The sequence below is a fragment of the Anopheles coustani genome, chromosome 3 (genome assembly GCF_943734705.1).
Source record: "Anopheles coustani chromosome 3, idAnoCousDA_361_x.2, whole genome shotgun sequence".
Classification (NCBI taxonomy): domain Eukaryota; kingdom Metazoa; phylum Arthropoda; class Insecta; order Diptera; family Culicidae; genus Anopheles; species Anopheles coustani.
In genome coordinates this window covers 80,380,524-80,449,214 of record NC_071288.1, presented here as the reverse complement: position 1 = coordinate 80,449,214, position 68,691 = coordinate 80,380,524, and the positions used below count along the sequence as shown (strand labels likewise).

At 40.8% G+C, this 68,691-nt stretch overlaps 9 protein-coding genes across 10 annotated transcripts; 7 read left to right on the top strand and 2 right to left on the bottom strand.

Annotated features, from left to right (window-relative positions):
• The first annotated feature begins 12,309 nt into the window (after nucleotides 1-12,309).
• LOC131267336 (uncharacterized) lies at nucleotides 12,310-12,930 on the top strand. Its single transcript, XM_058270190.1, has 2 exons — nucleotides 12,310-12,608; nucleotides 12,923-12,930. The coding sequence occupies exons 1-2, from the start codon at nucleotides 12,338-12,340 to the stop codon at nucleotides 12,928-12,930; spliced, it is 279 nt and encodes a 92-aa protein (XP_058126173.1). The 5' UTR covers nucleotides 12,310-12,337.
• A 1,399-nt stretch (nucleotides 12,931-14,329) lies between these two features.
• Nucleotides 14,330-15,684, top strand: LOC131267326 (uncharacterized). Its single transcript, XM_058270178.1, has 4 exons — nucleotides 14,330-14,487; nucleotides 14,713-14,966; nucleotides 15,234-15,628; nucleotides 15,670-15,684. Exons 1-4 carry the CDS (start codon nucleotides 14,330-14,332, stop codon nucleotides 15,682-15,684), a joined length of 822 nt encoding a protein of 273 aa, XP_058126161.1.
• Nucleotides 15,685-30,146: 14,462 nt separating this feature from the next.
• On the top strand, nucleotides 30,147-44,725 carry LOC131267315 (uncharacterized). Its single transcript, XM_058270167.1, has 7 exons — nucleotides 30,147-31,632; nucleotides 41,845-42,581; nucleotides 42,681-43,061; nucleotides 43,849-43,906; nucleotides 44,005-44,330; nucleotides 44,407-44,613; nucleotides 44,684-44,725. Exons 1-7 carry the CDS (start codon nucleotides 30,147-30,149, stop codon nucleotides 44,723-44,725), a joined length of 3,237 nt encoding a protein of 1,078 aa, XP_058126150.1.
• A 4,914-nt stretch (nucleotides 44,726-49,639) lies between these two features.
• Nucleotides 49,640-50,642, top strand: LOC131259329 (U1 small nuclear ribonucleoprotein A). The gene has a single exon (XM_058260795.1). It carries the CDS (start codon nucleotides 49,724-49,726, stop codon nucleotides 50,372-50,374), a length of 651 nt encoding a protein of 216 aa, XP_058116778.1. The 5' UTR covers nucleotides 49,640-49,723; the 3' UTR covers nucleotides 50,375-50,642.
• Nucleotides 50,643-50,773: 131 nt separating this feature from the next.
• On the bottom strand, nucleotides 50,774-51,301 carry LOC131259331 (uncharacterized). The gene is made up of 2 exons (XM_058260797.1): nucleotides 51,142-51,301; nucleotides 50,774-51,065 (listed from the first exon to the last, which is right to left on the bottom strand). Exons 1-2 carry the CDS (start codon nucleotides 51,230-51,232, stop codon nucleotides 50,848-50,850), a joined length of 309 nt encoding a protein of 102 aa, XP_058116780.1. The 5' UTR covers nucleotides 51,233-51,301; the 3' UTR covers nucleotides 50,774-50,847.
• A 20-nt stretch (nucleotides 51,302-51,321) lies between these two features.
• Nucleotides 51,322-52,106, top strand: LOC131259330 (large ribosomal subunit protein bL35m). The gene is made up of 2 exons (XM_058260796.1): nucleotides 51,322-51,459; nucleotides 51,520-52,106. Exons 1-2 carry the CDS (start codon nucleotides 51,435-51,437, stop codon nucleotides 52,059-52,061), a joined length of 567 nt encoding a protein of 188 aa, XP_058116779.1. The 5' UTR covers nucleotides 51,322-51,434; the 3' UTR covers nucleotides 52,062-52,106.
• A 78-nt stretch (nucleotides 52,107-52,184) lies between these two features.
• LOC131259328 (fumarylacetoacetate hydrolase domain-containing protein 2-like) lies at nucleotides 52,185-53,462 on the bottom strand. The gene is made up of 4 exons (XM_058260793.1): nucleotides 53,338-53,462; nucleotides 52,879-53,278; nucleotides 52,481-52,812; nucleotides 52,185-52,418 (listed from the first exon to the last, which is right to left on the bottom strand). The coding sequence occupies exons 1-4, from the start codon at nucleotides 53,448-53,450 to the stop codon at nucleotides 52,259-52,261; spliced, it is 1,005 nt and encodes a 334-aa protein (XP_058116776.1). The 5' UTR covers nucleotides 53,451-53,462; the 3' UTR covers nucleotides 52,185-52,258.
• A 652-nt stretch (nucleotides 53,463-54,114) lies between these two features.
• Nucleotides 54,115-56,020, top strand: LOC131259327 (quinone oxidoreductase-like protein 2). Its single transcript, XM_058260792.1, has 3 exons — nucleotides 54,115-54,350; nucleotides 54,414-55,036; nucleotides 55,118-56,020. Exons 1-3 carry the CDS (start codon nucleotides 54,174-54,176, stop codon nucleotides 55,557-55,559), a joined length of 1,242 nt encoding a protein of 413 aa, XP_058116775.1. The 5' UTR covers nucleotides 54,115-54,173; the 3' UTR covers nucleotides 55,560-56,020.
• Nucleotides 56,021-56,053: 33 nt separating this feature from the next.
• LOC131259325 (odorant receptor 56a) lies at nucleotides 56,054-57,578 on the top strand. 2 transcript variants are annotated; one of them, XM_058260791.1, is made up of 5 exons: nucleotides 56,054-56,354; nucleotides 56,432-56,667; nucleotides 56,716-57,228; nucleotides 57,289-57,441; nucleotides 57,506-57,578. In XM_058260791.1, exons 1-5 carry the CDS (start codon nucleotides 56,054-56,056, stop codon nucleotides 57,557-57,559), a joined length of 1,257 nt encoding a protein of 418 aa, XP_058116774.1. In that variant the 3' UTR covers nucleotides 57,560-57,578. The 2 variants fall into 2 exon arrangements, with proteins under 2 accessions (XP_058116774.1, XP_058116773.1); XM_058260790.1 differs by having other exon boundaries at nucleotides 56,432-57,441.
• The last annotated feature ends 11,113 nt before the right edge of the window (nucleotides 57,579-68,691 follow it).

Genomic DNA, 68,691 nt, shown 5'->3' with positions numbered 1-68,691 from the left:
ATTTGATCCACGTTCCCTGAAGTCGATTCTGCTCTGGCTTTGAATCTATCCCTGTACGTGTCTTTTTTGTAAGGCTTCACAACAAAAAGTGTAGTAACATAGGAGCACAAATAGCGCGTGTCGAAGGAATTCGCGGATTGTTGTTTTTCTATTGTCTTTTTTGTTAGTCCTGGCTTATTCCTGGCACAGTATTTACGCGGTTGATCGATTGTGTTGGGGTCGCAAGCATAGTTCCATGTCTTGTCTACAGTAATAATGCACTTTGGCTTGTGAATTTAGTCAGATAGCATTGTTGCCCACTTCAACGCGACGCCTTTAAAAAAAAAATCCTCGATTTTGGTACCAGTCGAGATTTCACGCGTTCCAGGTTCAAAACCTTTTTTAAAATGGTATTTGCTGATCCTTCGATATTCCAATATTATCAGCGAAGTCACTAATCATCAATCGACGATTATTTAACGCCGATTCCTGAATAGTTTGATTAATTCCGACGGATGAGGAGTCGTTGAGGATGATGGTGTCCCAGGACGTTCTTCGTCTTCGAGCAATTCATGGCTAATTTGGAATTCACAATACACCTTGTAATCTTTTTTTTTTCGACATTGCTGCATCACCAAAGGCTTTCTCAACCCACACAACAGGAAGACGTAGAAAGTTGTACGAATTTAATCTGAAATCAGTACATTTCGAATCGGAATCGTATAATGTACGGCTAATGTATATAGTAATGCCGACTTAGAAACATATATGACTAAACATAAACAGTGATCGGCACGGAAAAGTGCACACCTCGTAATTGTTTGATTTCCGCTCAATATTTTTTTTGTGAGCCCCAGAAAATACACTGCAAATATTTTTTGTATCTTGTGTTACATTATTCCTTATGAGATTAACTTATCAGGACAAAAAAAAAAACAAATATATGTAGAATTTTTAGTTATAATTCCTTTTTATTATTTATATTTTGGGACGGTTCCAACGCAAACCAAGCGACCGTACGTATTCCACTCCAATTTGCGACTGACTCGATTCGTTAGCGTCTCCATTTTTATAATCTACCACCGTCTCTCACGCGCAGGGCGCTGCCGCTCACCACACGGCCCTTCCTGACTTCACAGTCGTCCCGGCTGTGGCCATGGCTTTATCATATCCGCCGAGGTCGTAGTATTTCTCGGTCCTTCTGCCTCGTCATCTACCTTTTGAACTTCAAATCGGTCATTTGCCATGATCTGCCTAATCTCATACGGACCATAGAATGTTTCCTTCGCTTTCCTCCCAACGCCGTTCCTCCGCGGACTGTCTGCCTTCAATGACGTTTACAGTCTGTTTGACTTCAACCTCTCTATCCCTCAATTCCGTTCTCGTCTCCCCTCCTCTCCTGCTTAAGCTGCCCGTAAACGTTGCGAACTTGTTCGTGCGAACAATTTGACAACCAGGCATTGGCTATGTTAAGGAAAGGAAAGGAAGATATCCTCTTATATCTTATCCTCTTATATCTTCCTTTCCTTTCCTTAACATAGGCAATGCCTGGTTGTCAAATTGTTCGCGCGAACAAGTTCGCAACGTTTACGGCCAGCTTTAGTCCTTCCGTTTGGTGCCGGGAATCCCGCTGGACGACGGGAAACTCCATATGAAAAAAACGGATTTCGTTCCCGCTATGTTTAAAAAACGCGAAACTACGACCCGGCGGGAACGGACGCATTTGCTTAATTGAAACGTTTCATGAAAAGTTTCATTCGCTTGCTACAACAAGGTCGGTATGGGCAACGTATATGGATGAGGCCGATGTTGTTGGAGAGAAACCAAAATGCGAGTAGTCTTCGACGCAAAATTTTGGAGGAGGAACTCAACAACACCATTCATAAACTTTATATTTGATAATGACTCACAATTCCACTTTTACCTGCCGCCAATTTAGATCACGTAAACAAACTAAAACGTAAACAAAGCTTCACTTTGACAGATCGGACGAATAAGCTCGTTCCCGCTGGATATTCTGTCGAATCTGGGCTACTTTTTCCCGTTCCCGCCACCGGGAATTCCAGGCAAGTTTAAACAGCGGTTTAGAAAATGCGAAACTACGACCTGGCGGGAACGGACGCATTTGCTTGATTGAAACGTTTCACGAAAAGTTTCATTCGCTTGCTACAACACATCGGTATGGGCAGTGTATATGGATGCGGCCGATGTTGTTGGAGAGAAACCAAAATGCGTGTAGTCTTCAACGCAAAATTTTGGAGGAGGAACTCAACAACACCATGCATAAACTTTATATGTGATAATGATTCACAATTCCACTTTTACCTGCCGACAATTTTAGATCACGTAAACAAACTAAAACGTAAGCAAAGCTTCACTTTGACAGATCGGACGAATAAGCTCGTTCCCGCTGGATATTCTGTCGAATCTGGGCTACTTTTTCCCGTTCCCGCCACCGGGAATTCCAGCTACGTTTAAACAGCGGTTAAGAGATGAATGTCAATATTACTCCTTCGTTGATTAGCATCTGAAGTGCGGTGTTGATCCCAAATGCACTTCCGCTTATGCAGAGTTCAAACGGCGCTCGACAAAACTCGTACTGTCCTTCTTGCTTCATAAACGATGTCAGCAGTGTCGTGACTGTTGAGCCCCATCCGTTCTTTTCAAACACAACTGCTGCACCTTGTCCAATTTTCTACAGTTTTATTTCTGTTTACCTCAAGTAATCCTCCATCGATCACTTCTCTTTACGACACATACCACAAGACTGACGAGCCCAAGTGGGGCTCGCGTGTTCCTAATCCTTCTCTTTCCTTCTCGCTTCTCTCGCTAATTCGCCTTATTCGAATTTTCTGACACCCTGCTTTTCGCCTGATTTTGAATTTGAACTCGTTTGCGATCTTGCCTGATATGCATGCCGTTGGGGCGTACTATGATTCCATTACGCTCTGCCTTCTTTTTACTTTTACTATTCCTTATCTTTCTGTTACCCTATACTCGATCCCTACATCTTTCCCCTTTTCTACTCTCCTTACTGAGACTCTGAGGTGTCTTTAACGTCCATCACATATGTTATTTCAAGCTCTGATTTTTAGTTAGTACAGTATTGAATCTTTGAACCTTTCTGTTTCTTTGGGGTTTTTCATGTGTAGCATGATCTTATCTTGATTCTACCTCTCTATGTTCCACCTCGTCTTTCGATACTGCGCTGTATTCCCGGCAAACTTTACGTTTTACGTCGTTTGTTGTCAGCCTAGTAGCCGCCTCATTTACGATCACAACATTTGCACCTTCTCTTGTTAGAACCTTAAGCGACGGCTAGACACAGCGGTATTCGCACGAATATTCCCGCCGTCCAGCGGGAATCCCGCTGGACGACGGGAAACTCCATATGAAAAAAACGGATTTCGTTCCCGCTATGTTTAAAAAACGCGAAACTACGACCCGGCGGGAACGGACGCATTTGCTTAATTGAAACGTTTCATGAAAAGTTTCATTCGCTTGCTACAACAACGTCGGTATGGGCAACGCATATGGATGCGGCCAATGTTGTTGGAGAGAAACCAAAATGCGAGTAGTCTTCGACGCAAAATTTTGGAGGAGGAACTCAACAACACCATTCATACACTTTATATTTGAAAATGACTCACAATTCCACTTTTACCTGCCGCCAATTTAGATCATGTAAACAAACTAAAACGTAAACAAAGCTTCACTTTGACAGATCGGACGAATAAGCTCGTTCCCGCTGGATATTCTGTCGAATCTGGGCTACTTTTTTCCGTTCCCGCCACCGGGAATTCCAGGCAAGTTTAAACAGCGGTTTATACTCGTCCCTAGAAAATCCTGGGTCGGTCTTGCTTTTCCGAGGGATAGCTACCCCCACTCTATTTCCGACTCTAATGTCGCTTTTTTCGCTCCCCGATGTTTGTCGGCGAACTTTTTGATTGTAGTTTTGCTACTGTGTCGTCCTCGCGTACGGCGATGCGGTCTAGAGCTGTGTTGTCGTCCCACAAGCTTGGAAACGTTCCACGATAACGCCATCCCACGAGTAGCTCAAAGGGTGTACGTTGTCATCCATAGCTTCTCTCCAGCCTCGTCCTTCATGTTTTGCTGCTGCTACAGCCTTTACTCCTTTTTGCCTCCCAATGTTCCACAAATTCTGTGCTTTGGAACAGTGGTCCGTTGTCACTTTGTAATATGAGAGGTAACCCCCCAACTGAAAAAAAATTGCAAAGGGCCGAATTAGTACTTTTAGCATCTGTTTGTCGCATTTCGACGATCTAGGAATATCGTGAATACGTATCCACACTCAGCAAAAAATCGCCTATTCAGCAGCCTCCAAGATTTCTACGATGCGCAGCTTCCAGCGCTGTTCTACATAGGGTATTGGGTAGAACTACCCGATCCTCCTTGAATACAAGTGGCCCCAGAGTTCTCAGGTTTTTTGATTCTGCTTCGTATCGACGAATGTCCTTGGTCCACTTCTCATCTCTAATTGCTGCTCTAACGCTGCTAACTTCCTCGTCCAATTCAAAGGCAGTCCCTCATGTCTCCTGCGTCTAGCGAATACGACAGGTGTTTTTCGTTGTCTTCGTCGAACGGGTCTTCCATGTTAAACTGATATGGGAGCAGGCGCAGTGCCTAAGCTTCTGCTCGGGTTGTAGCTCTTCTGCTCATTCGTTGCGTTCCTTGGAAAATAAATTCAATACCTTCAGAATCTGTCCTGATAGTAAAAGCATTGTTAATTAAATAAAACGATAACCTCTCCACACTCCACACGATTGTCGGTGCTTCTTTTTGAGGGTGTGGGTACCGTTGCTCGGTTGGCGTGAGTGCCTTAGATGCACATGCTATTATGCGTGGTCTTCCACTGCTGACGAATTAGGCCAGAACTGCTCCAAGTCCTATGGGGGATGCGTATGCGTACAGTTCCGTTTAGTTCTTATAATCGAAGTAGCCTAGTCTCATGATAGCCTTCGGCGTCTCGTTTTTCAAATAAAGGACTTCATCTTCCTCCTCCTCCGTCAAGTAGAAGCACTTTGATTTTGCTAGTGTTCTTAGTCTTACTGTCTTCTCGGCTCCGTTGGGTATAAACCGCTCCGTAAAGTTCATCGGACCAAGAAAACTTTTTACTTCTGACAGTGTCTCCGGTCTACGGGCACCCTCGATCGCTTTCCGTTTGTCATCTTCAACCCTCCAACCGTTCTCGGAGAGGTTGAACCCAAGAAATTTTACTGAATTTGCCCCGAATGTGCACATCGTATTATTGAGATGCACGTTGTGCTCGCGCAGCCGCTTGAGTACTACTCTGAGGTTGTTATCTTGGTCATCCTTTGTACTTCCATAAACCATTATGTCGTCTAAGTAGTTTAGAGTACCTGAGCAGCCCTCTAAGATTACTTTTGTAGAATCTCTTGGAATATGTCCGGCGAGTTGCAGAGACCAAACGGTAGTCTTTTAAATCTGTAAGTTCCGTTCCCGGCGAAGAAATTAGTTAAGTGCCGGCAATCTTCGTGTAGCTCCACGTGAAAGGACGCGCTAGTTAGGTCGATAGTCGAATACCACGATGTTCCGTTGAGCTTTGCCAGGATAGCTTCCGGTGGAGTCATGTTAAACGGTGTTCTTATAATGCTCTTATTAGGATCTCTCAGGTCTACGACGAGCCGAATGTCTGTTTTTCCTTTGGGAACAACTAAGAATGATGAACTAACGAACCGATCCATTTCACCAGTTACGCGTTCTGTAATCTTGGCGGATAATAGATCATTAAGTCGTTTTTCTGTCTCATCTCTGAACGATGGTGGGATGCTTGTGAAGACGTTCCGTGACGGAGATAATTCTTTGTCATATGTTAACATTACCGGAGCCACATTGAACTTGGGGAAGACTTTAAGCATCGCAAGGATCTCTCCTGGAAACAGCGCGTCGAAAAGTCTTCTTTGAACACTTATACAGTGACGCCAGTGCCTAGTTGAAGCATACTATATCTTATCGCCGTGCTTCTACTTAGTAGTGCTTTTGCCTTCGGAACGACGTAGAGTTTTTCCACCAGGTGCGGCCGGTCCTCGGAAATATACAGTTCGGCTACAAAGGATTCAAAAACTGGTATTTCACTTTGTATCCCGTGTGCTTTTAGTGGCCTATCTGCACCCTCCTTCCGATCAAAAATCACATTGTTCCCGAAGTCGCTCTGTATAATGAGGTCGAAGCTGTTCTCGTCAATTGTGTTAACGTCCGCCCCAGAATCGATCAGGAAGTTGACCGGTACACCGACCACGTAGCCGACAATATTGCCTTCATTATGTTAACCTCGCTTTTCATTTCCTCCACCGTGCCGTCGACTGTTAATGCTGCGATCTTCTGCGCCTTCAAGGGCACGGGAAATTCTTCTTCTTCTTCTGCCACATTGATGGACGTGAGGATCCCCGTTTATATTGGCTGCCGTCCTCTTGCCTGGTCCAATAGTTGGGGCGGTAGGATGGGTTCCCGCGTTGCCATCCTCCTGGCCGTGAAGTGCTCGCTGGTCTATGAGCATACGACTCCGCCGTTATATAGTTTTCTGACACTTCCTGCTTTTTATTGTCTATTCCTGCTTCTACCGTCTCCATACGCACAAAATCTAGATGTCTTCCTTGTCTCACGATTTTTCAAATCATTTCCAAGCAGACCCGCCGTATCGAGCAGTCTTCGCGCTATTTCCAGAACCGAGCGTCTGATCATAGCTTGCACTAGTTCTTCCGTTTTCTGGTGTTCAGAAAGTCCACACAATGTGGCTTGTGTCTCTAGTCTCATAAACAGTCCGCGAAGGACTCCTTCTCTGTCATCTTCTTTTCTGTCCGTCTTAGGCAGCGCTCTGTGAACAGTCCAACAAACACGACAAACACGACACTGTCGGAAAGGTGCTCTGCGAATTGTCGTGAAGAACTGTCACTCATCCAAGCAGCAAGGTAGCAGAATACACAAGGTATAACAGTTTCACAGTGGGATACAGCCCTGCACGACAAAATAAAACTGTTTTGTTCTGTGTCGTGTTTGTCTGACATGTTCGATGCAGGTTGACAGAGCACCTCCATATGATTGCATGGGTTTGATCGTTTTTTTTTTTGTCGTGTTTGTCGTGTTTGTCTTGTTCGATAGCTCACAGAGCGCTGCCTTAATCATTCCTTTTTCTTTTCGCACACACTTCCGAAACATTCACTCAAACTTTCCATTACGGCTTGATAAACGTCCTTCCCACTTTGTTGTGTGCGGTTTTCCTGCACTTCGATAACGTTATGTAGATAACTACCGGCAAACACCTTCAGCCCTAGAAGTTTCATTGCAGCGTCTGTTTCCCGTTTGCACGACAGCTATGCGTTCATACTGGTTACGGAACCGTATCCACTCGGTCATGCGCTGGTTACTCGGCAAGTCCTCCGAAAATGGTTTTAAGGGCCAAGCTCCGTCAAGGAAGTCTCCCTTTCAAGCGGACGGTTCCCCCTTTTCTACTTTTCTTCCGGAATTCTCTGGTTCGTCAGTATCCTCAACCGTCCACCCCCGGCTCATCTTTACACTTTTTCCTTCGCGCGGGGTTCGTAGTGGTTTAGACATCTTCGCTCGTTTAACTTCGCTTTGCTACTGACAACAGGCAACGACCGCGGTATCAGTTATTTCGCGCCACGACTAGTCTCCCCTCGCTTTCCCCACACTCGTTGAGTGGTTTCAGGAGCATTACCGATTTCGGCACTGTACGCTCCAGTTTGGTGGGTCATTTTAAGCAATACCATCAACGCTGACGTAGTCGGTGCAGGGTTGCTAGTAGCCCAGGAGCAGGTGCTCACTTCCACCATGTTACGTTTTTCCATTCCATTTTCCTGAAGTAGAACGGCGGACAGCAGGCTATTGTTTGAGAGTATCAATGCCAACAATTGTGTAGTAATCCATAGATCATCGATTTGACTCCGGTTTGAAGGATGGCTACTTCTTTGTCATCGCGGGCCGTACCCGTTCGATTGCAAGTGTCGATCCTTTTCTTTTTTTTTCTTCTTCTTATTCTTTCACACATTTTTGATAGCCTTAGTGAGCTGCCGTTTCGACGTTCGTAGGTTCATCCGACGGGTGCGCAGTTTTCATGTCGTGTTATTCCATCCTCGTTCTTTCCTGTGCTTTTCTCCCTGTTCCGCTCTGCTTGTGGTGTATCCGCAACAAAATTTATTCTTTTGTCAACGCAAAGTCTGTATTAACACGCTGGCAGCTGCCCTCTTCCTCTCTTCCATTCTGTTCCTTCACTCAGCAGTGATACCGTCACACGCCGACAGATTGTATCGCCGTTGGAATTCTTCAATTTCAATTCATAAAACGATTCCCTTGGCTAGCGGGCATGAACTAAAGTACTGATATACAACGATTTTTAAGGATTGACTACTTGCTTCTATCTCCGAGTACTGGTTCCATAAGCTTCTATATAATACATTTTCATGATCAGACCAATCTTACCCGCACAGGGGTGTCTCCATACCCTTTCGAGTATTACATTTACGTTTTAAGGCCAATAGTACCCTCACAGGGGTGTCTCCATACCCATTCGAGTATTACATTTACGTTATAAGGCCAATAGTACCCTCACAAGGGTGTCTTCATACCCTTTCGAGTATTACATTTAGGTTATAAGGCCAATAGTACCCTCACAGGGGTGTCTCCATACCCTTTCGAGTATTACATTAACGTTATAAGGCCAATAGTACCCTCACAGGGGTGTCTCCATACCCATTCGAGTATTACATTTACGTTATAAGGCCAATAGTACCCTCACAGGGGTGTCTCCATACCCATTCGAGCATTGCATTTACGTTATAAGGCCAGCAGTACCCTCACAGGGGTGTCTCCATACCCATTCGAGTATTACATTTACATCATCAAGCCGATTAGTACGGAATAATCATTCATAATCTCGCTGTCGCTTAGTTGAACGAAATGCGCCTTTCTTGGCCCACATATCTTTGTTTCGGAACTTAACACTAATGATTTCGGGTCCTTCCTGGCGCCCATGCGCTTTACATTGAGTGGATAAGGAAGGCTGAGTATGGCACCAGAGAGCGTGCGCAGGAATCGCTTAGGCAGCGCTCTGTGAACAGTCCAACAAACACGACAAACACGACACTGTCGGAAAGGTGCTCTGCGAATTGTCGTGAAGAACTGTCACTCATCCAAGCAGCAAGGTAGCAGAATACACTAGGTATAACAGTTTCACAGTGGGATACAGCCCTGCACGACAAAATCAAACTGTTTTGTTCTGTGTCGTGTTTGTCTGACATGTTCGATGCAGGTTGACAGAGCACCTCCATACGATTGCTTGGGTTTGATCGTTTTTTTTTTGTCGTGTTTGTCGTGTTTGTCTTGTTCGATAGCTGACAGAGCGCTGCCTTAATCGTCGCCGCTGCTTCCCTAGGGTACACTCACACACACAACACATGCTATTATGCGTGGTCTTCCGCTGCTTCCCTAGGGTGCACTCACACACACAAAGAGCTATTCCGAGATCCGAACGTTCGAGATTTACGTTCGAGATTCGATATTCGGCATTACCAAATTCGAATTCGAGATTTATCAAGGTGTATGCAAAAGTGTATAAAGGGTTACCGCTCAATTGTTTGAATAAACCTTTGGTGATGTTCGATAATTTGATTTGATTGTTATTATTATTTTTGGAGCGGTGATTGATACATGCGTACCATTAAAAAGAAGATAATATCATTTTACATAGATTTTATCACGAAACCCTACTAATAACAAACGATTTTTCCACATTCAACGCCAAAATCTGTGTTGACCATTTGATTTTGACAACTGCCGAACAGCTATGTCGACTTTGTCGACTCGATTCGAATGTTAGAATACCGAAAAAATCTCGATTCGAGACGAGCGCTCGCGTTCGAGACCGTTTCGAAACGGATCTCGGAATAGCCCTGACAATTCCCAGCCTGTTAGTCCCCTTAACTAAAGGTAATTCTAAGTAGCGATTCCTGAAGCAGCCGAAATTGTATATTTCACGAAATTGGAACAATATTGTTCGCTTACCGACATGCGCCATTGTCGTGACTGTTGAGCCCCATCCGTTCTTTTCAAACACAACTGCTGCACCTTGTCCAATTTTCTACAGTTTTATTTCTGTTTACCTCAAGTAATCCTCCATCGATCACTTCTCTTTACGACACATACCACAAGACTGACGAGCCCAAGTGGGGCTCGCGTGTTCCTAATCCTTCTCTTTCCTTCTCGCTTCTCTCGCTAATTCGCCTTATTCGAATTTTCTGACACCCTGCTTTTCGCCTGATTTTGAATTTGAACTCGTTTGCGATCTTGCCTGATATGCATGCCGTTGGGGCGTACTATGATTCCATTACGCTCTGCCTTCTTTTTACTTTTACTATTCCTTATCTTTCTGTTACCCTATACTCGATCCCTACAAGCAGTCTTTCCGTTTTGATTTTAGCCGGTTTGTAATTTCGCACCAACTCAATTCACCCGTTCCCGATAACGTGTAAGCACTTCTACCTCATCCGTCGTCGCTTGTATCCCGAACATCAATTTTTCCGAATCCTCGACTTCACTGCGATTAGTCTCTTCGTCTATTCTTTTGTTCCGAGTCTCCGTGTTTCCGTTTTGGGCAGCCTTGCTTGGTATCTTCACGCCTTTATTGTTGACTAGCTTGAAGCCCCGGCGAAGCTCGGGGAAGGAAAACATTAATGTTACTAATTTTTTATTATTTTTGGTTCGTGTTCTACGGTATATTTAGTTTGCCCACAGGATTTTCTCACCTAACGTCAATTATAAATAGCCTTGGGGTAAAGTTCAGTGGATGTTGTTACGGAGATACGGAGTTCAAATCCAAGCTAGGCTGGGAAAAACTTTTTCTTCCAGGTTGTGTAATTTTTTTTTTTTCATTTTTTTATAGATGTTATGCCATTTTTCAAAATCGAGCATATTTTGATACCTAGATATCAAATCATCATAACCATTATTAAATTAAATGCCTGGTCGTTCAGTTTACTTACGTAGCCACTTGTATATGTAATTTCGCTTTGCAAGCGTATGTCATTAACACTCTGACGGCCGGGTACATCTATAGATGTAATGGCTTCGTTTCAGTTTGCATCCGATCACATCATTTTGGTGTGCTGTCAACGCTATCACCAGACACGCACCACAGACTACTGGATGTAAACAAGTATCAAATGAAAAGTAAACAAATTTCACACGGCGCGTTGCTGTTCGTTCGTAAATTTTAATAAAGATTGAAAAACAATGAAACAAACAGGGCGGCCAGATACGGAGGAACTAATGCAAACGCGCCGGTCGCAAAGCGTTGCGACACCGTGAATTGTGCGGCCGTCAAAGTGTTAATGGTCTACTGGTAGAGGACTTGAGTCTCATGTCAGAGGTGAAGTGTACGACACCCGTATGGGAAAAATCTTTTACTGTAAAATCTACGTTTAGTATTCAAGTAGCGATATTTCCTCACAATTTCTTACTTGTATAGCACATATAGGTTCCTCGGCAAGACTGCGGCTTCGCTCTTGGTAAATCTGTGTTCGAGTCCCGTTTCTGCTGAGAGTCACTTTGTAAAAAAGCATGTATCCTCGTGCACTTTAAAAAAGTAGGGTGTATGGCCTCATCTCATCACGGGACTTTGAAACTGAGATTTAGAAAAGTAAAGATTCACGATGCCAATTCCTGAAAACTGTGGTATCGAATAAAAACGACTATTTTGAACAGGTTCTAAAAGCTAAGTGAGGACACATACAATATTAAAATGCATTTGTTATTATTTATATTTTTGTATGCTAATACATACGCGGGGGGTCCGCGACAGCCGAGCGGTAGCACCGGCTAGAAAATCGGCCAATGAGCGCCGGGACTCACCACCTCGACGGCGTGGGTTCGAATCTCAACCTAGACCGGACCCTCCCCCTGTACGAGAGGACTGACTATCCACGTACAGCAGGGAAACAAGTCTCGTAAGCCCTTAACGGGCAGGCATGACCAACCGGTCGTTACGCCAAGAAGAAGACTGCCTAACTAACCTTCTAAACATCATTTTCCAGATCGCAAAGCGAACCCACTTAAGTTCGCCACCGTTACCATAGAGGAAATGGAAAATTTGGAAAATATGAATAGTCCCATCGATGGGGATTTACCATTGTTAAACCATTGTCAAACCAAGATTAGCAATTCAAATCAAGCAGAAAAGGAAGAGACATCGCGAAAGATGGATGTTCACAGCAATTCTAAACAACACAGAGGCAATCATAATAAGAAAAATAAAGGGCCAGAAGACTCCACTCTTGATGCTACCAAAAATCAAAGAGGCCAAGGAATGTTGGGCGCTTTAGCAGGTGCAAAATATCAGCAACAGCTTTTATTAGTGATACTGTATCATGTAGCTAAGCTGATAAAAGAGGACGAAGATATCGAAATTACCAGCGAGGATCCAACAGGCGGAATGTTCGACGACATCGGAGTTCGATTCAAAGATGGCGATCAGTGTAGAAAACTTTTCATGCAAGCTAAGTACAAGGACGATATGGCCAAAACCATCACATGGGACGACCTTACATCAACGGATAAAAAAGCACCATTTGCGATTAGTAAGTACTTCAATTCATTTCTAGAAGAAGAATGGGATGTCACGAATGAACCACCTGTATTGGTCCTTTGTACGAACATTGGCCTGGCTGAAGAAGTTAAAACATCCGTTGCGGAATATCCATTTGAGGAAAATTTTATTAATTCTATTCTTAAGTCTATCACTAATGTTGCATATCAATTCGATCCAAACACCAACAGCAGCTTATGTGATTATTTAATAAATAACTCGGAATTAAATAATCTTGCTAAGCAAGTAGCACAACATATTCACAACAAAACACCTGTCGATTTTCGTAATCCTTTAATTCAAAAGTACCGTAACGTCATAGAAAACAACATTGCTACAGAAAACTGTAAACCAACAGAATGTTACAAAGTAAACGAAGCGTTTTTTCAAGAAGCAGGCACACAGGAGTTTAAAACAGTTTTTGAACAAGAATACAAAAACCTGCTTATTAAAAACAAAGGAAATAATCACACAGTTTGGGAAGATATAGGAATCAAAGGCATACGTTTAAAAAAAGGAAAGCCATCTGACAAAAGCGACCCACCCGAAGTTAACCAATTACCAAAAAAAATAGATGTTACGAAAATAAAGAAATTTTTCGGATCATTTATACTACTGAGTGAAACAAATCACGAAATGGATAGAGTATTTTCAATTTTACTCGAAAACAAAATGCTACCTGTAGAATTACAAGAAAAAGCTTCTTTCGAGATCATTTATGCATACTTTGCTCAAAAAATATTCGAATGGATGCAAAACAGCCACGGCGAGGCTTTAACAAATCAAAATATACAAGACTTGGTCAAGTATGATACGTTATTGTTAAGTTTCTTACAATTGAAAGCAAAGTCTAAGTCATACTGCGATGAAATGCAAATCTCGTGGCTCCAATGTAAGCCAGATATAGTGAAGCGAAAGAAATTGTATGAAGCACTGGAAACGTGGTCATCCGAGGAAAAAAACGAAGAAAATTGTTACACAGTAAAAATTCAGCACTGCAATAACCTACCGTTGATTGTTGCTGCTTTAGAACTTGTGAAATGTGATTATATATTCATGAAAGATGAATGGCTTAAAAATAAAAGTGTATTTCGGGATATTATGAATGTATTCAAAGTTATGAAATTTTCCCTTATTATGGTGATCGATTACAAACCAGACTCTATTGTTATTAATATGGTTGAGTGGTTGGCACAAGATGCGTCATCGGAAAGCCGTAAGATGATACTGCTAATGGATCAATCCAATCCATCGCTCAATCCCGACGAGGACATTGTAATCGAGAATTTGACAGAAGAGAGTAGAAATAATTTATATGCACAGGAAATGGTGTTCTGTGGAATTAAATTCTCCAACGAAAAACTTTTTAATTACAAGGAAAGCTTGAATATCGTTCTGAAAGTTAAAAGTATCTTTCATGATGGAACAGAAGTGAAACGTAACATTAATGAGCAAAACTACGAAAAAATTAAAAAAATATATATTCCACGAAGGTTGAAGATTTGTGACAAAGAATTTGCACATGAGATTTCTAGCGAAGGTTTTTGGAGCCATAGATGGAGTGATCTTTCAAATGAACTCCCGAAAGATGCTTTCCATGAAATGAGTATAGAAGATTTTCTTAAACATAATGGTTCCCATACCTTCGAGCTTAATAGTTTTGTTCTTGACAGAAACCACGAGCACATGGATCCTCCGGGGATTGAAACAAACATGAGTGAAAACGCTAGTTTTGATATGGGTGAACATCCCAGTCCGATAGAACAGAGTGACGATCTTAAAAGTGAATCAAAAGTTCATGTAATTTTAAACGAAGCTGGATTCGGAAAAACATTTTACATGACTTGGCTAGCTGCAGAACTACAAAAACGGTATCCTCCATGGTGGATTGTTAAGTTTAACTTAAATGAATACTCCACGGAATTTGACCACTTCGAAAAGAATAATCTTGAGGGAGATCAAAACCTTAACGCCATCAGACAGCTTTTTCAGCTTACTTTTTTGACTTTTGTTACTTCCAACAAATTTGAATCAGGAACAGATAAGAAAAGAAAACAAGCTGAGAAAATTGCACAACTGCTTTCATTCTCAGACAGTTTTATTGAGCTGGATGAAATGAAAATACAACAACTGACCGCTGAGGAGTTTGTATTACTTAAAATATTTGCAAAAAAATTCAATAGCAAAGAGCTTGTTATCTTAATGGATGGGTTCGATGAGGTCACACCCTATTACAAAGCGGTGGTACTAAAGCTGTTAAAAGTGCTTGATACTTTCGAAGGAGTTCGGAAAATATATTTATCTAGTCGTCCTTACGATTTTCGAAGTGAACTGCTAGCTACATTTAAGAGTTGTTCATTTTATCGTCTAATTGAGTTCAACAGTAATGAGCAATGTTTTTATATTCATCGATTTCTATTGGCGAACTTTAAAGAATACGAATTATGCGATTTGATAGACCAGGACCAAACTTTTCAAGTGGGCACCACATTGTTAACTGCTTTTCTTGGAAATTTTATGGAGGTCCCTTTATTTTTGCACATTGGACTTGAATTGTTGTTACCAAAAATCAAAAAACATATCAACTTACCAAGAAAATCTATTTCACCAAAAATAGTGAAAGATTGTGAACAGCAATTTGCCCCCATGAAAATGGTTGAATCCTTTATTGAGAAAAAGGTTTACATCGTCAAAATAGAAAAAACGGGCTCAAACAGTATTATGTCTAAGACGGCTGTATCAAGGATAGATGCTGAAATAACACTTAAATGGTTGAAATACACTTTTTCACAATTGGCTTTATTTACCGTGATGAGCGAAGATGAAGCAAAGCAATTATTAACAGATGAAGAGCAAAATGATGCACTTGATTACTTGAGTAAAATTAGAAACGGTTCAGAAAAATCAGGAATAATCGAAGGAGTTGTCAACAATGTCCCTTTGTTCATACATCGCCTCTTTGCGGAGTATTTTGCCGCACGTTGGTTCTTTTCAAATCAGAGAAGGGATGAAGTGAAGAAGTTTCTGAAACAATATGTCTATCAATCGCATAGTCGTCAACAGATTAGATACTTTTTAGATAGCATGATTTGCAAGGAAAAGCAAATACACATGGCAGTCCTTGATCATTCAATCTCGAAAGTAAAAGGCTTCCTCACACACAAAAATCTTGAACTGATAAATGAAAAAGATACCTGGGGAAGAACGCCTTTGCATTTGGCATTGTCATATGGATCTAAAGAAAATGGTGAAATGATTTCTTTATTATTAAAATGGACAAGTGAGACTGCCTTTAAATTTAAGGATACATATTTTAGATGGTCTGTACTCGATTATTCACACATCCAGGATCAATTAAATGGCAAGGGAGCTTATTTTGAATTTTATTTTGTATTGAAATTACTAATTAAGGGAGCTTCCTTCAATTCTGATGAAACATTCACAAGATTTTATGCAGATGATCCCATTGAAATGTTGGCAAGAGCATTGCCATTTATCTTTCATTTACATCATGAATTAGTTCCAAGCTTAGGGAAACTACGTACATATAATATAATAAATAATTTGATGAACAAATCTTTCACAAAAATTGAACTTGATTTCAATATAGAGATTCCAACTCATAACATGTATGAGATGGTTAAGTCTTGTAATGCCAATCTCGCGAAGAGGTACGATGATCGGAAATTTCATCAAGGTACCTTGCCTCTTTTACAACTCTGCGCAATTGCTGACTTAAACATATTTGAAATAGTTTTAAACAATGAGCATGGTGACCAAATATTATGCCGCAAAATGCCAGAGCTTATACTATTGGCATACGAATTTCGGTCAGTAAATGTTCTTCAGCATTTGATTATCATTGACCGTTTCATTTTACATGATAATATGAATTTTGATCAAGAGCTTTTAACCTTGGTCGTGTACATGCAGGAAGATGAATGCATGTTCAAAACTAACTTTCATTCATACTGTATACGGAATGAAATTGAATGTCTGGAAGAAAATGAACTACCACCAAATGATGAATTGGAAACATCTCCCATTAGTGAAAAACGTGTTTCACTCCAAGGAGAGCTCTGGCGTTATTTTCCAGCAAAATTCCAGAATAGAAACGATTTCGGTATAGATTCAGGTACGGAATTTCTGTTATCGAGAGCGTTGGAGACAAACAATAAATCAATCGTCAAATATTTACTGCGAAAAACAAAAACGATAGTAAATAATCGATTCATAAAAAGTATTGTACAAAACTGTGCAGTAGATTGGTGTTGTCAGCCTTCCTTCCATTTTTTCATCGAATGTAGTTCAGATCTTAAGAAAGCTGATGAAAACGGACAAACTCTTCTGCATTTTGCTGTGGAACTGGCTCATTTTGGGTTGGTAAAATGTTTGATTGACGATTACCAGTTCAATACGACTGACAAAAACCCAATGGAGAAGAACTGGAATGCTTTTTTCTATTGCGTTTCTAAGCAATCTGAAAAATTTGACGTTAGAAAAAATATGTTCACTTATATTTATAAAAAGACAAATCCTACGTATGACTGTTTTGGTGAACTGGATACAACTGGCAAGAGCATGTTTTATTACGCGGTTAAAAAGAACCAAATGATTTGTGATGTCATAATTAGGCGTGAATTTTCTACACAACTAAAATATTTAAATACAGCGCAGATGATTCGCTTGATAGCACTTCTAAAGCTATCAGGATTCAATCCAGAAGAAATGTTGGAATATCTTTCAAACGTATATTTAGAAGATGCTATGTTATGTAAAAAGATAAGCAACGCTTTACAATCTAATGGCATGCTAACATACACAGATCGAGTGAATCGAAATCTTTTGCACATATCAATAAGAAATAACTGGTTTTTGTTGGTAAAGTGTCTTACAGAAAATTTTGAATTTGATGTCACCGAATCCAACAAAGAGGAAATGAATTGGAATTCGTTTTACTATTGCGTAACAGATAAAAAATCAGCATCAGTAGAGATACAAAAACAAATCTTCATATATCTGCTGCGAAAACATGCCATGAATTGTTTCGATGATCTTGATTCAGAGGGAAAAAGCATCTTTTGGTATGCTATGAAAAATAACGAGAAAATTGCCAAAGATATTTTCAAACGAGAATGTAACAAGATGGAACATCTACCAACCGAAGAACGAATCCGTGATTTGATGGGGAAGTTAGATAGCTCCAGCCAAAATGTATATAGAAAAATGTGTTATTTAGAGGAAAATAATGTGGTTGACGACACGTCGGTTAAGAGCATTTGTGATTACATGAAAACGACTGGCGATCTGAATTGGAGAGGAAAAACATTGGGTCGAAATCTTTTACAAATTGCAATCTGGAATGGCTGGATAATATTGACGAAATGTTTGATTGAACATTATGGGTTCGACGTAATGGAAATCAACGAACAGGAGAAAAACTGGAATGCGTTCTTCTATTGCGTGGGCAATGCAAACAAATCAGCTGAAAAGCTGAATATATTCACTTATTTGATAGAAAAATATCCAATGGATTGTTTCAATGCACTGGATTTGGAAGGGAAGAGCGTTTTTTGGCGTGCGACGAAACACAACAGAGATATTGGGATGAAGATTTTCAATCGACAATGTGAATTGACGGAAAATCTACCGATCGATGAGCGAATCCGTGATTTGATGGGAAAGTTAGAAAATACAAGTCGAAATTCTTATGGAAGGTTGTGTTATTTAGAGGAAAATAATGTGGTTGACGAAACGACGGTTAGGAGCATTTGCGATTATATGCAATCGACTGGAGATCTGAACCACATAAACAATGTAGGAGGTCGAAATCTTTTACATCTCGCTATCCGGTGGAGTTGGATAATATTGACGAAATGTTTGATTGAACATTATGGGTTCGACGTAATGGAAATCAACAAACAGGAGAAAAACTGGAATGCGTTCTTCTATTGCGTGTCCAGTGCAAACAAACCAGTAGAAAGGCTGAATATATTCACATATTTGATGGAAAATTATCAAATGGATTGTTTCAATCAACTGGATTCGGAGGGAAAGAGCGTCTTTTGGTATGCGACGAGTAACAACGAAGAAATTGGCATGGAGATTTTCAAACGACAATGTGAATTGACGAAAAATCTACCGATCGAAGAGCGAATCCGTGATCTAATGGGAAAGTTAGACAGTTCAAGCCGAAATGCATATGGAAAGTTGTGTTATTTAGAGGAAAATAATGTGGTTGACGAAACGTCGGTTAACAGCATTTGCGATTATATGCAAACGACTGGAAATCTGAGTCACATAAACGAAATAGGAGGTCGAAATCTTTTACAACTTGCTATCTGGAAGGGTTGGTTTATATTGGCGAAATGTTTGATAGAACATTATGGGTTCGACGTAATGGAAATCAACGAGCAGGAGGAAAACTGGAATGCGTTCTTCTATTGCGTGAGCAATGAAAACAAGCCAACAGAAAAGTTGCATATATTCACTTATTTGATGGAAAATTATCCAATGGATTGTTTCAATCAACTGGATTCGGACGGAAAGAGCGTCTTTTGGTATGCGACGAGTAACAACGAAGAAATTGGCATGGAGATTTTCAAACGGCAGTGTGAATTGACGGAAAATCTACCGATCGAAGAGCGAATCCGTGATCTGATGGGAAAGTTAGAAAGTACCTGCCGAAATGCATATGGAAAGTTGCAATATTTAGATGAAAATAATGTGGTTGATGAAACGTCGGTTAAGAGCATTTGCGATTATATGAAAACTATTGGAGAACTGAACTGGAGAGGAGAAACAACCGGTCGAAATCTTTTACAAATTGCTATCTGGGAGGGTTGGATAATTTTGACGAAATGTTTGATAGAACATTATGGGTTTGACGTGAAGGAAATCAACGAACAGGAGGAAAACTGGAATGCGTTCTTTTATGGCGTAGGAAATGCAAAGAAGCTAGCAGAAAAGCTGAATATATTCACATACTTGATGGAAAAATATCCAATGGATTGTTTCGATCAACTGGATTCGGAGGGAATGAGCGTCTTTTGGCATGCGGCTAGTAACAACAAAGAAATTGCAAAAGATATTTTGCAACGAAAATTTCAATTAACGGAACATCTTCCTAGGGAAGATCAAGCCTCTCATTTGATAGGCAAACTACAAGAATTATTAGAGTTGGAATTTTTGGAGGCAAAGAAAATATATGACGAGTTCATCCAAGTTAATGGCGATCTGAGCTGATCGATTGGTTTTTATGAGCAAGCAGGGAGAAACGATAAGAAAAACGAAATTGAAAAATTATTTGTCTATGATGATGAAGAGATGAGTTTGAAACGGCGGCGCGCCCGCAGCGAGCGAAGCGAGCGGACTGCGCTAGGTCTACCGAAAAAGAGAGTTTGTTATAGTTTTGAGAAATAAGGGGGGCCCGTGGGCCCCCCTCATACCGCACCCCTAGGTTGATGGCGTAGCCGAAATTAACGGTACACACTACCATTCAAATACTCGTAGGTTGAATTTAACGAATTAATGTATCACCAATTGCATACATTCAGTTTAAACGTCCACAAGAGGTGTACCCACGATCGAAAACATGGCGGCCGGGGCCTCATTTACTCTTTTACCAAAATAAAACCTGTTCCAGAAACTGAATTTTTGTTTCATAAACAGTGTTTGGGTTATGTTCTGGACTATTTGTGAAAAAAAAAATTAAAAAATGTTATCGTATGCTAATGACCGCACTTTTGATCTGTCGCCTCCGATATGACTCAGCACAGACTTGTCGTGAACGATTTTCGACATTTTTGAACGGTTTTACAGTTTTTTGAAAACCGTCGATGTTTTCCGCAGCTTTAACATGTTTTCTCAAGTGTGCCTTCGTTAGCGCTCAAAATATTTCATTTGGTCTGGTCTTGGTGGACTCATCGTCGAGCTGATGAATGAGGATTTGCCGCCCAGCAGCTTGTCGTACAGCTTCCTGGCCCGATATTTAACGCATGCGGCCTGATTTGCCCTCCCTCTCGATTTCTTTTGGTTTTTGTATGATTTTAAATTCAATCTTGCCTTGGCACATTCGACGTTACTTTTTGACGTACCCATTTGTTGAGCCACATTGCGAATGGAACTTTCCTATTTTTGCTTGAATGCTTTTGCTCTTTCCCGGTTCAACTGTTGATCGATAGGACCAGGTTTTTGACCACTTTTCGACGTATCCTCGAAGCTGGACTCCTCCCGAAACTTTTGGGTGGCGGTTCGTACGGCTCCGATACTCACATCTACCGATTTCGCCAATTTCCTTAGCGAAATGTTAGGAGTCGAACACCATTTGTGCAGAACGCTTTTGCGCTTTTAGACGGAAATGCCTCGCATTTTAACAGAAACGGTTGAAAAAAATAGTTTCGATGCACTATCTAGTAGGTTTGAATGTAAACAATCAAACATCCAAAGAATCAACTGTTTGGCGTCATCCGTTTTCCAGAAACATAATTTAGAAATCGTGCTTATACTTTCGGGGACACCCTTTAAAAGTTAGAATAGAAAAAAATAGAAACACTTTTTATTGATATTCATGCACACCAAATGATAAAATACTTATCTTCTTTGGTTTTCTAACGATGAATTCTGCGAGATCGGATCGGAAGATAACAGCAGCAGTAGGGGTGGCTGGGGTAATACGCACCCCTGAGGCAATACGCACCCTTTCCCATTTCCCTTTAAAAATGAGTTTTGGACGCGTAAAAAGTAGTCACGCTGTAAGATCAAACTAAGATATGGTCACCCTGTGAGTTTGATAGCTCTACATCAACAGAAACGCGAAATAAACGCAAAACAAAATCATTCTAAGCTCAGACAGTTTTTGTTATAATGTGACGTACCATTCCCCTAAGGAATATTAAGTGCAAAAACCGATATTTGCCCACGAGGAATACGAAATTTAGTGAATTGAGAATCAGTGCTTGAGACTGTTCATGAAAATTTCGGTAAGTATGCAGATTTACTCATATTTTAGTTGAAAATGTGTTCAACTATGAATGGGGGCAATATGCACCCAGTATGTCGGGGTAAAATGCACCAGTTTGTCAACAAACTATCTTTATTTGACGGTGGATGTTGCCTCTTTGTTGTGGTGCGTATTGCCTCTTTGTTATGGTGCGTATTGCCCCTTTGTTGTGGTGCGTATTGCCCCTTTGTTGTGGTGCGTATTGCCCCTAGCAAAGGTGCGTTTTGCCTCAACCAGATACAGTACGATCAAAAATTGAACTTTTTCAAAACTGAAAAAATAACGTTTTTCTTAGCAAAAAAAGCAAACATTCCTAAACTGGTAACTAGTTTGAACCTTTATGAATCCTATTCAGTGATAAAATCAACAATCAAACGCCAAGTTGTTAAATTTTTTTATAGTTTTCCTTAAGGGTTGCGTATTACCCCATCCACCCCTACCTCCATGGCACGATGGAGCGAAGCCGGGATAAAAATCAAAAATTCATTTTTGGATTTCAGAAAAATGAGATATATTTTCTTAAACTACAAGATGAAACTAAGAAATGACCGAAAATCTAGAGCCTCTGTTCTTCCAGGTTCTGAGAAACAGCCCGTCAAAGTCAAGATTTGAAGAAACTATTGCGTGAAAAATTGAAAAAAATCCATCAACTTTGAAGGTCTGTAACTCCTATAATAATGGCCGGAATCGCATTTCAAGCACAGTTTGAAAAGGTATATTATCATGCTTTAAAATTGTTGACAGTTTAAGTAAATTGAAATTGAATGTCACAAAATATTTAGCATTGTTTTGCAAAACTCCTGGAAATTTTTTCAATTTTCTTTTTTTAACCTTACGCCATCGCTGGAGGATTGTGAAAGATTGTAATATGATGCATACCCACTTATAGTCTAGAATGTTTTGTAATAATAAATGATAGTTTTTTTTGCGCATACGAGCGCATCTTTACGTTATTATGTACTTTATATGTGAAGCTTATAGTTTATCACCTACTAGGCGTCTCCATCATGCCATATGCAGCATCAAGTGTGGTAAGAAATATATGAAATTCTCATTCAATGAAATATAGGTCGATGGTCGTATCGTAAAAATGTGAAGCAGGGTAGTGGTTGAACATCACGTAAATCTGGTTTGGTTTGCTTTGAATGTATTAGGTCGCTTTTTCTTGTTCTACAGCTCACAAACCCATCTTTTTATACCCAAAATTCCTACATCCTAACATTGTACCCTAAACTAACATTTTGTTCTGTTTGTACCTTAACCTGTAAAAGTTGAAGTTAATCTTCAAGAGTTGGTGAATAACACTGCGTGTAGAATAATTGAAATGCAAAAAGCAGAAATCTTGCGACACCTTTCATCTTATTTGTGTGATTCACTAAGCGTCGTATTACACTGTTTTCAGGGCCAATTCGTCCGTATGAAGCTGCTCTTTGCCGGTAGTAGGCAGTCAATTGCACACGCAAGGCTTTTGTTAAGCATCGTTAGGAAGCACTTTGGGCTTGTTAAGTTTAACTTTGACGTTATCGGTAGCAACACTGACGCGCCCAAAAAAGTATAACGTATAATGATGAAAAAGGGTTATTTAAAAGTGACAACAATTTAGCACAATAAGCATAAATGAAAGCATATTGTAGGAATGAGTAGTTTAAATACAACACTTGGACACTGGTAGCACTCGTTCAAATGTTTCGCCATGCATTACTGATAAACACGTGGAACAACGTATATCTATGGAATAAAATAATGCACCGTTCATTGTGGAAGGACTGCAAAGGTTTCCGGAACGTAGGTCAATGTAAAATTATTTTCTTCTTCGATAGAAACTCAATTGTAGTTGGAATGAATGTCAAGTGATCTATTTGTCCAATTTACTGCTTCTACAGTGGACTGGACATGGTATGAGGGCGATAAGTTTTTCGTTGCAGAAGGACGCTGTGAAGTCATCAGTACGGATGAATGAAATAAATTGTCTTGTAGTTGAAAAATCGGTGGTACTGTTGCTTCACATTCAAAACATGATTTTTCTGAAAACAGGAAGCAGAAGAGAAGAGGGATTTGAACAATTTCTATCGTGTGACATATGCGAAGGGAAACTAAGCATTAAAGTTAGTATGTGTTATTCAATACTTATATTATTCATGAATGAAGTAACCATCTGTCTAGTTGTATAGAAGCTAAATAAAAGAGCGCAAGGAATCGTCAAACGGTGGTGTAAAGAACAAGCGGAAGCCAAATAAAGCTTTCACAAGCATTACTCTTGTTGTTTGTTTTTCAATTTAATCTTCTTCTTAGAGTTTCGGTTAGGACTACCTTAACAGCTTCGTCTACATGTTGTACGATAATTTCGTTCGTGAAAAACGTGTTGAGTGAAACATTTGAGTGAACATTGTTAGTTAAAATTGTAATTTGATAAATACAGTAAATTAACTCATAGGGAACTTGAAGTAAAACAGCAAGATCTTACTTTCAAGAGCTATTAACCTAAATGCAATAACCGACACGTAGACGCAATATGTTCGGCGTCGAAAGATTTTGTTTTTAAAATATTGTTTTAAGAAGTAAAGTAGAGATTACTTCTTATATAATTTATTTTAGATATCTTGTTCGCATGCAAATTTTTGGACTGTTTTTTCAAAACGCCGAGTTCTACGAATTGTACGTAGACCTCACCCTCGAGGAGCGAGTCAAACTCATGAGAATGCTATCAGACGACCAAGCCGATAAATCCTGGAAAACTGTCCCGAAGAACAGAGAAAAGGTGGTAGGTCTAAATCAAGGTGGAAAATGACTTAGGCCGCGCCACAAGAAGAGCCGGGATACGGAATTGGACCAATTTGGCGAGCGACCGTGAGTAGTTTCGGATTTGGAGCTTCTTCATACCATGATCATCCAACGGTTGCAGCCCCACTTATGTAAGTAATTAAGGTCAACAAAACGGAAATTAAATTTAATTGTAAACAAGTTATTAATTAAAGCATGATACAAATTTCAATTTTTCATATTAGTTAATCTTACGAACATTCTCAATCGTGCATTAAAAAAATTGATTGATTAGGGCGGTTGGGGATGACCGAAGACGGTCGTTACGCCAAAAAAAAAGATTAGAATGTCAAATTTAACATTCTAATCTTCTTCTTGGCGTAACGACCGTTTTCGGTCATCCTCAACCGCCCTTAATGGGCTTACTAGACTTTTTTTTCCTCGTTGTGTGCGTTTATAGCCAGTTCTCTCGTATAGGGGAGGACTCGGTCTCGGATTCGAACCCGAGCCGTGGAGGGATCGCTTCGGCGCTCATGGGCCAATTTTCTAACCGGAGTAACCGCTTGACAGTGAATTCTATTTATATTTATTTATACTTTATTAATTTTATTATTTTCATTAACATAATATAGAATGCAACCCGGATTTTCCTTTGTTCACGACGGTTTCTGGATTTGTTGGGATGTTTTTGCTAACCAGGCCTCGGGCACAGGGGGCACAGGGCACAAGGGTTCTGAAACTGGTTTATTTTACATATAGTAAAGTATTTTACATTATTCCTCCCTTGTCCTTATTACTTACTCCTCTTCCCCTCTGTCCTTCTAATTTCGGTGGTTCGTTACTAACGTTACTCACTCACTACTTTCACTCTGGGCGCACTAATCACATGTACTGCTATTCCGCTACTACCCGATTGAGACCCTGCCTTTCCCTTTTATACGGTGCAAGATCCTAATCGGGTAGGAACACTCACTCCTGGGGTGTCGAGCGATCGTCGCAACAGGATGTTTTTCAAGAAGACTTGCTGGCTTTTCGTATTGGCGGGAGGTCGATCTTGGTGGGGTTCGAATCTACGTCTCCGATGTTTAACACCTGCGTTTTTTTTGCCGCGAAGATATTTACGAGTATGGTTCAGGCCCTAATTTATTTTCACGAGCACTGCCTCGTTTTAGAAAACAGCGTTGTCGACGCGATTAACGCGTTCGAGAAGCCAGTGTTCACCGTTATGCATGATTATACACAGATTTTTTCTGACAAACGTGGTCCGGGCGCTATATTACGATCGCACAACCTATGATGAAGAACCTTTTTATGTTACCTAGTTTAGCCAAACATAAAATGTTCTCATCCGGAAGTAATAGTATGTTATGTGGTACTTAACTTTTACAACTTTTTCAATGTAGCACTAACCGAACTAACTCAATATTTTGGGTTCATAAATCACAAATTATTATGTTTTGATGCTTCAATTGAAAAATATAAGGCAATTGCATTGCAACAAAAAACTTTTCTGCCTAAACAAATGAAAAGTGAAAGTTAAACTCAATTGATAGTGCTAGTTGAAAATATAAGTGACGTAATGCGTTCTGTCCCATGGTCTGAATCATTTTGCCTTTTAACTTTCAATGACGTGTAGAAAGTAGTGATTCAAGTTCTTAGTTTTAGTAACAACTAGCTGATTAACCCGATTTCATCCGGGTAGAAATAGTTTCCAAACAAAAGAGTGTTTTCATTCAAAATCTCGATTTTGACAAACTTAAATTTTGCTGAAAATACTATTTTTTAGTATTACCTTTAGTCGACGAAACCATGTTAAAATACATTTTGCATTCATTATCTAAATGTGCTTCCAGCTTATTGAAACCATTTAAAATTAATCAATTGAAGCTAGTATGAGTAAAACTATGCTTAAACGTCCGGACGTCCAAACTTAATTGACGTCCGGCAGTTTAAAGAAATGAAAACCCAATCCATAAAGTAAAGAAAAATTATGAGAATTGAAGAGTTTATGTACTATGTTTTTAGCACGATTTAAGGTTTCATTAATTTCTTTTGCTTGGTCGTTTGGAAATAAGGTAAAATGTACAAAATGCAAAGCAAAGTTAATCCCTAAATCAAATGCAAAGCAAAGTTAATCCCTAAATAGAATGTTATACAATCAGTCGACTTATCTTTTATGGGGTGAGATTAGATATAAATTATCAGCTATGGAGTGGTGACTTCCACAACTACAATCGCACTTTTTGCTAGCACCACATCTAAAATTTACTAGCACCACATCGCGCATTTGCGCGTATCTTAGAAATGATAGGGAACAGGTTTTCGAAGTTCGAGGTTTATACTTCGCGTGGAATCAGTATCTTGAGCTAGGTTTTTTTCTTAAGCGTTCGCTCCTTTGCTGTTCATTTGATAAGAAACTATGTGGCTGAATCGATGCACATGCAGCCGGTTCAGAAGCCAGTCATTTATGAATTGGGTTTGTATGCATAATTTACCATTCCGTGCATCAGTAGGTAAATATGTCGGATGTACGGAATGCACCCTTAAACTACGAAAAAGAGTAATTTTGAACTCCACTCACAAATTTTAGGGTAACAAACTGTATAACAATCTAAAACAATCCGTCCTCCAGTCTGATAATTTTCTTATAAAGTTTAAAGACACCATATAGAAGTTATTTATTCGGTACGGAAATTTAACGATACCTTCATGAGTGTAACTGTACTGCTAACGTGGATAACGAATTGCTTTTTAGGCTTGCCCTCTTAATAATAAATCGAGCAAACAGTTCATTACTATATAATTCATGTTTCATCCGGCGTAAAATAAAGTGATGGTGACCAATCGATTGTTCTCTTAGTTCGACATCGCTACGTTTATTAATCTCTGGTTCTTTTTTTCTGATACTTAACACAATACCTTGTTCAGTGCTGTTAAACTTATTGAATATTGGTACGCCAAGATGAGAAATTATTTGTTTCAATTTAATGTGAAAATTCGTCACGCACCCTATAATACATGCGATTGACATGTTTTGTGGTGTTGCGATGAGAGCTTCCGTGATAACAAATGGTAGTAGTAGTGGTATGTACGTTTATCTCACATATGCCAGGACAACGGCGTAGACTACCTCGTCTTTTCAGCAAAACGACTCTGGCATTCGTTCGATGAAGATCGTTTTCAACTAAGCGGATACGGAACAGTCTTGCCAACCATACTTTACTCATCACAACGAATTTAGATTGAAGTCATTTTATTTGTGTGGTGTCGAGTAGAAGCAGGTTGGATCGATGCGGAAGTGTTGAGAACGTGCGAAACATTTGAAGTTTTTTGTGAGGACAAGTAGATAGAAGTCAAACAACTTGCTTTCGGAAGAAAGACAGTTCAGTAAAACGGAAAGTCAGCATAACTCTTCCTGGAGTACAACATTTAGGCAAATATTGTTCGGGAGCGAAAGTGAAAAGGCAACTATTAGCGAGCTTGTAAAACCAAAGGTGAGATAATTTTCTGCTCCTTAAATTAAAACATTTATCTATGGGCACTTGGAGTATGTGAATGTCTGTGTTTTTCGGATTTGATCCACGTTCCCTGAAGTCGATTCTACTCTGGCTTTGAATTGCTTGAAATGGGCTGTGCGTTGCTTTTCTGGCTTCACAACAAAAAGTGTAGTAACATAGGAGCACAAACAGCGCGCGTCAGAGAAATTCGCGGAGTGTTGTTTTTCTATTGTCGATAGTTCTGTTTTTGACTTCTCCAGCCAGCTTCATGTCAAAATATTCATCCCCGGATAGAACATACGATTTATTTTGTGAGCTACTATGCGTATATTCTTCATTTCCGATTATTGTTGGTCCTGGCTTATTCCTGGCACAGTATTTACGCGATTGATCGATTGTGTTGCAAGCATAGTTCCAAGTCTCGTCTACAGTGATAATGCTCTTCGTCTTGCCAAATTAGTCAGATAGCATTGTGCTACCCACTTCAACGCGACGCCTTTAAATAAAAATCCTCGATTTTGGTACCAGTCGAGATTTCACGCGTTCCAGGTCCAAACCCTTTTTTAAAATGGTATTTGCTGATCCTTCGATATTCCAATATTATCAGCGAAGTCACTAATCATCAATCGACGATTATTTAACGCCGATTCCTGAATAGTTTGATAAATTCCGACGGATGAGGAGTCGTTGAGGATGATGGTGTCCCAGGACGTTCTTCGTCTTCGAGCAAATCATGGCTAATTTGGAATTCACTATACACCTTGTAATCTGTTTTTCGACATTGCTGCATCACCAAAGGCTTTCTCAACCCACACAACACGAAGACGTAGAAAGTTGTATGAATTTAATCTGAAATCGGAACATTTCGAATCGGAATCGTATATTGGCATGAACAATATTTGGCAAGGTGTATTGTTTGTTGCATATGCTGCCGATTAAGAATGTAATAAGATTTTCTTTATGCATACCTATAAATGAGCAATGCCGACTTAGAAACATAAATGACTAAACATTAACAATGATCGGCACGGAGTAAAATCCAAAACAATCTGTCAGGGAGATCACGGAAACACTTTAGTCATCAGTTCCCGAAAGAACTATCCGTCGCCGCGTTGTAGAGTAGATTGCTAGGTGGCGCCGCAGGGCCAATAAGGCCAAGCGTCTTAAGTTTGCTCAGGAGCATGCTGCTATGTCCTGGAAAAGGTTTCTGGGGTCTGACCAATCAAAATAATCCCCTGACGCAGGGGACAGTATAACATCGAGGAGGAAGTGTGGTGGTCGGGGTTTGTTTTGCATGGAGTTTAGTAGGGGGCTTGTGAAAATTGATGTTATCATAACTGCAGATTCCTACATAAACATCCTGCAAGAAAATGTTGAGATTTCACTTATCTAGACGGGCTTGGAAGAGGAATTAGTTTTTTGGCAGGTCAACGACCCGTTTTTTTCTGGTCTCGTCGAATAACACTGTTGAAATGGCTTCCTCAGAGCCCAGATCTAAATCCCATTGATAATTTATAGTCAATTCACAATGCCAATTCCTGAAAACTGATGTATCGAATAACAACGATCATTTTGAAGCTCTAAATCTCTGAAGGTTATGTAAAACAAGATTAAAAAATATTTGCAGTGTTTAATTGGATTACGAAAAAATCCGTGTTGGTCACTGTATACAGTCTTCAGCAAGTAAAATCGTACGCTTGTAAAATGAGACGGTCTGCTGTATTTTCGCGAGCCTACAGCATTCCCGGAACCCTTCAACCCCTATTGACCTTCAACGGATACATAATTTTTATTAGCTCTTCCACTATGTAAGTAAGTTGAAAACGGAATCAAAATCAATCAGTTTACTGAGATATGGCCCGAAATGTACGCATAAGTATATAGAATAGTATATAGATAACTCAATAAGTGGAATATTAAAAAAAGTGTACATGAAGTGAAAGTAATATGCAACATCCTTCATAACTAACCTTCTGAACATCATTTTCCACATCGCAAAGCGAACCCACTCAAGTTCGCCACCGTTACCATAGAGGAAATGGAAAATTTAGAAAATAAACATAGTCCCATCGATGGGCATCTACCATTGTCAAACCATTGTCAAACCAAGATTGGCAATTCAAATCAAGCAGAAAAGGAAGAGACATCGCGAAAGATGGATGTTCACAGCAATTGTAAACAACACAGAGGCAATCATAATAACAAAAATAAAGGAAACAAAGCGCCAGAAGACTCCACTCTTGATGCTACCAAAAATCAAAGAGGCCAAGGAATGTTGGGCGCTTTAGCAGGTGCAAAATATCAGCAACAGCTTTTATTAGTGATACTGTATCATGTAGCTAAGCTGATAAAAGGGAACGAAGATATCGAAATTACCAGCGAGGATCCAACAGGCGGAATGTTCGACGATATCGGAGTTCGATTCAAAGTTGGCAATCAGTGGAGAAAACTTTTCATCCAAGCTAAGTACAAGGACGATATGGCCAAAACCATCACATTGGACGACCTTACATCAACGGATAAAAAAGCACCATTTGCGATTAGTAAGTACTTCAATTCATTTCTAGAAGAAGAATGGAATGTCACGAAAGAACCACCTGTATTGGTCCTTTGTACGAACATTGGCCTGGCTGAAGAAGTTAAAACAACGGGTGTAGAATATCCATTTGGGCAAAAGTTTATTGATTCTATTCTTAAGTCGATTAGTAACGTTGCATATCAAATTGATCCAAACACCAACAGCAGCTTATGTGATTATTTAAAAAATAACTCGGAATTAAATAATCTTGCTAAACAGGTAGTCCAACATATCCACAACAAAACACCTGTCGATTTTCGTAATCCTTTACTTCAAAAGTATCGTAATGTCATAGAAAACAACATTGCTACAGAAAACTGTCAATCAAAAGAATGTTACCAAGTAAACGAAGCGTTTTTTAAAGAAGATGGCACGCAGGAGTTTACAAATGCTTTCGAACAAGAATACCAAAAACTGCTTAAAGAAAATATTGACACAGTTTGGGAAGATATAAGAACCAAAGGCATACGTTTAAAAAAAGGAAAGCCATCTGTCAAAAGCGACCCACCCGAAATTAACCAACTACCAAAACAAATAGATGATAAGCAAATAGAGAAATTTTTCGGGTCATTCATATTACTGAGTGAAACAAATCACGAAATGGATAGAGTATTTTCAATTTTACTCGAAAACAGAATGCTACCTGTAGAATTACAAGAAATTGCTTCTTTCGAGATTATTTATGCTTACTTTGCTCAAAAAATATTGGAATGGATGCAAAACAGCCACGGCGAGCCGTTAACAAAACAAAATATTCAAGACTTGGTCAAGTATGATACGTTATTGTTAAGTTTCTTACAATTGAAAGCCAAGTCTAAGTCATACTGCGATGAAATGCAAATCTCGTGGCTCCAATGCAAGCCAGATATAGTGAAGCGAAAGAAATTGTATGAAGCACTGGAAACGTGGTCAACCGAGGAAAAAAACGAAGAAAATTGTTACACAGTAAAAATTCAGCACTGTAACAACCTACCGTTGATTGTTGCTGCTTTAGAACTTTTGAAATGTGATTATATATTCATGAAAGATGAATGGCTGAAAAACAAAAGCATTTTTCGGGATATTATGAATGTATTCAACGTAATGAAATTTTCCCTTATTATGGTGATCGATTACAAACCAGACTCTAATATTATTAATATGATTGAGTGGTTGGCACAAGACATGTCACCGAAAAGCCGTAAGATGATACTGCTAATGGATCAATCAAATCCATCGCTCAATCCCGACGACGACATTGTAATCGAGAATTTGACAGAAGAGAGTAGAAATAATTTATATACACAGGAAATGATGTTTAGTGGAATTAGATTTTCCAACGAAAAACTTTTTAACTACAGAGAAAGCTTGAATATCGTTCTGAAAGTTAAAAGTTCCATTCAAGGTGGAATAGAAGTAAAACGTAATGTAAATGAGCAAAATTACGAAAAAATTGAAAATATATATATTCCGCGAAGGTTGAAGATTTGTGACAAGGAATTTGCACATGAAATTTCTAGCGATGGTTTTTGGAGCCATAGATGGAGTGATCTTTCTAATAAGCTCCCGAAAGATGTTGTCCATGAAATGCCCATTACAGATTTTCTTAAACACAATAGTTCCAATACCTTCGAGCTTAACAGTTTTGTTTTTGATAGAAACCACGAGCACATGGATCCTCCGGGGATTGAAACAAACATGAGTGAAAACGCTAGTTTCGATAGGGGTGGACATCCTAGCCCGATAGAACAGAGTGACGGACTTATAAGCGAATCAAAAGTTTATGTGATTTTAAACGAAGCTGGGTTCGGAAAAACATTTTACATGACTTGGCTAGCTACAGAACTACAAAAACGGTTCCCTTCGTGGTGGATTGTTAAGTTTAATTTAAATGAATACTCCAAGGATTTTGAACAATTCGAAAATAATAAACTAGCGGGAGATCAAAAACTTAACGCCATCAGACAGCTTTTTCAGCTTACTTTTTTGGCTTTTGTTACTTCCAACAAATTTGAATCAGGAATAGATGAGAAGAGAAAACAAGCTGAGGAAATTGCACAAATGCTTTCATTCTCAGACCGTTTTATTGAACTGGATGAAATCAAAATACAACAACTCACCGCTGAGGAGTTTGTATTGCTTAAAATATTTGCAAATAAATTCAACAGCAAAGAACTTGTGGTTTTAATGGATGGGTTCGATGAGGTCACCCCCTATTACAAAACGGTGGTACTAAAGCTGTTAAAAGTACTTGATACTTTCGAAGGAGTTCGGAAAATATATTTATCTAGTCGTCCTTACGATTTTCGATTTGAACTGCTAGCTACATTTAAGAGTTGTTCATTTTATCGTCTGGTTGAGTTCAACAGTGATGATCAATGTTTTTATATTCATAGATTTCTATTGGCGCACTTCATAGGATACGAATCATGCGATGCCAAAGAAAAGGACCAAACTTTTCAAGTGACATGCATATTATTAACTGATTTTCTTAGAAATTTCATGGAGGTCCCTTTATTTTTGCATATTGGACTAGAATTGTTGTTACCGAAAATTACAGAACATATCAACTTGGCAACAAAATCTATATCACCAAAAATAATGAAAGATTGTGAACAGCAATTTGCCCCCATGAAAATGGTAGAATCATTTATTGAGAAAAAGGTTTACATCGCCAAAATAGACAAAACTGGGACAAACAGTAATACGTATATAACGGCTTCATCAATGTTAGATACTGAAAACAGACTTAAATCGCTGAAAACCACTTTTTCACAGTTGGCTTTATTTACCGTGATGAGCGAAGATGAAGCAAAGCAATTATTAACAGATGAAGAGCAAAAGGATGCACTTGATTATTTGGGAAAGATTAGGAACGGTTCAGAAAAATCAGGGATAATCGAAGGAGTTGTCAACAATGTTCCGTTGTTCATACATCGCCTCTTTGCGGAGTATTTTGCCGCACTTTGGTTCTTTTCCAAACAGACAAGTGGTAAAGTGAAGAAGTTTCTGAAACACCATGTCTATCAATCTCATAGTCGTCAACAGATTAGATACTTTTTAGACAGCATGATTTGCAAGGAAAAGCAAATACACATGGCAATCCTTGAACATTCAATATCGAAAGTAAAAGGATTCCTCAAACAACCAAATCTTGAACTGTTAAACGAAAAAGATACCTGGGGAAGAACTCCTCTCCATTTAGCATTGGCATACGGTTCAAAGGAAAATAGCGATATAATTTCATTATTATTGAAATGGACAAATGAAACTGCCATTAACCTTAAGGATATTTATTTTGCATGGTCTGCACTTGATTACGCACTCATCCAGGATCAATTAAATGGCAAGGGAGTTTATTTTGAATTTTATTTTGTTTTGCAACTACTTATAAAGGGAGCTTCCATCAATTCTGATGAAACATTCGCGAGATTTCATGCAGATGATCCTGTTGAAATGTTTGCAAGAGCATTGCCATTTTTCTTTCATTTATATCATGAATTAGTTCCAAACTTAGGTAAACTGCGCACATATAATATAATAAATAATTTGATGAACAAATCTCTTACAGACATTGCACTAGATTTCAATATAGAGATTCCAACTCATAACATGTATGAGATGATAAAGTCTTATAGTGCCGATCTCGCGAAAAGGTACGAAAATCGAAAATTTCATGATGGTACCTTGCCTCTTCTGGAATTGTGCACAATTGCTGACTTAAACATATTTGAAACAGTTTTAAATAATGTATATGGTGACCAAATATTATGCCGCAAAATGCCAGAGCTTGTAAAATTGGCATTCGAATTTAGGTCAGTAAATGTTCTTCAGCATTTGATCATCAATGACGGTTTCAAATCGCCTGAGAAAATAAATTTTGAACAAGAATTATTAATTTTACTCGTGTTCATGCAGGAAGATGAAAACATGTTCAAAACTAACTTTCATTCATACTGTAGTCGGCATAAAATTGAATGTCTGGAAGAAAATGAACTATCACCAAACGATGAAGTGGAAACATCTCACATTAGTGAAAAACGTGTTTCACTGCAAGGAGAGCTCTGGCGTTATTTTCCAGCAAAGATAGAAAACAAAAACGATTTCGGTATAGATACCGGCACGGAGTTTTTGTTATCGAGAGCGATGGAGACAAACAATAAATCAATTGTCAAATATTTACTGCGAAAAACAAAAGCGATAGTAAATAATCGGTTCATAAAAAATATTGTACAAAACTGTGCAGTAGATTGGCGTTGTCAGCCTTCCTTCCATTTTTTCATCGAATGTAGTTCAGATCTTAAGAAAGCTGATGAAAACGGACAAACTCTTCTGCATTTTGCTGTGGAACAGGCTCATTTTGATTTGGTAAAATGTTTGATTGACGATAAGCAATTCAATACAACTGACAAGAACCCAATGGAGAAGAACTGGAATGCTTTTTTCTATTGCGTTTCTAAGCATTCCAAAAAAATTGACGCTAGAAAAAATATATTTACCTATATATATAAAAAGACGAATCCTACGTATGACTGTTTTGGCGAACTGGATACAACTGGCAAGAGTATGTTTTATTACGCGGTTAAATACAACCAAATGATTTGTGATGTCATAATTAGGCATAAATTTTCTACACAACTAAAATATTTAAATACAGCGCAGATGGATCGCTTGATAGCACTTCTAAAGCTATCAGGATTCAATGCAGAAGAAATGTTGGAATATCTTTCAAACGTATATTTAGAAGATGCTATGTCATGTAAAAAGATAAGCAACGCTTTACAATCAAATGAGATACTAACATACACCGATCGAGTAAATCGAAATCTTCTGCACATATCAGTAAGAAATAACTGGTTTTTGTTGGTAAAGTGTCTGATAGAATATTTTAATTTTGATGTCACAGAATCTAACAAAGCGGAAATGAATTGGAACTCGTTTTACTATTGCGTAACGAATAATAATTCAGCATCAGTAGAGATACAAAAACAAATCTTCATATATCTGCTGCGAAAACATGCAATGAATTGTTTCGATGACCTTGATTCAGAAGGAAAGAGCGTTTTTTGGTATGCTACGAAAAATAACGAAGAAATCGCCAAAGATATTTTCAAACGGGAATGTAAAACGATGGAAAATCTACCGACCGAAGAGCGAATCAGTGATTTGATGGGAAAGTTACAAAAAGCGTGTCATAATGTATATGGAAGGTTGTGTTATTTAGAGGAAAATAATGTAGTTGACGAAACGTCGGTTAAGAGCATTTGCGATTACATGAAAACCACTGGCGATCAGAATTGGAGAGGAAAAACATTCGATCGAAATCTCTTACAAATTGCTATCAGGAATGGCTGGATAATATTGACGAAATGTTTGATTGAACATTATGGGTTCGACGTAATGGAAATCAACGAAAAAGAGAAAAATTGGAATGCGTTCTTCTATTGCGTGTCCAATGCAAACAAACCAACAGAAAAGCTGAATATATTCACTTATTTGATGGAAAAATATCCCATGGATTGTTTCAACCAACTGGATTCGGAGGGAAAGAGCGTCTTTTGGCATGCGACGAAACACAACAGAGATATTGGCATGAAGATTTTTAAACGGCAATGTGAATCGACGGAAAATCTACCGATCGAGGAGCGAATCCGTGATTTGATGGGAAAGTTAGAAACTGCAAGTCAAAATGCATATGGAAGGTTGTGTTATTTAGAGGAAAATAATGTGGTTGACGAAACGACGGTTAGGAGCATTTGCGATTATATGCAATCGACTGGAGATCTGAACCACATAAACAATGTAGGGGGTCGAAATCTTTTACATCTCGCTATCCGGTGGAGTTGGATAATATTGACGAAATGTTTGATTGAACATTATGGGTTCGACGTGAAGAAAATCAACGAAAAAGAGAAAAACTGGAACGCGTTCTTCTATTGCGTGTCCAATGCAAACAAACCAACAGAAAAGCTGAATATATTCACTTATTTGATGGAAAAATATCCAACCGATTGTTTCAACCAACTGGATTCGGAAGGAAAGAGCGTCTTTTGGTATGCGACGAAACACAACAGAGATATTGGCATGATGATTTTCAAACGACAATGTGAGCTGACGCAAAATCTACCGACCGAAGAACGAATCCGTGATTTGATGGGAAAATTACAAAATGTAGATTTAAATGCATATGGAATTTTGTGTTATTTAGAGGAAAATAATGTGGTTAACGAAACGTCGGTTAAGACCATTTGCAATTGTTTGCAAACGACTAGAGATCTGAGCTACATAAATAAAGTAGGGGGTCAAAATCTTTTACACCTTGCTATCTGGAATGGCTGGATAATATTGACGAAATATTTGATTGAACATTATGGATTCGATGTAAAGGAAATCAACGAAAAACATAAACACATGAATGCGTTCTTCTATTGCGTGTCCAATGCTAACAAACCAACAGAAAAGCTGAATATATTCACTTATTTGATGGAAAAAAATCCAACCGATTGTTTCAATCAACTGGATTCGGAGGGAAAGAGCGTCTTTTGGTATGCGACGAATAACAACAGAGATATTGGCATGAAGATTTTCAAACGACAATGTGAATTGACGGAAAATCTACCGATCGAAGAGCGAATCCGTGATTTGATGGGAAAGTTACAACAATCGTGTTTTACTGCATATGAAAGGTTATGTTATTTAGAGGAAAATAATTTGGTTGACGAAACGTCGGTTAAGAGCATTTCCGATTATATGAAAACGACTGGAGATCTGAGTGCAATAAATGTTCGCAATAGAAATCTCTTACAAGTCGTTATTATGGAGGGTTTGTTTATATTGGCAAAATGTTTGATTGAAAACTACGGGTTCGACGTGATGAAAATCAACGAAAAAGAGAAAAACTGGAACGCGTTCTTCTATTGCGTTTCCAATGCTAATAAACCAACAGAAAAGTTGAATATATTCACTTATTTGATGGAAAAATATCCAATGGATTGTTTCAACCAACTGGATTCGGAAGGAAAGAGCGTCTTTTGGTATGCTACGAGTAACAACAGAGATATTAGCATGAAGATTTTCAAACGACAATGTGAGCTGACTGAAAATCTATCGATGGAAGAGCGAATCCGTGATTTGATGGGAAAGTTACAACAATCGTGTTTTACTGCATATGGAAAGTTGTGTTATTTAGAGGAAAATAATGTGGTTGACGAAACGTCGGTTGAGAGCATTTCCGATTATATGAAAACGACTGGAGATCTGAGTGCAATAAATGCTCGCAGTAGAAATCTCTTACAAGTCGTTATTATGGAGGGTTTGTTTATATTGACGAAATGTTTGATTGAACATTATGGGTTCGACGTAAAGGAAATAAACGAAACAGAGAAGAACTGGAATGCGTTCTTCTATTGCGTCTCCAATGCAAACAAACCAACAGAAAAGCTGAAAATATTCACTTATTTGATGGAAAAATATCCAATCGATTGTTTCAACCAACTGGATTCGGAAGGAAAGAGCGTCTTTTGGTATGCGACGATTTACAACAGAGATATTGGCATGATGATTTTCAAACGACAATGTGAATTGACGGAAAATCTACCGACCGAAGAACGAATCCGTGAATTAATGGGAATGTTACAAAATGAAGATTTAAATGCATATGGAATTTTGTGTTATTTAGAGGAAAATAATGTGGTCGACGAAACGTCGGTTAGGAGCATTTTCGATTATATGCAAACGACTGGAGATCTAAACTATAAAGATGAAACATCTGGTCAAAACCTTTTACATCTCGCTATCTGGGATGGTTGGATAATACTGACGAAATGTTTGATTGATCATTATGAGTTCGGTGTAAAGGAAATCAATGAAAAAGAGAAAAACTGGAATGCGTTCTTCTATTGCGTGTGCAATGCAAACAAACCAACAGAGAAGCTGAATATATTCACTTATTTGATGGAAAAATATCCCATGGATTGTTTCAATCAACTGGATTCGGAGGGAAAGAGCGTCTTTTGGCATGCGACGAAACACAACAGAGATATTGGCATGAAGATTTTCAAACGACAATGTGAATTGACGGAAAATCTACCGATCGAAGAGCGAATCCGTGATTTGATGAGAAAGTTACAACAATCGTGTTTTACTGCGTACGGAAAGTTACATTATTTAGAGGAAAATAGTGTGGTCGACGAAGCGTCGGTTAGGAGTATTTGTGATTATATGAAAACGACTGGAGATCTGAGAGAAATAAATGCTCTCAATAAAAATCTCTTACAAGTCGTTATTGTGGAGGGTTTGTTTATATTGACGAAATATTTGATTGAACATTACGGGTTCGACGTAATGGAAATCAACGAAAAAGAGAAAAACTGGAACGCGTTCTTCTATTGCGTGTCCAATGCAAACAAACCAACAGAAAAGCTGAATATATTCACTTATTTGATGGAAAAATATCCAATGGATTGTTTCAACCAACTGGATTCGGAGGGAAAGAGCGTCTTTTGGTATGCGACGATTTACAACAGAGATATTGGCATGAACATTTTCAAACGACAATGTGAATTGACGGAAAATCTACCGACCGAAGAGCGAATCCGTGAATTAATGGGAATGTTACAAAATGAAGATTTAAATGCATATGGAATTTTGTGTTATTTAGAGGAAAATAATGTGGTTGACGAAACGTCGGTTAAAACCATTTGCGATTGTTTGCAAACGACTGGAGATCTGAGCTACATAAACAATGTAGGGGGTCAAAATCTTTTACATCTTGCTATCTGGAATGGCTGGATAATATTGGCGAAATATTTGATTGAACATTATGGATTCGATGTAAAGGAAATCAACGAAAAACATAAACACATGAATGCGTTCTTCTATTGCGTGTCCAATGCAAACAAACCAACAGAAAAGCTGAATATATTCACGTATTTGATGGAAAAATATCCAATCGATTGTTTCAACCAACTGGATTCGGAGAGAAAGAGCGTCTTTTGGTATGCGACGATTTACAACAGAGATATTGGCATGAAGATTTTCAAACGACAATGTGAATTGACGGAAAATCTACCGATCGAACAGCGAATCCGTGACTTGATGGGAAAGTTACAACAATCGTGTTTTACTGCGTACGGAAAGTTACATTACTTAGAGGAAAATAATGTGGTCGACGAAGCGTCGGTTAGGAGCATTTGTGATTATATGAAAACGACTGGAGATCTGAGAAAAATAAATGTTCGCAATAAAAATCTCTTACAAGTCGTTATCACGGAGGGTTTGTTTATAGTGATGAAATGCTTGATTGAACATTATGGGTTCGACGTAAAGGAAATCAACGAAAAAGAGAAGAACTGGAATGCGTTCTTCTATTGCGTCTCCAATGCAAAGAAACCAACTGAAAAGCTGAATATATTCACTTATTTGATGGAAAAATATCCAATGGATTGTTTCAACCAACTGGATTCGGAGGGAAAGAGCGTCTTTTGGCGTGCGACGAAACACAACAGAGATATTGGCATGATGATTTTCAAACGACAATGTGAGCTGACGCAAAATCTACCGATCGAAGAGCGAATCCGTGATTTGATGGGAAAGTTACAAAACGCGTGGCGTAATGCATATGGAAGGTTGTGTTATTTAGAGGAGAATAATGTGGTTGATGAAACGTCGGTTAGGAGCATTTGCGATTATATGCAATCGACTGGAGATCTGAGCTACAAATCCCCGACAACTGGAAGGAATGTTTTACAACTTGCTATCCCGGAGGGTTGGATAATATTGACGAAATGTTTGATTGAACATTATGGGTTCAACGTAATGGAAATTAATGAAAAAGAGAAAAACTGGAATGCGTTCTTCTATTGCGTGTGCATTGCAAACAAACCACTTGAAAAGCTGAATATATTCACTTATTTGATGGAAAAATATCCCATGGATTGTTTCAACCAACTGGATTCGGAGGGAAAGAGCGTCTTTTGGCGTGCGACGAAACACAACAGAGATATTGGCATGAAGATTTTCAAACGACAATGTGAGCTGACGCAAAATCTACCGATCGAAGAGCGAATCCGTGAATTAATGGGAAAGTTACAAAACGCGTGGCGTAATGCATATGGAAGGTTGTGTTATTTAGAGGAGAATAATGTGGTTGATGAAACGTCGGTTAGGAGCATTTGCGATTATATGCAATCGACTGGAGATCTGAGCTACAAATCCCCGACAACTGGAAGGAATGTTTTACAACTTGCTATCCCGGAGGGTTGGATAATATTGACGAAATGTTTGATTGAACGTTATGGGTTCAACATAATGGAAATCAATGAAAAAGAGAAAAACTGGAATGCGTTCTTCTATTGCGTGTCCAATGCAAAGAAACCAACTGAAAAGCTGAATATATTCACTTATTTGATGGATAAATATCCCATGGATTGTTTCAATCAACTGGATTCGGAGGGAAAGAGCGTCTTTTGGTATGCGAGGAATAGCAACAAAGAAATTGCTAAAAATATGTTCCAACGAGAATTTCAATCAATGGAAAATCTTTCCAGGAAAGATCGAGCTTCTCACTTGATCGGCAAACTACAAGATTCATTAAAATTGAATTTTGTGGAGGCAACGAATATATTTGACGAGTACATCAAAATTGTTGGCGATTTGAGCTGATCGTTTTGATTTGTGTAAGCAAGGAGGGAGAACGCGGTATGGTGCACTTAAAGAATAACTTTTCTTTAATTATCAGATTTTTAACATGATAGATTTTCTTTCGCCATTACGATCATTTACGATCATTTGGAGTTCTCGAACTGGTTTACTCTACCTTGCCCGTTATGTAGTCGTCTAACCAGGATACATTTACCTATCCCTAATTCAACTGAAGGTTCTTATGCCATTAGTGTGTTACCAAAGGTCCATTTTAATACCAGATATTTTCGATTGAATAAAGTGACGATATTGATCGCAACAAACCATTAAGAACAAATTTAAATTCGATCGAAACGAGCGAATTATTTCAGTAGTGACTCCAAGAAATAAGTTCAATTGAATTGATTCGGGTTATGCCGTTAGCTATTTTTTCGTTTAAAACTCGAACTTTACTATAGTTCGGAACTAGAGCAGTACAGAAAAATATAGATAGTTTGAAACGGTTACATAAGATAATCGAGAGTTCATCGATAAAATGTTTAAAAAATTGAAAAGCGTATTTAGGCATAAGTATATTTGTATACTACATAAGAAGCAGTTCTCAAAACTCTGACTGTTGAAAAAGTATTCCGGTTCCTGCGAACATAGCCGCAACTTGGTTAACAAAACCCTATCACTAACTCTACAACATAACAGACAAGTAGAAAAAATTTCACCCGAGGTAACTGGCTGAACAAAACAAAACTCTAAAGCTCGAACACGTCCGTGGAAGAAATGCAACTTCTTGCCGATACGCTGGTAAAAGAAATTCAAACCCTCAATGATATGATTCGTCACACGGAGCAGAAGTGGAATAATCTCTTGCACTTGAAGAAAGTAAAGGAGGAGATTCTGTTGCGGTTAAATCGCCGAAAGCACGTGATCGGTATTACGGAGACGAGGCTAGGGGAGGTGTCGGCCTTTAGTCATCTAGATTCGTCCAACCTGAGTAGCCATCATCAGCTAAACCAACAACGATCGTCCTCGGTTGGGCCGCGTCCACCGACACCACCGCCGGAAGTAGAGATCCGTCCGGCTTCCGTGTCCACCACGATGCACTATAATAATAACGCTTCGAATGGCTTGAATTCGTTCGGAGGTAAACATTCACAGATCCCCAATCGCCGAAACAGTAGTATCACGACCGGCAGCATCGGCCACAATGACACAGGTGGTAGGCGAACCGGGTCCACGAGGGACACCAACAACTTTGTATCACAGTTTAATAGTAACAACAATGCCGTAACGATGGTGCCATTACCGAACACAACCAGCATGATCTTGCAGGCCCGGGCCAGCATGAACTCGGCGGAAATTGCGAAGGAGAAAGCGGCCGCAATGCAGGTCCAGCGACAGCTGTTCCCCAAGCCGGTTCTCAGTAACCAGCAGCAGATACTAAACAATCTAGCCATGTCAGCCGGCTTGACGTCGCTTACGTCCGGGGCTGGAAATAGTAACTCTTCCAATATGGTAGGTTCCTACAACTTGCGCGAACTGTAAACCGTATAACCGTGAAAGGTATTGATAGAATTGCTTAATTAAAACCCTCTATTTGTTGATCTACTTCAGGCACTTCTGAACGGCCACCACAATCCAAGCGTATCGTCGGTAAATAGCGGCGGAACTACCAGCCGAGAGCAGCAACAGCTCCAAATCGGTCGCCAAGGTATGCGCAAGGACGTTAGCAGTATTATAGCAGACTATCGGCAGAAGCATCCCGAGAACGTACCACGTCGCGGCCGAAGGATGAAGCACGTCGGGGGCTCTAGTGGTAGCAACAATGGAGGAATATCTACGGGCAACAGTATTGGATCGTTCGTGGAAGGAAGCGCCATCAGCCTGACTGCACTGCCCGGTGGTAAATCTGCCACTGGAATGGGAAGCGCGGCACGGTCCAGTTCAACAGACAGCGTCGCCAATCGACTTTCCGATCTTCTGGCAGCTGCAGAGGTTCGTGTCACACATTGTCTTGCAAAGGAATCTCTTCGCCACAATTGCGGAGCAATTTTCTTGGTTGGTGGAAGGCTTTTTTGGGGATTATGTTAACCAAGCAAAGGAAGAAGTTGCATTTCATCGAAATCAAATCGAATCTCCCCAAAAAACTTTCTTTGAAATTTCAAATCATATTTGGCAAACTGGTATAAAATGGCACTACTAAACTTACTTTAAGGATACACTGATGCAAAACAACTGTTGCTACCAAGCTTGCTTTAACATTTTACTTCCAAATATTCGCTCATTTATTTGCTTCGTTCTAAAGACACTGCAAAACAAAGGAGGCATAGAAAGAGATATCATAGTAATCATGTGGTAGAACATAAACATTCACTCACAATTAATTTAAGTATTGCACTTTACAAGGACACGCTACAATTCATTTTAGTATTACATTCATGTTAGTATTATGTTTTTGAATTTGTTCGATTGGAAGAGAACCCGTTGTGACTTGTCCGCGTCATTCCCACCTCCTCTACAGAATTCGCGTCCATCGAGCAATGACTCGAGCCAGAGCAGCTCTAACTTGCTCTCGTCTCTGGTGACCGCTTCCGGTTGGGCTGCCAACGCCAGCAGCACCACCCAGCAGCAGTTCCTTAAAGACGTGCTGGTCCAGTTTGCCAAGATGAGCCAAAATGAGCAGAGCTTGCTGTCGAATCTGCAATTGCTGGCCAATAATGCCGTTCTAGCTTCGACCGGGCAAAGTACCGCCACCACTAACACCACCGTATCATCCCCCCAGCAGTCCCCGCAACACTTCCAGCACCAACAACAGCAACAGCTCACAACACGACCGGTACGCTGGTCGGGGCAAATTTGAGTGCGGTGAACACCAGCTCGAACTCACTGCTTCACGGAATTCTCACCAAATCGGCTTCCCGACCGGGAAACGGTGCAGCGGCCACAGCCAACAACTTCAACTCGTTCTCGCCCACCCTGGCCCGATTGCTCACCGGACCGGAACGGATGAATGCCGTCCAACCGACAACGTCCTCATCCTCCACGGTGACATCCGGTGCTTTGGCAAACCTTCAAACGGCCGGTGTTATCGGTGGACTAAACTTGTCCAAAAACAACAGTGAGATTTCGATAACTCCCGTCGTCGGATCCAACTTCCAGCAAACATTGCTAGCCCAACAACAGCAACAGCAGCAGCAACAACATCAACAGTTGCAACGCCTTCGAGAGCAACACTTGTTTAAAGGAGAATCATATCTCAACATAGTACGTTTGGCAATGATTTTTTGGAAGCCTGTTTAAAACTCAAATGAAAATTCTTTGAACCCTTTTCTTTTCGTAGGACGACGAAGCCGATGATAGCGCGGACCGGTTGGTGATCGACGAAGGGGACGACATGGCTGGATCGCACAGGGACGCCATAAGCAAACGGCGCGTTGCCGAAATAAACGAAAACGAAGTGCCACAGTGTCAGGGGTGCAAGAAGAACGAGGCCAAGTTTGTCTGTGCCGGGTGCAACCATCAGTGGTACTGTAGCCGCGAATGTCAGGTGAGATATTGGCCATCATTCGGTTGCTGCAAGATAGTTGCATCTTAACGGCTTCATTTTCTTTTTGTAGGTAAACGCATGGGACGACCATTCGGAAGTTTGTAGCGGCTAATTTCTCGCTCCATAAAAATGTGTGGAACTATGGAACAAAAGTGTACCCTATTATGCATTAAGCTAGTAAGTGAATGTTAAGAGATAAAAGGCTAAGGCAACACAGAAGGAATGTTCAAACGTATGATAATCCGAGCATCGTAGACATGATAAAGCAGGTTAATATCTGTATCGATCTGTAATGTTACCTAGTTTGCGTATAGCATTTGCTTAGGCATGAAAAATCACTATTTTCTCTAGCGCTTTGCGTAAGGGATTAACATAACCGTATATTACGAGGTAAAACGTATAATGATGAAAAAGGGTTATTCAACAGTGACAACAATTTAGCACAATAAGCCTAAACGAAAATGAAATTGTGGAAATGATAAGTTTAAATACAATTGTACACTGGTAGCACTCGTTCAAATGTTTCGCCATGCATTACTGATAAACACGTGGAACAACGGATATCTATGGAATAAAATAATGCACCGTCATTGTGGAAGGGCTTGAAAGGTTTCCGGAACGTAGGTCAATGTAAAATTATTTTCTACTTCGATAGAAACTCAATTATAGTTGGAATGAATGGCAAGTGGTCTGTTTGTCCGATTTACTGCTTCCAGATAGTGGACTGGACATGGTATGAGGGCGATAAGTTTTTCGTTGCAGAAGGACGCTGTGAAGTTATCAGTACGGCTGGATGAAATAAATTGTATGTTAGTTGAAGAAGGGTGGTACTGTTGCTTCACATTCAAACCATAATTTTTCTGAAAACAGGAGGCAAAAGAGAAGAGTGATTTGAACAATTTCTGTCGTGTGACATATGCAAAGGGAAACTAAGCCCCGAGTAACAAGAATATCCATGTTGCGCTATGAAAGGGGCGTTTTTCATGGTATCATCGGGCTCCAGATGGAACCTGCGAAATATGTAGGTTGCGTGACAAAAACGACGTGACGCGATGTTTTTTATACAATGCGCGATGTTTTAATGGAGGCGATGTTTTCAATATACATATTGTCATCATATACAAAGGAAAATTCCCAAGTCGTAATTTTATATTAAACGAACATTTTTTATTCAAATATATTTAAGCACTTTACAAACCGTTTGTTCACTTGGAGCCGCAAGCTTGGGACCGCAAAAATCAGCCATCTCCTTGCACCAAACTTTAATTCCACCGATGACACCGCGGTTGAGCTTCTGGTGCCGCTGCTGCTCGCGTTGAACTTTGGAAGAGAAAATGAACAAAAATTAGCATAGTTTGGATTCTTTCTGATTATAATTCATATCAATAACGTTTACTTACCGAATATTAACGAAAATTGCCGTTATATTACTCTTTTCTTCACATTTTTGGTGAACTGCAATTTTACTCTGCAAGCGGTGGCAAAATCAAAACAACTCTGTTGACAACAGGCAAAACTGCCCAAGGCCTATAAAGCTGTAGGTTGGTTTACTTTGGATTGTTGACATTTGGTTCAAATTCATAAATGATTGTCAAAATAATATTTTATTTTTTCTTCATCGCTTGGTAATTATGAGCAGTGTTTGAAGTGATGATTGATATAAAACTGAACACATTGATTCTTTTTGATGCTCAATATTTGAATCTGGTTCACTTATTTCACTTTCAGTCACTCAAAAAAGTGTTTTTCAATTCTCCACCACACTTCTACGAATGAAAGTAATAGCTCGGTAGAATACCCATGTTTTTGACTTAATATTTTGTTTCTTTACATTATGAATCAAGATGAATCATGGTATGAGTGATGTATAGCGATTGTTTTGGTTTTTCGCATTCGCTGTAATCAATTAAGCCGTACACAAAGAACATCATAGCGTTACGTTGTCGATAGGCGGCTGTGCGAGCGATCGTTCTTACTCTCGCAACTGCTCAAGATAAAACAAGTGCAGTGCCAATTTTCAACCTATTGATCGAGTATATTTACTGAAGCAAGAAGTTCAAGAACTTCCTGCGAAATTTGATTTCGCCTGAGATGCGCGAGAGAAAGTCCCTTACTGCGTTTAACGCAGCAATACATAGAAAGTACTGACAGTTAAGAAAACTGATTTCACTGGTATTTAATATAACTCATTTTTTAAGAGCCTTCATCGTAGCCATGGTTAAATTTTGATATGAATCAATTCTCCGATTCAACTTCAGGATTTTTATGGTTTGAAATGTTTAACGTCATTTACCAAACCTACCCTGTTTAACACGCCTTGGTCCGAACCTGTCCGTGTTGCAGTTCTATCTGCAAGTATGGGTCCATCAGGGGTGGGATGGGGAAATTCCTCCTGATGCATCGCTTCGTCGCGGTGTTTTGTTCGCGATGTTGTGCTACCGCTTGCAAGTATAGACTCGCGGAGAGGAGCACTGGGGTAGCACTTTCATCGCCCGGGCGTTTTGTATGGAAAAAGTTGCACCTAAACCCGCCGTCGCGCAACTTTGTTTGTCGGGTACCCAACTGACTGTGACATGCAACATTGCCCCGTTTCCCCACATTCCAACCCCCTTAAGTCCAGTACTGTCAGCTTTCTCTTGCACACTTTGTCTTCCCACTCGTTCTAATGATGAACCGGTGTGCTAGGGGGGAAGTCACATCTGCCCTTTCACATCTTCCCTTTCAGTCTGACACATTGCAATAGCGGAACCGATTGTGTAGCATTTCCATACTGCACAGTAACCCATGAGTGTGTTGGTGCACTTCATGCCGGTCAATCATGTACAGAATAAAAAAGGGCGTTTGTATGAATGCCATCACGCACCGACTGTCAATCGCGACGCGGTGAAGTTTTCAGTCTTCAAAACAACTAGCGCCAGAACAGTCGTGTTGAAAAGTGTAAAGTGTTTTTTCCAAAGTTCATGGTTCATGGAAAAAGTGCATCCATCAACAAGTCCGCGACGGCGTCAGCTCATGGACGATCTGGTCCGTAAAACGGATGAGAAGTTTGATCGTTTGGAAGGATCTTGGAATCGGTAAGTAAACAGTGTGATATAGCAACATCATGACCGTTAAAACAGCGATTCGTTAATACATTTCCTTTGTTTGTTTCGTTCAACAGAAATAACACCGGAGGAAGAAGCCGCCCTTAGTGTTCCGGGAGAGGAGAGTGTAGAAAAAGAGTCCGACTTTAATGAAGAATAGAAATTTCCGCGTCGACGGATTGCGCAGAACACAACACTCTTTTCTCATTTGATATCCGAAACGCATTATATAAATGTGTGCATGCCAATATGGTGAAATAACACGCACACCTTCATAACCTCCTGTTTGACACTAACACCACCACAAAATAACCGATTGAATGTTGCACTCCACCCCCTTTTTTGGTGCAACACTTTGTCTTGTTATCCATCAAAAAAATTAACTAACAACATGAAAACAATATGTTAACAAGATAAAATCTGCCAGTTGGGTACAGTCAGTATGTGTTATTCAATACTTATAAATAAAAGAGCGCAAGGAATCGTCAAACGGTGGTGTAAAGAACAAGCGGAAGCCAAATAAAGCTTTCACAAGCATTACCCTTGTTGTTTGTTTTTCAATTTAATCTTCTTCTTAGAGTTTCTGTTAGGACTACCTTCGTCCTTCGTCTACATGTTGTACGAGAATTTCGTTCGTGAAAAACGTGTTGAGTGAAATATTTAGGTGCCCACGGGCCCCCCTTATTTCTCAAAACTATAACAAACTCTCTTTTTCGGTAGACCTAGCGCAGTCCGCTCGCTTCGCTCGCTGCGGGCGCGCAGCCGTTTCCAAATCATTTCTTCGGCTAAACTCATTGTTTCATGCTGTCCATCATGTGTGGTATAGTTTACTTACTAGTAACTTAACATGTAAAAGTATGTTAACCCGCATTCAACCTCCACTTCGTGATTAGTTTAAACCGTTATGTTCTTTTAAGCGAACCGTTAGCGTTCGAAAATCCAAACGAATGCATGTGTCGCGCTTTGCATAGCTTCAGGCGCTTAATGTGAACCAGCAGGAAGAGGAGAATCTAGCCCGGGGCCTCATTTACTCTTTTACCAAACGATGAAAAGAGAACGAGTATTCTTTTTTGTTAACGCAAGGTGGGAACGACAGGAGCAGCGTATTATTTTCATCCATGGAGTAAAGTTGTCATGTTTCATCAATGTTATGGTATGGAAAAATAATAATAACAGTTTTAAATTCCATCATGATTCTAAAATATACTATTTTTTTCTATCAATTAACTTATTGGAGATGCTCTTCACAAATTAACTGATAACTGCTCGACAAGTTCTTACCAATATGAAAAGTCGAGCACTTCATTGAGCCATGTCGAGCACACCATCGTCAGCCAACCCAGAAGTGCTGGGGTGCATTTGGTATGGTACGCTGGAGCTCGACCGTACTAAGTTTTTGGTATGGTACGCCTAATGTGGTCACGCGGTGAAGGAAGCATCTTGAGTTAACTGAAATATCAAAAACAAAAACAGCAGAGAATGGCGCGTGCATAGAATGTCAGGAACTTTGCGCTTTCATTGACTGGCGACAGCATTGGTACCGCAAAACGCGGCTACACGAACCGCAAAGATTGTGACGTAAACTTATACGGTTTTTGAGTTTGCGTTTGGAGGTTTGCGGCTCGTGTAGCGGGGCTTTTAATCAACCTTTGGAGTAACACGGGGTCCACACTACAGCGCGACTTCGCCTGACAGGCGCTGAACTCCATATAAAAAAACCTTGCACGATGTCGCGCGAATCGCGCTAGGTTTTTTTTAGCATGGAGTTCAGCGCCTGTCAGGCGACGTCGCGCTGTAGTGTGGACCCCGTGTAACCGGCTGAACCAAGATAATGTGTATATATCTTGGTTGGTACACAGTTTCTAAAGGTACTGTCAAAACAATGGCGATCTCTTGGTTTTACGTGACCTCGCTCGTTTACCGATCTTGGCCTGTCGGATTAGTTAGAAGGCGTCGGTAGCAAAGCCACGGATTTACGGAAAAATAATCTGTATTTGAAAGAAACCCACGCGCAGTGCAAGTGCAAAATGGATATTCGTCCCAGTCATACCATCTACATCAACAATCTGAACGAAAAAATCAAGAAGGAGGAGTTGAAAAAGTCTCTGTATGCCATCTTCTCGCAGTTCGGGCAGATACTGGATATTGTGGCGTACAAAACACTGAAAATGCGCGGCCAAGCGTTCATCATATTTAAAGAGATTGCTAGTGCAACGAACGCGATGCGGACGATGCAAGGCTTCCCGTTCTACGACAAACCGATGCGCATCAACTATTCCAAAACCGATAGCGACGTGATCGCTAAACTAAAGGGCACATTCCAGGAGCGCCCTAAACGGGTAAAGCAACCGAAACCGGTCCAGGCAGAGGAGAAGAAATCGAAGAAGCAAAAGAGCGCCGGCGACGTTGGGGCTACGAACAACTCGGCCACGGCTGAGCAGCCACCAAACCAGATCCTTTTCCTGACCAACCTTCCGGAAGAAACGAACGAAATGATGCTGTCGATGTTGTTCAATCAATTCCCCGGTTTCAAGGAGGTGCGGCTGGTACCGAATCGGCACGATATTGCCTTCGTCGAATTTGCCACCGAGCTGCAAAGTGGTGCTGCCCGGGAAGCACTCCAAGGGTTCAAGATTACCCCAACACACGCGATGAAGATATCGTTTGCGAAAAAGTAGGCACGGTCTCAGCTCAAGCAGTATCCGTTTCCAGGATATGTTCGATTGTAAGGAAAGATCAACGAACCAGTGGATCATCGGACGAAGATGCAGCCACAGGTAAATTTGTCGTGTACAAACTAAATCGAGCTGAAACAATAAACCATGCGATAAGCATTGCACTTCCGCTATCATGGTATTGTCGGTTTGGTGATTGCTTAGTAAGTAAAAAAGCGACCTGTGTAAAGATGTTTTATTTCGTACCAACTGGTTAATCTTGTGACTGTAGCCTTCATTCAGGTAAATTATGTTTTTGGGTGTCGTATATAGTTCTCTTTTCAGAATCATTTACGGCGTTAAAAGGAAAGCTATGAAGCATTATCGACCATCCTCATACCATAAAAACATGAAACGTGTTATAAAACACCGATATTTTTCAAAATAAACCATATATTTCAATACAATGAGTTATAAGTTCTTTTATGCACAACCTCTTACGCTTTCGATGATCCTGCTTCCGATGCAGAGCTATTTTGTGCCTGTTTTCGGTGATGCTCTTGAACCGCTAGCTGAGCTTGACTTAGCTTGGTTTGTCCTTCGTACGCTACTTTGCGTAGGTCATCTTCATTCTTTTTGTTAACCGTCTTTGTGATGACCTGTTTCAGTTTATGATCTTCCAAAAATTTGTGTTTCTTCGACTGGATCGGCGCATCTGAGTAGAAGATAAAAAGGTGGTGGAAATCATAACAAGGCAAGTGTACCACCATTTGAATCGTGTTGTTACTTACTCTTCCGTTTGCTGAATGCCGAACCCTTTTTCTGGGGTTTCTTCTTATTTTGTGGTGGTTTCGATTTAACCTTTAACTTTCCTTGAGCCATTTTTAAGTGCGGTTACCAGATGTCCCGAAGCAAAACAACTTTTCCATGCTGTTTCCGAATCCTTCAAACTGACAGCAAACTGACAGATGCTGCAAGCGTAGGAGGTGAAATACACCGCGCCGGTTCTTACGTGAATTCACAATGTTTTGAAGCGACGGCAAAACTATTTCGTACAAGAAAACAGCATAAATTTAACAGTAAAATGTTCCGAAGCATAGCAACTACGGGTAAGAATGAGTATATCATAGAAGATATTATTTGTAACTGTGTTTCCGCTGTTCCTGCAGCACTTCGTCAAGCAATACAAAGTCGTGCCAGTGTATGTCGTCTTTCAGCAGCCTGTCCAGGGGTCGTTTCATTGCCTGCTCGGAGTTTTACAAGCCTCCTTCGAAGCAACGATGTTCCTGTACGCTTCTCCGTTGCCGGTAGCAACATCAGCTTCATTAAACCACTGGTTTCACCATATTTGCTTGACTGTATGCAAACAATCCCTACGCTTCAGAGCCAACCCAGCCGAACAGTGATCAAGTTTTCCATGCGAAAAGGCAAGAGAAAGACGGTGAAAGCAGTCGTTAAGCGGTTCAAGCGACTTGACTGGGGAGGCTGGATCCGAACACTTTCCGGGCGCAACAAAAAGCTTTGGCGTAAACGCTCGAACCGCAAGCGCCGGCTACGGCAGCATGTACTGGTTAATGCCAACCAGGCCACCTTGCTCGATAAGATGGTGACGAAGTACTGGAAGCGCCCGAGGCATTACATTGATGATCCTTACGCACCGTATCATACCAGAGAAGAGTTTGTGCACACTAGAAGGAAACCACTGCGTTGAAGGACTAATAACTGCATAGTTGAGAAATTAAAGCCAATCCCAAGAAAACAAAAAAAGCATGTTCGATGTTCGACTGAATTTTTGAGAAAATAACATCTGTTTTGCATGTGAGTAAATATGGCCGATATGCATCGTAATATTTTTATTTCATTTCAGTTGAGTCAAACCCGTAAGTTGATATGGCGGTTTCGAAAAGTTTAGGAATCTGCTACGACCTTGTTCTTGATCATTCCGAGTCCTTCGATTTCGCTATCTATAACGTCACCCGGCTTCAAGAATTCTGCCGGCTTACGATGCATTCCAACACCGGCGGGAGTGCCCGTTAGGATAACGTCCCCAGGGAGAAGCGTGATTGATCTATGGAGGAAAATGGAATTCAGTGTTATTTCGCCGACTAAATGCGAACTTAAATTACTCACTGAGTGACCCGCTCGAGGATATCATCGATACGGAAAATCAATTCACTCGTGCTTCCGTTTTGCTTTTCCACACCATTAACGCTGCACTTAATCGACAGCTGGTGCGGGTCCTTTACGAGCGATTTGTGCACCACAGCTGGTCCCAGCGGGCAGAAAGTGTCCATCGACTTGCCGATCAAAAATTGGCCCCCGTTGCGAAGCTTTTGCCAGTCACGGGCGGAAATGTCCTGGGCGACGGTGTATCCGAAGACGAAATCCATTGCGTTCGCCTTGCTGACGCTCTTGGCCTTCCTGCCGATGATAACCGCCAGCTCTACTTCCCAATCGATTTGCTAGAACATGTGCGCGGGGAGTTTAATTTACGATGATTGTTCTCAAAAGGTTAATTTTTTTCTTACATCACTTATTTTATGTGCGATAACATTATCGTACGGCCCAACGATGGTCGTCGCGTACTTGCTGAAGAACATCGGCTCCTTAGGAATCGGTTTGTTCTGTTCCTCGCAATGCCCGCTGTAGTTGAGTCCAACGCAGAGAATCTTTTGCGGGTTGGTTACCGGGGCCAACAGCTCGACATCATCGACCGCAACAGGAGTCGCTTTCGCAGCAAGTGTCTTCACTTCCTCCAAAGATGCTTCCGACCGTATGAAGCTTACCAGGTCACCTCCATATCGTTCGGAAATATCGGAAACCTTCGTGCCATCCTCTGACAACACTCCTAGCAACTGCTTATTGCCTCCGGCTACCGTACGATACTGAACGAAACGCATCGCTTTAGGGGTTGATTTGGAGAAAAATCTATAACGAAAGCGATGCATGTAGACCAAGTTTATCTTTCCACCGTATTTTTCTATTACCTCTTTGAGGGGTTGTTAATCCAGCTGGAACCCTGGCCACTGATTGCACTGGTAATGGCGCTTGACAGTCGTGAACTGCTGGCGTTTCTTAGCGCAAGACTAACAATCGTCATCGTCGCGAGTGACTTTCCAAAAGTGGCTCTTACGCGCACAAACAGTAAGTCAAGTATGCAAACGAAAAATTGATAAACGAAGATTGTTCACCCTTATCTGTGAAAAGAGAGAGGGATGAAAAGGGCTTTTATGTCCATCAATTGACATGTATTTAAATATATGTTTTGTGCAAATGGAAGTATTTCATCAATAGCACATTAATAACCAACAAAAAGATCTTTTATGGGGAAAATAAAAAAAATATCCAAAACTTGTTCCCTTGATTACCGCATCAAAACAAACCAACTTTAAAAACGCACACACGCACACCACACAATAGATTTTTTGGGGTTGCGATGGGGGGTGGTTTATGTTTTTGCATAAAAAAAGTGTGCGCCTGGTGGTTATGCTTCAATTTTAGCATTTCGTTTACGGTGTCAAGTCTGAATGAACCATAATGATAAAAGATTCAATAAAATTATATTTTTGATGCATGACAATGTAAAATGTTTTAGATTTTTTTTTCAAATATTTTGCATCATTATAAAATCAAACAAACACGTGGATTTCGTGTTCTGTTGAAAAGTGCGATTTAAATTATGCCTACTTGAAGCCGGCTTGAAATGTTGTGTCAACAAACAGCTGTCAAAATCGGAATAACCCGGTGTTGCAATGAAAATTTGTCACCAACAAAGTTGGTATTTGTTGCTTTCGTAAATTTTCCGTACACCGAACGATTGAAGATGTTGTCACATAAAACGATAAGCACCGTGGGTAAACTAGCGGAACATTGGTGTGGCCGAAAAGGTACAGCGGTATGGATAATCCGGTCTGCACATCGTGCCGCAGTGTTCCGGGACCCCGGTAAACCTATAGCGCTCGAAGCGGTGAAGAAAGTTGAAAAGCTAAAGAGCGATGAGGTAATAGTTGTGAAATAAAATGACTATACTGGTTTGTAATATTGATATCTTGCTTTCTCGTAGGTTCGGGTGAAGGTGCACTATTGTAGTTTAAATTCAACGGATGTGAAAATTCTCTCTGGGAAACACAAGGAACTTAACATTCCGCTGCCGTTCATACCGGGGCATGAGTTTTCCGGGGAAATCGTAGAAATCGGCAAGGAAAATCCACACTTTTTTAACTGCGGCGACCGGGTTGTTGTGATGAACGACCTGCAAGATCCCAACGGAGGATTAATATCGGAAGCGATAGTAAAAAACCGTGACGTCTGGACGGTACCACAGTCGGTTCCGCTGAAAGAAATGGCGGTTCTTCCGTACGGTCACGGCACGGCACTGTTAACGTTCGCGTTGCATTGCCATCTGAAGGAGAACGATCTGATTATCATCACTGCGGGCCCTGCCGGCATGGGACTGGCAGCGATCGATTTAGCCGTTAGTGTCTACAAGGCAAAAGTGATTGCCATTTGCGACACGGAGAGCAGCTCCGATTTGGTTCGCGCAAAAGGTGCGCATATATCGATCAGCATACGAAAGAATAATTTCAAAAAGCTTTATAAAGACGTTCAAGCTGCAATGGGCGACAAGAAAGCCAAGGTGGTGTACGATGCGGTTGGCAAGGGATTGCTCCATTTGCTAGTTGATTTGTAAGTTGTAAGAGTTGATTTATGCGATATGCTCTGGAAATGTTGTCATTAATGAATGTTTTATGATACGCATCATTCCAGTGTCAACCCCGAGACTGGTCAGCTAATCTCCGTCGATCCTTTTTATAATGCTGAAAAATTCCTCACCGAAGTACCAGAGTTTGATCGACCAAAGCGGAAAGAGAAGGAAAACAAACCGGAAGCGGTAGACGTTAGGGAGAACATGCTGAAAAATGTACGACATTTCGATCTCTACGAAAACCCGGACGTTGACACGTACCGGCAAATGATAACGGACACGATCGAAATGCGCTCAGAGGGCATGATAACTGGGCATATAAGTAAAATGTTTCCTATGGCCAAAATACAGGAGGCTATCGAATTCATCCAGCAAAAGCAATGTACCGGAAAGGTGTTGATCGATGTTCAGTGCATGGACGAGGATGGGTGTGCGGAGGACAAAGAGAAAAAAGCAAAAAGCAAATCGGCTGATGGTGAATCGAAAAAGAAATCGAAAGACTGAACCCGAGAGGAGCCAGCAATATGAAGCTATCATGCCGATAGTTCGAGCATTTGCATGGCAATCGCTTCGTCCAATGTATAAATCATCGTAATCATCATTCTCATGTTTGTTTGCTTAGTTCGCTTTAACTTAAACCTTTGAAAGGGCATAGAACGAAGGCATCTACTGCACGGTAATTGTGTGGCACAGTGTTTAGCTCAAGAGCACAATATTAAAGTTTCAGTCAAGTTGTTGAACCATCAAAGCAGTCATGGAGAATGGGAAACACATCCGAAAACCTGTCTTCAATCTTGTCTGTGCATTCAGGAGAGCACAGCTGACAGTTTCTTCCATACATTATTAAACCCAAGAAGGGGTGGAAGAAACTATAATTGCTTAAGCTTGCGACGTAATTATGTTACAATTATCGAGGTAATTAATACACTGCAAACAAACGGGAGGATTTTGGTTATAAATGCTCACCACTCTTAGTGTCGTCCACCAGTGCACTCGAAATGGAGCTCAAGGAAGAGTGGATTTTGGCGGATGAAGTTTTCGAAAACCCGCTCCTAAGGTCGAACCTTTTAGGGCTAAAATACTACGGTTTGTTACTGCATGATACACAGTCCTTTAAAAAGATGCACTGCTTCCGTGGCGCAGTGTTCACGCTATCGATGGTTTTGTTCAACTTTACACAGTACATCGATTTGGGACAGGTTTGGGGTTCCGTTTCGGATATGACGGCAAATGCGGCCACGACGTTGCTGTTCACGACCACCATTTTCCGTATCATCTTCTTTTATGTACATCGAACAAGTAAGTATGATGGGTAAGCATCGCAACCAATTGCATTCAAATATACATGTATTGTGCATTTTACCATGGTTTTACAGGATTCAACAACATTATTCGTTTGGCCAATGAAGGAATTAAACGGATTGTAAAGGACGCTTGGGTGGACGAGCAGAAAATACTGATCAGCAATGTACGGTATCTGAAACGGCTGTCTGTTGTGTTCTGGAGTTGCGCCTTGATTACCGCCAATACGATGTGTGTTTTTTCATTGGTCCAATATTTCATGTATGAACGGTCACCAGATGATCGTTCGGAGGAAGAAAAGGGTGGCTGTGTGGGAGCGGTCATGAATTGTTCCACCACCCAACAGTATTTCGCAAAGATTCTCAGATCCTGGTATCCTACATCGCCGGGGAATGACCATTTCGTCGAGATCTATCTGATCCAGCTGTACATCATGTACGTGGGTCAATTGATCGTACCCTCGTGGCACATGTTCATAGTTACTCTTATGATCTACGGACGCATCGAGTGCAATGTCCTGAACCATCGTGTACGTTCTCTCGCTCGTTACCATAAGGTGCATGAAGCGGAGGGAATCCCAACGAAATCCGGCTCATTCGATCCGGTGGACAATCCCGAACGTCGCGCGCTGATAATCGATTGCGTGAAGCGCCAGTCGAAGCTGGTAGCGTTTACCAGAGAATTAGAGCAGCTGACCAGGGCGGCCGTTTTTCTTGACTTTGTCGTGTTCTCGGTACTCCTCTGTGCTCTGCTACTCGAAGCATCGATAACCACTTCCGTGGTGCAGATGTTTATCGACATTTGTTACATCACGACCATGACCACGATCCTGTTCCTCTACTATTGGCACGCGAATGAGATTAACGTTTGTGTGGGTACAAAATGGGGTAAGAAACATACGAAAATGGTAAATCGGGATGTGCATTTTCAGGCCAATCAACTATCGATGTCGGCGTACACCAGCGACTGGTATCGGTACGATCGTACGACCAACCAAATGCTTCAGCTCTTTATCATGTACAGCAATCGACCGTTGAAAATGCACGCATTCTTCATCACGATGTCTTTGGATACGTTTTTGGCGGTAAGTGGATGGTGTCTGGCAAACTGGGTCTTCCTGTCACTAACAAAACGCCCCATTTCCTTAGATATTACGTGCATCATACAGCTACTTTACGATCCTTAAACAATTGACCGATTAACCTGCAACGTCACCATATTTGCACGTTTACTGTGTTACAATTTCAGGCGTGTAACAAATATCACAATTCCAATAGTGGTAACCGATATACGCGCGTGTGGTAAATAAAAGCACCCACCTTGATTTATCCGTTGGTGTGAAAGTTCTTTCCTGGTATGGTCAAAAATTGAATCAACTTTACCGATCGCCAGATCAAGCGTGCCCGCTATTGTACCCCCTTTGCGTTCTCCTCATTAGCTTCGTATGACAGTTGCACAAAGTGCCCGCTGGTGGCCGGATTTCTGCACCTTCTGACCTGCCATTACCCTTACGCTAAGGGGATGGAGACTCGAAGTCAGCGGCTCCCAAATATTTTGCTTAACAAACGCTCACTATTAAGTTAACGATTTACAGCACCCAGTTAATGCTCTTGCGCTTTCTATGCCATTTTTAAAAGTACTGCCGGAAACTACCATGCCCCTGATGAATTGTAAAATATTTATGATAAATATTTTTTATTTTTCGGGGGTCCGCGACAGCCGAGTGGTAGCGCCGGTTAGAAAATCGGCCCATGAGCGCCGGGGCTCACCACCTCGACGGCGTGGGTTCGAATCACAACCGAGACGGACCCTCCCCTGTATGGGAGAACTGACTATCCACGTACAACAGAGAAACAAGTCTTGTAAGCCCTTAATGGGCAGGCATGACCAAGAGGTCGTTATGCCAAGAAGATGAAGATTTTTTATTTCTAATTGTACCTTGTTTTAACTATTTTATTCTTTTTAGTGCATTGTAATTAATGTTACAATTCGCAGTATTGTTCTTTTTCGTACTCACTGATGTTTTCAAACACATTATCAATGATGCAATCGTCAATGTTGTCATCCTTTTTATCACTATCTGCATACACTGCGCAATCGTTAGTGTCATCAGCTACTACCCGTGTATAACAACCCCTTGAAGCTGACTTTAGTAATTTTTGAACTAAAACGAGCTCGTTATACACTCTACAATACGGTACTATTTTCTTGGGATGGCGCAGAGCCTCTTTCTCGTTCCCTGCCATAACTCTTCGGTTAACATTTATCTTATTTTAGTCTTCATTGAAAACGGTCCACAATCTCCGCGCGATCGAATTCTTTCGGAATTCCATGTCCTCTCCGGTGTACTTAGTAATACGTTGAGAAAATGTCTTGAATTATTTTCGCTTGTATTATCTACTTTGGGAAGCACTGCCCTAAACGATACCTCCAATACCGCGACAGTAGCACTTCGGAGGCTGCTGCTTTTGATTTATGGTTTCATTAGATCAAATGATTGCAATTTTTTAACCCTGGGTCGATTTCGATCCCGTGTGTGATTGTGCAGGTGCGTTTTGGACCGCGCGTTTCGGCTAGCTTACGGCGTCTCCAACATGAGCCTTCAGTTCAGCCTTTTCTTTTCCTTCAATAATCCCACGAAGCCTCGGAACGTGCCCGGGATGCAATAGGCATCGGGAGGGAAGGTGTTCTGTTCTTTTTGCGAGTGAAGGGCACGCGTAATAACCGAGGCGTGGTCCTTGTGCGTACCGTTGCGGCATTGCGTGTAACGTGGTAGGCGATATGTGGTGCATTTGTCTCCAGTACGGCCAATATACCGAGAGTCGTGTGAAACGAATGGGACCGGTCGAAGGCGCTCGATAAAAAAAAACTTGTCTAGCCTGTGCTCTCTATTTGGTTAAGTCAAATGGTCAATAGTTTTATTCGTTTAATTAGTAAAATGTTTAGCACCATTTTACCATCTTATAATCTTTTCAGACCCGTGTTAGCCGAGGATGCTTTTCCGATAGCGGAAAATGATTGGATCATCCTGCGATCCAATGCTAACTCATCAGCCATCGACATCTAATTAACCGCTGCTTGGTGGATCAATAGCCATATACTAGACGTCTCAAAATCACGCCCCGATCGGGCTTCTTCTTGTAAAGGTTGTAAAATTGGGGTGAGTATGGTTAAAAGCAGCGGAAAATTGGCAAATTACGATACTCGCAATGATGATCGGGCGTTGTTGTCGCTCCACCCCTCTCCTCCCCGATTTTCCCACTGCATAAGTTGTTGGATTAAGCCGCCCAGCAATACGGCACAAATCAGCAGCATCCGAGCAGAGTGGCCTAACAACACAACACCCGTAACATGCTGGCAGACCAACGCTTGGCTCGTTACAAAGGGTGAAATAGGGTTTGGCCAGGGAAAAAGAATTAGGCAAAGGGAAGGGAACAAAAGAGCATTGGAAGCAACCAGATCAGGTGGCCGTCTTCTTAGCTTGATGAATTTCGTGTGCCACGAATTTAGCCGTAGACCCAACCGACGCGCTTGCAAGGGAAGCAAAACTACGCTCCATTTCGAACCCCTCGCGTGAATGGGCCGTGATTTATGAGGTCACTGTCAGGCGGGTCGGATCTAGATCGAGATCGATCGGTCTCGATTTCGATCGCGCGACACGTTGCAAAAAAGCATTTACTTGGCAGTAGAAAGAAAGGGAAATTAATGTGCACGGCTGCAACGATATTTGCGCTCGGTCAATGGATAGCGGCGGGCGTATGGACCTAAGCGGTGCAAATTGGTCGCTGCCAGTTGGGACAATTAACCCTTGCAGTAAGGATGGTGGACGACGACGGTGAAGATGATGATGAATGTTGTGATCGAAGGTGGAAATAAGGCGGTGCGGTTAAAGCGGCGTAAACAAACAAACGGGCCAATGTGGACAATTTATGGGATGCTTATGATTTATGATGTCAGCTCGCCTTTGTCTTTATCCCGCGTTCTGATCAAAATAGACCGAAACAAATTGCCAACTTAAAATTATACTAATTCAAATTTCTGTTTGATTCTAGCACCTTGAGGAATACTAAACATTACACCCCTAGAATATGTTTTTTTCTTAAGAAGAACTGAAGGGTTTACGTACTACAAGGTACGAGAATGTAGCAACCGCAGCTATGCAAGGAGCATAAGCGCACACGCCCCGCGTCCTGCAGGAAATGAAGTACTGCTTTTGCGACAGGGGTTAAAGATAAATGTGAAACTATCCATATAAACACGTCGCTAAAAATGGCCCAGAAACGACCTCCAAGAAAAAGCGAACCATGTACGCACCATTGAGGTAAGGGGGGTTTTCGTGAAATTAAGACAGAAAACGGCGCTACCCTCGTTGCTTCATCGGTCATACTGGCTATTCGGCCCACATGCATGTGTTTCGGTCGTGCGCCTCGCTCGTCGCCACATTTGCGGGCGTTGGTCGTGTCAAATTACGCAATTGATTCCTGTCCGATTACAACCGTAGCTGGGTTCGGGTTCTACCAATTTAATCTGAACGCCCGCGGCCACCAGTTCGAGGGCGCGGTGAAAGTGGGCACCAGATACCAGCAACTGAATCGAAAACCAAGAAGGCTCGTCCGGGTATATGGAGTACATTTTTGCAACGATAAATTTATCGCCGACCGATCCCCTCGTGCGACGAGAAGGAGGTACTTTCTGGCCCCCTCCCGAATGGGAGCAAGGACACAATCCCCCCGAGAAGCAATGCTTGAAAAACGGGTGCGTTACATGGCCTTACAATTTGGGGCCGGGCCGCTGAATCGGATGGAAACAGAACTGCAAAATTGGTCGAATACCTGCGGGAGGAAATGCTGGAGCTTTTTGTTGCCGCCGGCTCGGAACAGACTTCCGAGAAAAGTGGTGGCCACTTGGTACATGATTTAGTGCAAGGTTTAATCATATTTTAATCTTTTCAATTTGCCCGCGTACACATGTCCAATTGTGCGAATAGTGGATGATTGTAGGCTGGGGAAAGCAGGCGGCGGGTCTGAAAAGAGAAATGTTCTTTTTCCATAAATGGTTGTTACACGCCCTGCTGCCACCAAGGGATGTGGTGATTGCTTTTTAATGCAGAAAATCAAGCAAAGTTCGTATTCGTTTGTAGTTATTTTCTGCAGCAAAACGCAACTCAAGAGAATTGCTCTGTTGCCTTTGAACAGGATTTACTTGTCTGCCGTTTACATCCTTGGATGTTGGCTTGGATTTTATCTGCATGTTGTAGATGAATTAATCCTGCCGGTTGAAATTTTGTTCTTAACGCCGGCTTAAAACAAATTCTATATATTCTATCTGCATGTGTTTTTAACCGTGACTTTAGACCATGTTCAAGATACATTTTAATTTAATCTCCCGATGTTTCTTGGTAGCCTTGAAGTACCTTTGGCGACGCGGTTGATTTATTTTGTTCAACACTGGGCAAAATTGTTACATTTGTGTAAAACAACAACTTTTCTATCAAACAAAAAAAAAGAAACTTGCCCCGAGCTCACCACCCCCGGCTTTCAGGCAAAAAGGTGTACAAACATTAAATCTATCTCAGTAGCCCGATCGCGTCGTTAAACGACGTTCAACTTCTAGGCTTCAAGGGTTTCCTTTTACCACGAGGCAGGCGCTACCGAATTAGCTTACACTTGATGTCACACTGTTTCATTCCAGAAGGAGTGGTTTAGGTGTTTTACGATGTCCAAACCGGAGCTCTCACTAATCAACGACCTGGTCGGACACGTGTAGTGCGTAGAAGGACGGTGCTGAGGTTCAAGGGTGACACTGGAGGGTTAGTTCGCAAATGCGCCATTTTGGGTATTAACTGTGCAATATATGTATAAGATTTAAGGCGTTATTTAAACTCAACGAATTTTTCATTTACGATTGATGATTTTTTTTGATTTGTTGGATTTTTGGAAACCCAAGATGGAAGTTTGGATTCATAGAAATAATCTCTAAGAAGAGGCAATAATAAATTCGATAGAAATTATTGATTGGCTAAACCTTACAGACGAATGCTTCCCAGGGGTCCACTTTAGGTGTTTGGGTGAAACACTGGCCCACATTTCTACCGTATAGGATGTAAAGAGAAACCATCGAATTGGAGGGGTCCATTTGGTTGTTTTAAGTATTTCAGAGCATATGTCGCAATCGATCGAGGCTTCGATTCCGGTAAAGTGCGCCGAATTCCAAATGCCCAACCAATACGCTCACTCGAATCAAACGATACACCAAGCGACGAACTTCCCGTCCGGGCAGCTTCGTCTCGTTTTTTAAGATGCAATTATTGAGCTCTTTTTTTTTGTGAGCAGCCAATTACAACATCACCGCCAAAAACACACATTCGACGCATTGTCGGCGTCGCCGCCGTCGTCCAATTTTCGGTTGACAACGGTTGGATAATCCATTCGGCAGGGCAGGTGGAAGGAGTATGTGGAGTAATGGACCGGCGGCCGGTTGGAATTGATTGTGATCCACCAAAGTGTGCCTTATGGATCTTGTTGATGATTGTTCAATTCGAGCAAAAAAAAAAGAAACTGTCTTCTTGGGACGCAGAGGGAAAACGCAAACCATCCATCCCTTATGCACCCTCAGACCCACTTCTTGTGTCGTTATGCACCCCGAGAAGGGGGGAAGATGGGATACCCTCATTATTTGGTGGATGGTGCGCGGAATGAAAGGGAATGAAGAGAAAAAAAAACTTTGATTTGATGGACAGTAAGAAAATGATTTTTCCATCCATACGGGACCGCGAGCAGTCGGAATTAGATAACACCCCCGCATCGTGCCCGTACCCGTGCGATCGCCCCGAGTGCCCTTCTTTGTTTCCTAATTTCTTGTGTTTATTTTTCGGTTCACTTTTCCTCCCCAAACTCCCCTCGACTAGGGGATCTTTAGTTTCCACTCATTAACCGATGGCCAATTTCGATGGGTCTTTGAACGTCGTGCGTCCGTGGTGGAGAAGTCCCCCAAAACGGTGGAGAGGAAAACAATTCGCCCCAAAAATTTAGCGTTTTCATCGACCGCCGGGTTTTCCCGTCCCTTTTCCACCAGTGGTCTGGAAAGCAATTAAGCTCCTGCTCGCCATAATCCATCATATAGTTATCATAAATTAATATGTTCGGTGTTAATTGTCTTCTCGGGCTGATGGAGATGCACGGCACGCACCCTCGTATTGATTTATCCGAACGGTGGAAACATGGGCAGTTTATCGGCGCGAAGGGATGCAGCGGTGGATCGAAAACTGGCCGCTTCCGGGCCAGGCCCAGGCAGCCCGGCCTTAATTACCCAGTGGGAAAGAAACGCTTTGGCAGGTTTGGAATCTCGTTCAATTTCGTTCAGTGTTGCGTATTTTGGTTTCGGATTGATTTTGGGATCGGAGATAAAATGACGCTTGTTAGGGTAGGCTGATTAGTTTATTCATCTATTTTTTAGATAGAAAAGTGCATACTTTTCTTTCATTCACACTTTACGTCATCTCGGGGCCCGACATTCCTGTTGGCGGAGGTGTGGAAATGTATGCGGTTCAAATGAGAATCGAATACTCCTATGAATGTAAACGATCGTTATATTTGATTACAGTTTACCTATTTTTTCCCGTTTGGAGTTTGAATTTCAGTTTATGAGATATTCGAATTTTATTATTTCTTACAATGATCTGCCACTACCTTTACTTTACATCACTAGATTTATATATTTTACATACTTTTTATTTTGTTTTATTTTTACTTCATCATTAATATCAAAACCCTTTGTTCCTTTAACATTTAAATTCCTTAGACAGGCAGACACGCGCTGCATCGGTTTCAACACAATGACATTGACTAATTGATCGTGTTTATGGTGTCGTAGTAAATTCCAACCGTTTGGCGCCTGTCCGCACAAACGTTTGGGAAAAAAGGAACCACAACCAAATCACTCATGCTTGGCGCGCTATCCTTGAAGCGGCCGGGGAGTAATAAAGTTTTGCTAATTTTGTTTTTATCCCTTTTTAGGAAAATAAAACAACTCAACATTATCTGCCCCTGTTCGACCCAAAGGTAAGCGCGAAAATTCGACCTTGCCGAATGGCCGTGCTTTTATTTTTCATTCCACCCAAGCAACTAGTGGGATGTTAGGCCCCTACCGTTCAACCAGCAACCCGAAAAGATATTAAACTCGCCAGCGTACCGTGTTCACGAGGCAAAAATGTTCCAAAAACATGGAGGAAACGTAAACTTTTAGCACACTCGCTAAGGTAGGGATCGAAAAGCATGGCTAAACAAACATAACAAGATAAATGAGTGTAACTAGTGTCTGCTTTACTCCACGCGTGCAGGCAGAAGGTTGGAGAAGGGCCCGGACAAGGCCATTTGGGTGGTGGCCATTTGCGACGTTAGAAAGGCGTTACACGATGTCTCGTCCACCAGCTTCCTTCCCGGGGTGGTTTATTTTGTTTGAGCTTCATTCTGCTTTTTTTTTGCAAATGGGTGGCATGTTTTGTTGCCATCAGGAACGGTCCACACAATCACCGGGGACGGGTCCAGTCCAACGAAACAAATCGTAAGATACAGGTTGGAAAAGAACAACAAAACACCAACCTGGAAACCATGCAGATGGATTCGCTCGCGTGCTAATCGTGCGTATTTAATTGCCAATGGTTGCGTGGGTCCGGACGGTTTTTATTTCGGTCATATCAGTTTTATTTTCCTTTTTAAATTCGAAAAGCTCGTTAGACTTCCCACAAGGTGCCGAAAAAAGAAATCCCAATACAAACTGTTCGGCTTTCGGGGAGGCGTTTCGAACAAATAAGAGATATGACCTTCACTGAGAGCCAAGCGGCCCCGGGGTTTGGCTTTTTATTATTTACTAACTTCTCCCTGCTGACCATGCGAGCCCTCGGGAGCGGTGTTAGGGGTAGCTAATTGTGAATGGTGGTAGCTAAATGTCAGTCAGCTTGTTTGAAGTAGAATGACACCGGCGGCGGCACTGAATGACAGGAACTGTGCGTTTTGATTTGGCACTCTTAAGGCTGGCCCCGGTTCATGGATGGTTCCAATTTGATGGCATTGATGTTGCCGGCGGTTACGATGCTTGTTTTTAACGTGCTTATTTAAACGGAAGTGGTTTTTCTGTTGGTCTTACAGTAGCAGTTTTTCGGTAGCGGATATTTAGATTTTGATGTACTGAAAAGAAAAGTGAAACTTTATTCATCAACTGTGTTCCAGCTTAAAAGGACTATCAAAAGTATACATCTTCATTACATAGCATAGTAAAGCAGTAAACTAGGTGCACATCTTCAATGAAGTTTAGGTAAAAAATAGTTAACAATGTTGTTGGACGATAGCTTCTTAGTATATTCAATGAATTTATTATAAATTGAATTACTACTTTTGGAAATATGCTGATCAACATTTTTTTTAGTTTCTACACTACTTTTACTGACATTTATACATCGAATAGTCGAATCAGATCAAACAGTGAAAGACAATCACAGATGTAAACAGAAAATCTCGTAATGGAAGGTTTAGAATTTCATACTAAAATTTAACAGTAAAACAAATCAATTTATCGAAGTCAAGGATCCATAAAATGTGTTTAAAAGTATTTGAATTTAACCTACCAATCTTCTTGCGTAAATTAGCAAGATGGAAAAAGCTTTTATAGTTTATGTGTAAGTTTTGGTAAAAATTATTGATTTTTTTTCTCTGATCTTTGATTATTTGCTTCTTCTACACATAGTCTTCAAAATTTCCGGCGTTACATTTTGCCACACATATATTGTCAAATATTCTACATTTCCGAAAGAGGGATGCTTACTAATTTCTCACAGTGATTTATAATTTTTCAAACATTATTTTCTACCTTACACTTTTACCTCGCTGTATCGAACGTCTTTCTTAAGACTTTCATCATCTCCTTGTTCGCAAACCGTTTAAAACATACTTGTGCCATTATCCGTGGCCTCGGTTATTCTGGCATGAATTATTATATTACCCGTATCTACCGATGCAGGCTGATCTGGCGTAAATTCACCGAAACGGTTGCTCACATTTTTTGGAGTAATTGATCCATTCTTACTCGGTTGTAATTTGTTTGCCCAAGTGTCGCTTAAATCATGCTCCATCGAGGATCGATCTTCGAAACCTGATCGCCGCTTTCTGAGCCTCCCTGCGGGACGCATGAATCAGTTCGATTTATCGATGTCGATGAAGGAAAGTGCACGCAGGTGGCTTAACGGGTTCATTGTTTGTTACTTTTCCAGCTCGCTTTTACGAGGAAGTTGATCTTTTATGTAATGGAGGCGCACGCCCCGCTCGATCGATCGATCTCGAAAGCCACGCGGGTGTTCGAATCAGCTCGAGTGCTCGAATCGATGGAGGAATTCGATTGATCTACGGTTGTTGCTTATGATGTTGCCCTTTTCCACCCCTGCACATAGATGTTTTGCCCGCAGAGGGAATGTATGATAAATTGTTTCGATTTCCAGCTCCGGGACTCGGCCAAGCGTATGGCGGTTTTCCTAAGGTCATCTCTCACGAGCTGACATTCCCCCACACGCCATCCCTCTGCGCCAGCGAGTCGGATGATACCGATTAGTCGGTGTATTGTTTGTACAAACAACGCCTCGGGTTTGTTTGCCCGCTTGGCGCGAATTGAAGTCACCGCGCGTGAATCTTCGAGCGAAAGGTCAGCGCTGAAATTGAAAACGTCTCCGTTCCAGCACTGGCCAGCGGGATTGCGAACAGGCTTCTAAAGCGACGTTAGAGTGCTCCAGTGGCCTCGCCGTCAGGTGATTGAAATATCAAGGAAATGGCGAACAAATGGAACCGTGAGTAGGCCACCAACACGCGGACCCTGTGGCACGGTGGGCGCATCCTGCGAGCGTCCTCTTGCGCATTCTACACATTCTACACACTTGGCCGGGTTCCGTTAGCTGTGGCCGGTGTCGCTTTTAGTTAGATCATCAGCGGGAGATGGACGGCTTTCGCTAACGGTTCCAAAGGGTTTCGCCGCGGTGAGCAGCAGATTCGATTTCCATATCGCCAAGGACGACTTCTTCCACGTGCCCGGTGACAACCAGCAGGTCTGACCTTGACATTTTCACTTTGCCGGTTTTCGTTAGACGGATCTTGCGGTGGGATGCTGGAAAATTAGCGAGGTTGTAAAAGACTTTCTGTTTTAGGAGTTAGAGTTAGAGATATCTAGGTGGTCACTGGACTACCGCATCGGTTTCTTTTTCCATCTCACACTCTCTTCGTGACGAAACACGCGGCAATCATTCGATTGTTTTCTGGTTCAGGCGTAACAGAGGGCTATCAGATTATGCTTCATTTCAAATATCATCTCAAAACACATAAGTACATTTGATGTATTCATAGAGATTATTAAAAACCTTGTGCTTCATACTTCTGTATAAATAGAATCTGCTGCTTTAAAAAATGCTTTAAAACGACAAAAAAAAAAAAAATAAAAGTTATGCAAAATGTTTAGTCCATTGTCTTGTTGGTAATCTTGTTTGAATATTTAATGGACGTTAAGCATGAAGCCAATCTATAAAATCAATTCACACCCTGAATTATCGATGTCATATTACAACCGTAATGATTGTAAATGTATGCAAAATTTTGTGACGCAACCGTATCGCTACGAGCTCTTATGGTATTTAAATAATTTTACCCAGCATATTTTTCTGGTTATTTTTTGTGAGTCTAATGATTTTCTGCAAGTTTTATATGATTAAATTATTAGTCAATTAATTCTTTTCTTTTTTCGCCCATTATTCAATTAATTTGATTCTTTAAATTATGCTTTTTTCAATAAAACACGAGTAACAGTTTTTTAGCCAACCAAATTAATCGATATCTTACGCCTCGACAATGGGTTAAAGAAAACTCGCCAGACATACGCACCATCCCATAAAAGCCTCGTATGTCTGTCATAAATCGCTTCCCGTCGCTCAACGTTCCTTCATTGTCTACTTCAGCCGTATGAATGTACAACTTCCTTCGTTTGCCGAAAGAATTATCGGGTGGATATTGTCGAGTACGTTTTGCAATAAACCTTGCCATACAACATTGTTGCAAATGCATCGAAGGCAATGGGAGCATACCGATAGGGTTTCCAAACAGTCTCTGTCAGTAGTTTTCTAGCATCCATGATTGGTTGTTAGCTGTTCTTTGTTGGAGCTTGTTGTGGTGGAAGCTTTGTTACCTGTAAGTTGTTTTGTTTATGTTTTAGGTATTTGTAGAGTATAGGAAGTATTTCAAAGCTTCCATGAAATGTGATATTTTTAGAAACATAAACAAAAATTACCAATTAAGAAACGAATACT

Excerpts from the sequence above, each read along its gene's own strand:
- LOC131259325 (XM_058260790.1), top strand. The coding sequence starts at position 56,054 with ATGGAGCTCAAGGAAGAGTGGATTTTGGCGGATGAAGTTTTCGAAAAC. Across the intron at positions 56,355-56,431 it reads CTTTTATGTACATCGAACAA|GATTCAACAACATTATTCGT; the intron begins GTAAGTATGATG and ends ATGGTTTTACAG. Across the intron at positions 57,442-57,505 it reads CTTTGGATACGTTTTTGGCG|ATATTACGTGCATCATACAG; the intron begins GTAAGTGGATGG and ends CCATTTCCTTAG.
- LOC131259331 (XM_058260797.1), bottom strand. The coding sequence starts at position 51,232 with ATGGCTCAAGGAAAGTTAAAGGTTAAATCGAAACCACCACAAAATAAG. Across the intron at positions 51,066-51,141 it reads GGCATTCAGCAAACGGAAGA|ATGCGCCGATCCAGTCGAAG; the intron begins GTAAGTAACAAC and ends TCTTCTACTCAG.
- LOC131267315 (XM_058270167.1), top strand. The coding sequence starts at position 30,147 with ATGTTGGGCGCTTTAGCAGGTGCAAAATATCAGCAACAGCTTTTATTA. Across the intron at positions 43,907-44,004 it reads GCTCACAACACGACCGGTAC|CGGCCACAGCCAACAACTTC; the intron begins GCTGGTCGGGGC and ends GAAACGGTGCAG. Across the intron at positions 44,614-44,683 it reads ACTGTAGCCGCGAATGTCAG|GTAAACGCATGGGACGACCA; the intron begins GTGAGATATTGG and ends TTCTTTTTGTAG.
- LOC131259328 (XM_058260793.1), bottom strand. The coding sequence starts at position 53,450 with ATGACGATTGTTAGTCTTGCGCTAAGAAACGCCAGCAGTTCACGACTG. Across the intron at positions 52,813-52,878 it reads TCGCACATAAAATAAGTGAT|CAAATCGATTGGGAAGTAGA; the intron begins GTAAGAAAAAAA and ends CACATGTTCTAG. Across the intron at positions 52,419-52,480 it reads ATCCTCGAGCGGGTCACTCA|ATCAATCACGCTTCTCCCTG; the intron begins GTGAGTAATTTA and ends TTTCCTCCATAG.
- LOC131259327 (XM_058260792.1), top strand. The coding sequence starts at position 54,174 with ATGTTGTCACATAAAACGATAAGCACCGTGGGTAAACTAGCGGAACAT. Across the intron at positions 54,351-54,413 it reads AAAAGCTAAAGAGCGATGAG|GTTCGGGTGAAGGTGCACTA; the intron begins GTAATAGTTGTG and ends GCTTTCTCGTAG. Across the intron at positions 55,037-55,117 it reads CTCCATTTGCTAGTTGATTT|TGTCAACCCCGAGACTGGTC; the intron begins GTAAGTTGTAAG and ends GCATCATTCCAG.
- LOC131259330 (XM_058260796.1), top strand. The coding sequence starts at position 51,435 with ATGTTCCGAAGCATAGCAACTACGG. Across the intron at positions 51,460-51,519 it reads CCGAAGCATAGCAACTACGG|CACTTCGTCAAGCAATACAA; the intron begins GTAAGAATGAGT and ends CTGTTCCTGCAG.
- LOC131267326 (XM_058270178.1), top strand. The coding sequence starts at position 14,330 with ATGAGTGAAAACGCTAGTTTTGATATGGGTGAACATCCCAGTCCGATA. Across the intron at positions 14,488-14,712 it reads GCTGCAGAACTACAAAAACG|TTTTATTGAGCTGGATGAAA; the intron begins GTATCCTCCATG and ends ATTCTCAGACAG. Across the intron at positions 14,967-15,233 it reads ACTGCTAGCTACATTTAAGA|TGAAAGATTGTGAACAGCAA; the intron begins GTTGTTCATTTT and ends CACCAAAAATAG.
- LOC131267336 (XM_058270190.1), top strand. The coding sequence starts at position 12,338 with ATGTTGGGCGCTTTAGCAGGTGCAAAATATCAGCAACAGCTTTTATTA.
- LOC131259329 (XM_058260795.1), top strand. The coding sequence starts at position 49,724 with ATGGATATTCGTCCCAGTCATACCATCTACATCAACAATCTGAACGAA.